Genomic DNA, 72,089 nt, shown 5'->3' with positions numbered 1-72,089 from the left:
ATTGTATTTTATAAGTACGATATTTAAATTATAAACGTTATATGTATATTACATGATAAATATTAGTGTTTGGCATGTCATTTTTTGTGAATATATTTATTGTTTTGGAAATAAAAAACGAACGAAGAAAAACTTACAAAAAATTAGAAACATAGGACTTAAATATTTACTAAAAAAGCAATCATATATAAAAATATAACACGGTACAATTGATGGGCGAGCATGAAAAATATAGAAAAGATGAAATTGGCTTCTTTGTCAGAGATACCAGGAATATGGATGTCACTAAAAATTTATAATTTTGGAATATGGATATCAATAATAATTTCTACGAATCTAAAATATGTCGTCTAGATCTGCACCTTAATGCAATATAATAGAGTTTTCCAACTGAATATAAGACGTTAATCTCCTTGATAATGTTCGCATCCTTTATCACCAGCATAGAGACTATAAGCTAGTGCGAGACAACCATGAGTATACATTATTACCAGTTGAAGAAAGCATGGTGCTAATGCTAGCTAAATACCAAGAACCATGCATAGTAAGATACCAAACGATATTATTCATATATTAACCAAACACAAGTACGATCAACGTACATATAAGTTGTTACCAACACATAAACCAACTGTCAAAGTGTGCATTATATTAGACAAAGGGATGCCATATTATAACCACAGAACATACAACCAAAAGTGATAACAAGACATCCTAATGCCACCATGAGCAACTAAGAACGAAAAACTAAAGTTCTTACTAATCCTACAGCCACCATTATTCATTATAGCTTCCAAGTAACACCATTGAAGTCAGGAAGTTGGAGTAGGTTCGTGATATCTTTTTAGGCGTGTGTGCAAAATTTGAGGTCATTCAGATGTGCTCCGAGTACAGTTGTAGTGAATTTGTACACAGTTTCTCTAGCACTTTTTTTTGATACAATGCCTCACCAGTGTTATGCTCTCTTTCTTTCCCTGACATGTTACACAGCAGATCTTAGTGAACTACAATGTTTGTTTGCAGTAGAATAAAGAGAATGATTTTGGTTCGATCAAAGTATATCAGACTAGGTTTTAAGGCGGGATATAAATACTCTGATGCATGGTAGAGGCTTGACAACCCAAGAGATTTGATCCTTGGAAAGAAATTTATTCTTTCCAAGAATAAGATAGTAAGTCGTTGCTTCTCCTTGATTTCCTTCCTTCAGCAGAGATACGAGTGAAGACTTGCTCCTTGATTGTTTGTCTTTCTAAACTTAGTCGCATACCAATCTTCTCATAACTTTCGATCTTCGGGGATGCTGCCCCTGATTTGTGCCTTAACTTAAGGCTTTCTTGATTCTCTCCAACGTTGCTCTTTGCTGATTGGATTCCGTCCAGATTTGCGAGTCCTTTCCTTAGTTGTCCAAATTTGTTGATTGTATGGTAATCTTTGCCAATTGATTTCTTCCCTTATTCATCATGATTGACTCCAGCATTCTTGTGGTATCTTCTTGACTTCTTGTAATTGATTTCCTTTCACATGTATATTATTTGCATCATTAAAACTGGAATCTAGCAATCTCCCCCTTTTTTATTATGGCAAAATAATATAGTAATAAAAAGAAGTAAACACCAGTTGACTTCCCTGTGTTTTACTCCCCCTCAATGTATGCAATTGACTTGACTAGTCCATGATACTCCCCCTCTATGTATGCAGTCAACTAGACTATGACCAAGTCGACTTCTCCGTTATACCTGTAAAAATACAGATGCTACCTGGACAATATAGATTTTCTCCTCCTTTTTGTCATCAGCAAAGAGGGAATAAGACGAGAACTAAAGAGATATCATTAAAACTAAGGAGGTAAAGTGAATATCCAACGGCTGGATGACAACCCACAAAAGAAGCACAACAAAAAAATAAAAGTCATCCAAAGGCTGAAAACACAGCCCAAAACCAACATAAAACAAATTGTCTTAAAACAACCACACTAGCGGCGTAGGAAATAGGTAAAGGTGTTGCAGATGGCCTCCTTTAACTGTTCGAAGCTTGCATTCGCAGAGACGCTCACACTATCCAACTTGTCATGAATCTCCCTGAAAGCTTTGACAACGATCTGCCTCACTCTGAGAATAACAACTCTAATTTTTGACACGTCAAACCTTGTTTATTTGGAAATAGCATGAATGTCACCAATAGTAGACTGAGTAGCTGTGAGAAGGTTCTTGATTTCAGAGAGTTGAGAGTTAATAGCACGAAGCTTTTCACTAAGCTTAGAACTGTCAAGATTAAGTGAAGGAACAGAGGGTGAAGGTTTGGGTTCTACAGGGGCCTACTTTGTTTCACTCTCGCTCTTCTTAACCCAGGATCCCTTGATATTCACATAGCCTATACTAGCAAAGGCTCTAGAATTGTAGGACTTGGAGACAGTGATGAAAGGATGGTTGGATAGGGAAATTTGATGGGCTTCCAGAATATGAGTGATTGCAATGCCATAGGGTAGACTAGTGGGATCTTCAGCACTCTCGATCATGAAATTGATAACCCAGGAGGAAAGCTTGATTTTGAGTTTGGTTGCAAGGCAATAGACAAAGAATGTGTCTCTTTGAGAGAAGATTGAAAAGGAGACAGTATGGGGAAACAAAGTGGTTGCCACAATGTGGGTCAGAACCTGAGTTTCGAAACTGACATCACTGGGACCTAGTTGGTTTGGAAGGGATTCAGAGGGATACTCAACAATACACTGTTTGGCTTGGTCAAAAGTAATTTTGAAGTCATCAGGCCAAATGTTTTTAAACAAAGTAGGAAAACCAAAACAACGACACTGAAAAAGTGAGTCAAACAGGGCACAATCAAGAACAATGCGCTTACCTAGCACTAGAGATTCCAACCTATCAGGTTTACTAGAATGAAGATTTGCATAAAATATTTTGACCAGGGATTCATATACCTTAGGCGGAGGAACAGAGAAGAACTTTGCCCACCCTTGATAAACGAAAAGTTCTTTGACCTTATAATTAAGGGCTTCCATGTTATCAAGATCGAAAATCCTTCCATGAGTAATGGGTTTGTCTTTTAGAGCAATAAAAAGATCCATATTTGGGAAATCCCAGAAATTTAGGTTAGATTAAAGAGAGGCATAGAAATCAACCTTTGATTTCTTTTGAGTGGACGAAATAGGAGGTTCTTCCATGGGTCGCTTGCCTAAAGCCTTTTCTCCTAAAAGTTGTGAGTGTTCAGAAAAATCTCCCTGAGATGAGGCGAAGCCTTCAGAGTGATCAAACCCTAGGTCTACTTGTTCAGGGGGTGCAGAAGAGGTTTTTGCTTTGGAAAGGGTGCTCTTTCTGGTGTAAGCAGAGGGATTTTTGGAGTGTTTCGCCATTGTAGAGAAAGAGCTTTGATTGAAACTTTTGGAGAAGAGATAGAGATGAGAGTGATTGAAAGGGTTTTCTGTCTTAAGAAGAGGGTTTTGATGGTTGAGTACAGGAAAGGAAAAGTTGTCAGTTGAGAAGACGTGATGATTGGCTTTCCATCTTCGAACTGCGAACTGATGTGAAAGAAGTGAAAAGAGAGGGAAAAAACGGAGGCGTAATTAAAGCATTGGAAAAAGACAATTATAGCAAATAAAATTAACTGAGTACATAGGTCCTAAGAGTTATTAGAAGTGCATATAATACCAAGTAAATTTCTTAAAGTACAAAATCTCTCTTCTAATAAAGGCTTAGTAAAAATATCAACTAGTTGAGTAGAAGTTCCAACAAAAGATATTTTTATGTCTCCCTTAAGAATACGATCTCTAATGAAATGATGCTTAATATCTATATGCTTTGCTCTAGAAGAAAGACAAATAGCACTAGAATTGTCACAAAAAATTTGTATAGGCTTAAACGAAAGTTCATAGTCAGCAAATTGATGAGACATCCATAGTAGTTGTACGCAACATTGTCCAATAGCAATGTATTCAGCTTCCGTAGTGGACAATGTAACTGATGCTTACTTTTTACTATTCTAGGATATTAATGCATTTCCTAGTAATTGACATGTACCGCTTGTGCTTTTTCTATCCTCTTTATCACCTGCAAGGTCAGCATCTGAAAAACCTTCTAATTTAAAAGAGTTAGAGAGAGGATACCATAATCCATGAGATACAGTTCCAATGAGATATCGAATGATTATCTTTACAGTAGTCACATGTGACTCATTGGGAGCTGACTAAAACCTGGTACATTTACATACACAGAACATGATGTCTAGTCGACTTGTTGTCAGATACAGTAGTGATCCAATCATTCCACGATATTTGGTTTCATCAACAGGAGTGCCCTGTTCATCTTTGTCTAGATTCGTAGAGGGGCTCATTGGAGTGCCAATTGATTTTGCATTGCTCATACCAAATTTTTGAATTAGCTCTTTTGTGTATTTGGTCTGACATATGAAGGTTCCTTCTTCAGATTATTGAATTTGTAGCCCAAGGAAGAATACGAGATCACCCATCATACTCATTTCAAATTCGCTTTGCATAAGATTTGAAAATTCCTTGCACATAAGAGGGTTAGCACTACCAAATATAATGTCATCAACATAAATTTGAATAATGATGTTACCTTCTGATGATCATTTAATAAACATGGCAGTATCAATTTTACCTATTGTAAAGCCATGATCAATAAGAAAGGTACTTAGCCTATCATACCAGGCACGTGGAGCATGTCTTAACACATATAGTGCTTTAGTGAGCTTGTATACATGGTATGGGAATTTTGAATCTTCAAAGCCTGAAGATTGTTTCACAAATACTTCTTCATCGATGAATCCATTTAAAAAGTGCTTTTAACATCCATTTGAAACAGCCTGAAATCTTTAAAAGATGCGTATGCTAGAAAAATTCGTATAGATTCCAAATGAGCTACTGGGGCGAAAGTTTCATCATAGTCGACATCTTCCTGTTGTGAGTAGCCCTGAGCAACTAGTCTGGCTTTATTTCTTCTAACCTTTCCATCTTCGTTCAATTTGTTCCTAAACACCTACTTTGTTCCGATTACAGACACATTATCAGGTTTGGGTATTAGTTTCCACACTTGATTCTTGCTAAACTGATCTAACTCCTCTTGCATGGCTTGCACCCAGCTTGAATCTTTCAGTGCTTCCTCTATCTTTTTTGGCTCAATTTGAGAGATCAAACCGATGTTTGCTTTCTTTTTGAGAGCTGCCCTGGTTTTCATTCCTTCGTTTGGATCTCCTATAATGAATTTCTGAGGATATTCAGGCTCGCTTCTCCATTCATTTGGACGAACTGCATTTGTAGTCAACTCGATTTGTGGATCTGGCATATTGCTCCTACTTTCACCAGTTGACTTAGTCGCAGTCGGTGTATTAATCGACTCTTGTGATTCGTCTTTATCCTGAGCTTCTTAAGTTTGATCTTCATCACCTGTAGTAATTCCTTTTTCGACCAAGAGATTATTTTCATCAAATATAACATGTACAGATTATTTCACACATAAAGTACGTTTATTATAGACTCTAAAAAATCTACTATTTAATGAATAACATAGAAAAATATCTTCGTCACTTCTTGGATCAAACTTTCCAAGATTATCCTTACTGTTATTGTGAATGAAACATTTTCTCCCGAAGGGACGGAAGTAACTGATATTTGGACGTTTACCTTTCCAAAGTTCATATGGGGTCTTCTTCAGTATTGGCCTTATGAGGCAACGGTTGAGGATGTGACATGTTGTACTTACACCTTCTGCCCAGAAGTGGTTTGGCAATGAGTATTCTAGTAGCATGGTTCTTGCCATATCTTGGAGGGTTCTGTTCTTTCTTTTCACAACCCCATTTTGTTGTGGTGAGCGTGGTGCAGAGAAATTATGAGTGTATCCCTGATCATTACAAAAATCTTCAAATGCTCTGCTTTCAAATTCTCCTCCATGGTCACTCTGAATTGTTGAAATCAAATGTCCCCTTTCTCTTTCAACCCTTTTGCAGAAAACTTCAAAATTTCTTAATGTTTCATCCTTATGGGACAAGAAGATTACCCAAGTGAAACGTGAATAATCATCAACAATAACAAAGGCATATCTCTTTCCTCCTATTCTAGCAGTTCTAGTAGGCCCGAATAAATCCATATGAAGTAATTGCAAAGGTTTTAAAGTAGACACTATATCTTTATTTTTGAAAGAATTTCTGGTTTGCTTACCCATTTGACATGCATCACAAATATGAGTTCTAGAAAAATTCAGTTTGGGCAAACCAACAACTAATTCATGTTTGGACAGTTTTTCTATCAAATGCATGCTAGCATGACCAAGTCTCTTATGTCATAGTCAAGGATCATCAGACATAGAGGATAAGCAAATATGACCATCTATCTTTTCAAACCCATCAAGTATATAAACATTTCCATACCTTTTTCCAGGAAGAATTATCTTACCTGATTCGTCTTCAATAGCACATCCTGTTTTCTTAAACTTTACATCATATCCTGAGTCGCAGAGTTGACTTATTCTCAAGAGGTTGTAGTTGAGGCCATCGACCAGATAAACTTTAGTAATATTATAATTGTTATTAAAGGGAATTGTTCCAGTACCAACTATTTTGCCCTTTGAATCATCCCCAAATTTAACACTTCCTCCATCAATTTTTGTAACTTCTTTGAACATGTTTTTGTCACCTGTCATATGACTGGAACACACACTGTCTAGATACCATTTTTCTTTGCGGCTTACTCTGTGGTGTTCCTGCAAGACAAGATAATTACTTTCTTTTAGGTGTAAGCACGTGATTTTTGCCCTATATGAGAAATACTCCCAAAGAAATGCAAAATAAAATGATTTTTCTTGGTGTGCAATTTCGTGTATTTTTGTAATATTTTTGGATAATTATTTGTATTTGTTTGTATTTGCTTATTTGTTAAATTAATAAAAAATATAAAAATATATCGCATTTTGCATGTAGGATTTAATTCTACAATTGTTAGTAATTAAATTAGTTTTACAAAAATTAAAAATTACAAAAATAGGCATCTTTTGCATTTTTAGCATTTAATGTCCAAATATACAATTTTATGCTTAGTTATTACTTAATTGTGCGTTAATTGTTATTGGGAGTTAATTTGCGATTTTATAACTTAATTTAGTTCTTAATAATAATTTAAGTACTTTTATAATTTAGTTTTAGAAAATAAAAGAAGAAAAGATAACAAAAATACAAATAAAAATCGGATTGGGCTACTTCTTCAATTATAAGCCTCAGGCCCAAATAATTGCCCAATCTTCCCCATGACCCAGTCCACTTCAGACCGGGTCGACCCGGTCCACCCCATTAACCCAATTCCCAACCCCATTCTTCATTTTTTGGTCTAAACACAAGAACAAAACAAAAGGAACAAAAACAAAAAACCCTAAACTACCATCTGCCTCCCCCCTCCATCTTCTTCTTCCCCAAACTCAAACCACCCCAAGCATCCATGGCTGCCCTTTACCTTCCTCATCACCCCCACGACCTAGCTGCCCAGCTTCCCGTCCAAACACCACCAAACGACACAACCTCCTTCGCGTTCAAACGACCCCAGCCCTATCCGCCATTGATGAAGCTCGTTGAGCTCAAGCTCGTTGAGCTCGACGTCTATGTCGTTGCTGCTTCTGTCTCAACCAAACAACCAAACGAACACAGCCTCGATGAGTCAGCTGTTGTTCGAAGCTCCCATCGCCGTTGCTCGTCACTGCCAAGCTCGCACGCTGCCATCGGGAGCAGTCCGTTCCGCCATGGACGTCGTCGACCAGTTGCTTCTGCTTGCTGCGTCGACCAGCTTCACTGCTTCATCTTCCTCCTCGACGAACAGCTGCTCGACGTCCTTAAGCCAAACAGACCCATCGAGCTGCTGCTTCTGCTTCACTCGATCTCCTTCACGCACACAACCAGTCGTCGTTGTTTCGTCTTCTTCGTTGCTGCGTACTGCCGTCGACGACCCCATGAGTCTGATGTTTGGATGCTCACCATCGTACTGTTGTTGACGACGCAAGGCAGTCCGGTTAAAGTCCGGCAAAGGTCGAGGGTATTTCGTCGAGTCAAGATCCTGTACGTAGTGAGTTCATCATCAAGTTCGTTGTTTGTTTGGTCGTTGTTCGTCGTTTCGATCAAGTTAGTAGTTTTTGAGTTTTATTTTGTCCGTATTTTGTTTTGATATTTTCGAATCTAAAATCAACAAATGTTTGTGTTGTTTATCGTTTGAATTAATTTTTAGTTCATGTTCATGTGTTGATTGTTGAATTAATTTTCAGATTCCAAATGAAAGATTAATTAATTGTTTTTCATGTTTATTTCATGTTTGTATTGTTGTTTAAGTGAATATTTGTTAGTTTAATGTTTGTTAGATTCAAATTGAAATTTAATTAATTATTTCTTCAATTTGTTTCATGTTGTTATGAATTTTCCAGAAAATATTAATGTTGTTTGAATCGTTAGAGTCCGTCATGTTTGTTGCTTAAAAATAGATTTAATCCATGTTCATCTTTGTTTGAAGTTCATGTGTAAATTCAGTGATTTAATGTGAGTTTATGTTTGTTTGTGATTTGTTAATTTAATTTGAATCATGCATATTGTTGTTTGTATTGTTGTCTCTTTGTTCATCCATTGATGGTCTAAATTAACCAGGATTGGTTCCCAATATGGTTGATTTATTTCCATTAATTTGGAGTTTGTGTTGTTCATCATGTTCATATGATTTGTTGTTGAAGATTGTTGAGAAATTGGTCATCTTGACTATATTTTGGTTGAGTTATGATTAATTGTTTGTTTAGAGCTGAGGGGTAGTTTTGGTAAATTGCATTGCATTCGGGGGTAGAATGGTAATTGCAATAAGGTCGAAGGGGTAGTTTGGTAATTGAACATTATTTTGATTCTTTATGTTAAGCATGGGGGATAAATATAATGGGGTGGGGTTTTTGATGTACTTGTTTAATGTAATGGGGGACAAGACAAAACATAATGGGGAGGAATCTTGTACTTTTTTAATATAGGCATGGGGGACAAATTGTAATGGGTTGGGAATGTGTTAGTTATTTAATGTAGGCATGGGGGACAAAGTTTAAAATAAAGAAGACATTTAATAGTGGGCTAAAGCATGCCATTGGGGGAATAATTTTGGGGTTGGGAATTGAAGACTTGTCTTGCTATATATAGAGTCATTCTTGACATTAAAAAGGGGACTAGATTTTGAACATTGAGAGAAAAAAAAAGGTTGGAGAGTTGACAGATTTTTTACACTTGAGAGTTGACATACTTTATACTTGAGAGAGTTTGTGATAGTAAAAGAGAAAGACGATTTGAACTTTCACTCGAACAATTCTGTTTGCTTTTCTTCGAGTGTTATTCAAAAGTCAGAAACTACTGCATCTCGTATCTTTTCTCTCTTCTGCTTTGACTGCGATTGTACTTTTGCACTGCTGAGTTTTCAATCTGTTACTGGGTTATTCTACTGGTTGTTACTGGTTTTGCGGTGTTGCTGAACCTGCTGTTGCCGCGTTATTACTGTTGCTGACTCCTACTTCTTTTGTTCTTGTACTGCTGTTTCCAGGTACACATTTGTACACTCTTGGCTTGAAGCGAAAAATGAAATATTAATCAGGCTCATGTTCCTGTTGAATTCTTTTGTTCGGATTTGTGTTTGAATATTAATTTTCCTTTTTGTATAAAAATGTAGTCGATTAATTAATGAGTAATGGAGTTGCATATGTATGATTTCTTCATCTAATAATGCTAGTTTAAATTATTTGAAGAATAGTTAATCTGCTTTGATATTATTGTGTATCCCTCTCATGTTCTAGCATTAGTAAATAATAGAATATAAAAATGAAAGCAGTTTTTCTTTGTACAAACTCGATCGCAATTTTCCAATCGCATTAGCCGTAAACTAATAACTAATAAGTTACGTTTTCAGCATGTAAATAATTAAGAGATTTTCTTTTATTTTAGAGACGAACTTAATAGAAAATATAGTCACTATAGGTTTATCCTTTAAAATAAAAATGAGACGAGCCTCGCCAAATAAATCACAAACCGCCGGGGCCCTCAATAAAATACATAACCATTGACTAGACTTTGGATTTGGCCGTTTAATGAACCTTCACGGCCTCTTCCTAAAATAACAATACGTTAGACTCTTTAGGACGCGCCTTAATAAATCTTACCTTCTTAAACTCGGGTGCACATTTATGTGACCCAAATCCAATTCTCAACGGAGTCGAAATGTGTTTCTAATCACGGGTACATTGATTGTGACGTGGTTCGAGATGCGTGTCCATGACGTTGCAAATTCATTTTAAAAAATAAGAATGAGATGAGCCTCGCCAAATAAAATACAAATTGCGGGGCCCTCAGTAAAGATTTGCTTTCAAATTGCTTAGATTTCGGGGTGGACCGTTTAGCAAAATTCCACGGTCCTACCCAAAATAAATACGCTAGTCGCTTTAGGCGTGCCTTTAATAATTTAATTTCCTTAAACTCGGGTGCACATTGATGTGACCCAAATCCAAATCTCAACGGAGTCAAAGTGTGTCGACGACCACGGGTGCATTGATTGTAACGTGGTTCGAGATACATTTTCCCAACGTTGCAATTCTTGACAAAAATAACAGTAAATGATAAAAGCGGTTAAAAGTTAAAATTTGCACATAAGTTCATATTCGTATAAAATCAGATAATCAAGCCAAATATAACAGTTGAGCGACCGTGCTAGAACCACGGAACTCGGGAATGCCTAACACCTTCTCCCGGGTTAACAGAATTCCTTATCCGGATTTCTGGTACGCAGACTGTAATATGGAGTCATTCTTTTCCTCGATTCGGGATTAAAATTGGTGACTTGGGACACCCTTAAATCTCCCAAGTGGCGACTCTGAAATAAATAAACAAATCTCATTTCGATTGTCCTTTAATTGGAAAAACTCCCTTGCCCCCTCGCGGTGTGGAAAAACGAGGTGTGACAGCTGAAATCTTTAAAAGATGCGTATGCTAGAAAAATTCGTATAGATTCCAAATGAGCTACTGGGGCGAAAGTTTCATCATAATCGACTTCTTCCTGTTGTGAGTAGCCCTGAGCAACTAGTCTGGCTTTATTTCTTCTAACCTTTCCATCTTCGTTCAATTTGTTCCTAAACACCTACTTTGTTCCGATTACAGACACATTATCAGGTTTGGGTATTAGTTTCCACACTTGATTCTTGCTGAACTGATCTAACTCCTCTTGCATGGCTTGCACCCAGCTTGAATCTTTCAGTGCTTCCTCTATCTTTTTTGGCTCAATTTGAGAGATCAAACCGATGTTTGCTTTCTTTTTGAGAGTTGCCCTGGTTTTTATTCCTTCGTTTGGATCTCCTATAATGAATTTCTGAGGATATTCAGGCTCGCTTCTCCATTCATTTGGACGAACTGCATTTGTAGTCAACTCGATTTGTGAATCTGGCATATTGCTCCTACTTTCACCAGTTGACTTAGTCGCAGTCGGTGTATTAATCGACTCTTGTGATTCGCCTTTATCCTGAGCTTCTTAAGTTTGATCTTCATCACCTGTAGTAATTCCTTTCTCGACCAAGAGATTATTTTCATCAAATATAACATGTACAGATTATTTCACACATAAAGTACGTTTATTATAGACTCTAAAAAATCTACTATTTAATGAATAACATAGAAAAATATCTTCGTCAATTCTTGGATCAAACTTTCCAAGATTATCCTTACCGTTATTGTGAATGAAACATTTTCTCCCGAAGACACGGAAGTAACTGATATTTGGACGTTTACCTTTCCAAAGTTCATATGGGGTCTTCTTCAGTATTGGCCTTATGAGGCAACGGTTGAGGATGTGACATGTTGTACTTACACCTTCTGCCCAGAAGTGGTTTGGCAATGAGTATTCTAGTAGCATGGTTCTTGCCATATCTTGGAGGGTTCTGTTCTTTCTTTTCACAACCCCATTTTGTTGTGGTGAGCGTGGTGCAGAGAAATTATGAGTGTATCCCTGATCATTACAAAAATCTTCAAATGCTCTGCTTTCAAATTCTCCTCCATGGTCACTCTGAATTGTTGAAATCAAATGTCCCCTTTCTCTTTCAACCCTTTTGCAGAAAACTTCAAAATTTCTTAATGTTTCATCCTTATGAGACAAGAAGTATACCCAAGTGAAACGTGAATAATCATCAACAATAACAAAGGCATATCTCTTTCCTCCTATTCTAGCAGTTCTAGTAGGCCCGAATAAATCTATATGAAGTAATTGCAAAGGTTTTGAAGTAGACACTATATCTTTATTTTTGAAAGAATTTCTGGTTTGCTTACCCATTTGACATGCATCACAAATATGAGTTCTAGAAAAATTCAGTTTGGGCAAACCAACAACTAATTCATGTTTGGACAGTTTTTCTATCAAATGCATGCTAGCATGATCAAGTCTCTTATGTCATAGTCATGGATCATCAGACATAGAGGATAAGCAAATATGACCATCTATCTTTTCAAACCCATCAAGTATATAAACATTTTCATACCTTTTTCCAGGAAGAATTATCTTACCTGATTCGTCTTCAATAGCACATCCTGTTTTCTTAAACTTTACATCATATCCTGAGTCGCAGAGTTGACTTATTCTCAAGAGGTTGTAGTTGAGGCCATCGACCAGATAAACTTTAGTAATATTATAATTGTTATTAAAGGGAATTGTTCCAGTACCAACTATTTTGCCCTTTGAATCATCCCCAAATTTAACACTTCCTCCATCAATTTTTGTAACTTCTTTGAACATGTTTTTGCCACCTGTCATATGACTGGAACACACACTGTCTAGATACCATTTTTCTTTGTGGCTTACTCTGTGGTGTTCCTGCAAGACAAGATAATTACTTTCTTTTAGGTACCCAAGCTTGCCTGGATCCTGGAGGGTTAGTGTTACTAGGTTCAGAACTTTTTGGTTTCCAAACTCATCCTGACACATTTGATTTACGAAAATGACAAAAGGAATATTTATTCCCACTTTTATTACAATAATGACACTTAACATCAGACCCGTTTATAGGCCTTTCATAGGTATTGGAGCTAGTTGACTTGGTTCTAGCAGGTTCTTTTCTAGTTGACTTGTAAGTTGTCTAGTTTTACCTAACAGAACTGTGACTGGTGGATTTGCGCATGCTGTTGAGCTGCATTTGCAAATCCTCAAACTCTTCTTGAAGTACATCATTTTCGATTTCACATACTTCATGTTTGAGTTTCCAGTCTTTAACCTCCCTAGTGAGCCTCTTAAGTTCATTCATCATTTCTTGAGACTCTTTCAAGGTTGAATCAAGGATATCCTGCAATTCATTACATCTTTCATGGTCATAAGATCTTAACTCACTAGTATCACCTCGTGCCATGAAACAGTTTTCATTCTCGTTATCTGAAACGTCTTCATCTGTCTAGCATCCTGAAGTTTTGTACATTTCATTTTCCAGAGTTGTCATGAATTAGAGATTTGCTATTTCTTCATGGTCAGAGCCATCCTCATCGCTCCAGCTTCCAAAGGATTTGTTCTTGTTGAAGCCTCTAGAGATATTCCTCTTTAGTTTTGGGCATTCAGCTTGAATATGCCCAAATTTTCCACATTCGTAGCATTTTCCATAAGACGGCGGACTGTATAAGAAAGGCGGCGAGAGAGGTGTTAGGGATATCTACGGGCCACAATGGTGGCCACAAAGGAGATTGGTGGTGGAATGCAGTTGTCCAAGGTAAAGTGGAAGCAAATAAGGCGGCTTACCTGTGGTTAGTAGGGAGCACTGACAAGGAGGAGAAGAGAGAGAACAATCAAAGGTATAAGGTAGCTAGGAAGGAGGCGAAGATGGCAGTGACGGAGGCAAAGACGACAGCTTTTGCTCGTCTGTATGAGGAACTAAGGAACAAAGGTAGGGAGAAGAAGTTATTTCGACTCGCTAAGGCGAGAGACAGGACAACTCGGGACCTGGACCAAGTGAGGTGCATAAAAGATGATGACGGCAAAGTTTTGATGGGAGATGACCAGATTAAGAGGAGGTGGCAGACCTACTTTCATAAACTTTTAAGTGAAGAAGGGGATCAGGATATTATACTTGGGGAATTGAGGAATGCCGACAGTCACCATGAATTAAGTAATTGTAGGGACATTGAGATCGATGAAGTCATGGAGGCAATGCGTAAGATGAGAAGGGGCAGAGCTACCGGGCCAGACGAAATTCCGGTTGAACTGTGGAGGTGTGTGGGTAGAGCAGGCTTGGAATGGCTTACTGCATTGTTTAGTGTTATATTCAAGACTAATAGGATGCCTGAAGAGTGGAGGTGGAGTACAATGGTCCCGTTGTATAAGAACAAAGGTGATGTCCAGAGCTGTAACAACTATAGGGGCATCAAATTACTAAGTCATACCATGAAAGTTTGGGAGAGAGTGGTAGAAATGAGAGTGCGAAGGACGGTGTCTATTTCAGACAACCAGTTCGGGTTCATGCCGGGGCGATCTACCACAGAAGCTATCCACCTTATTAGGAGGATGGTGGAACAGTACAGGGATAGGAAGAAGGATCTCCACATGGTGTTTATTGATCTGGAGAAAGCGTACGATAGGGTTCCTAGGGAGGTCTTATGGAGCTGCTTAGAGGATAAAGGGGTCCCGGTTGACTATATTAGGGTGATTAAAGACATGTATGCTGGAGCTAAGACTCGGGTTAGGACAGTAGGAGGCGACTCTGAACACTTTCCAGTTATTACGGGGTTGCACCAAGGGTCTGCGCTCAGCCCATTCCTATTTGCCCTGGTGATGGATGCACTGACTCATCATATTCAAGGGGAGGTGCCATGGTGCATGCTATTTGCTGATGACATTATTCTAATTGACGAGACACGAGGCGGCGTCAACGAGAGGCTAGAGATTTGGAGACATGCTCTTGAGTCTAAAGGTTTCAAGTTGAGCAGGACGAAGACGGAATACCTCGAGTGCAAATTTGGAGTTGAGCCGACGGAAGCGGGAGTTGAAGTGAGGCTTGACTCTCAAGTCATTCCCAAGAGGGGTAGTTTCAAGTACCTTGGATCGGTTATTCAGGGGATCGGGGAGATTGACAAGGATGTCACACACCGTATAGGGGTGGGGTGGATGAAGTGGAGGTTAGCATCGGGAGTCTTATGTGACAAGAAAGTGCTACCGTTACTAAAAGGTAAGTTTTATAGAGCAGTGGTTAGGCCTGCCATGTTATATGGAACTGAATGTTGGCCAAAGAACTCACACACCCAGAAGATGAAAGTAGCAGAGATGAGGATGTTGAGGTGGATGTGCGGGCATACAAGGATGGATAAGATTAGGAATGAAGATATTCGAGAGAAGGTGGGCGCGAACCCCATGGAGGACAAGATGCGGGAAGTAAGACTCAGATGGTTCGGGAACATTCAAAGGAAGAGCACTGATGCACTGGTGAGGAGGTGTGAGCGACTGGCTGTAGTGGGCACGCGGAGAGGTAGAGGGCGACCTAAGAAGTATTGGGAAGAGGTGATCAGACAGGATATGGCGCGACTTAGGATTACTGAGGACATGGCCCTTGACAGGGAATTATGGAGGTCGAGCATTAAGGTTGTAGTTAAGGGAAAGTTGTGAATATTTCTACAGCATAATAGAGTGAGACTAGCTAGTTAGGAGTTAGACTAAGAATATAATTGGTCGTCTATTGATGCAGGGCTTTACCTGCTAGTTTTACTATACCATCCATTTATTTCGTATTTCGTATTCTGTATTTCATATCTCTTATATTGTTGTTATTGTATTATGCATTTTTTATGGTACTAATATATCAGCTCCTGTTACGTTTTTTGAGCCGAGGGTCTCCTGGAAATAGCCTCTCTACCCTTCGAGTTAGGGGTAAGGTCTGCGTACATATTACCCTCCCCAGACCCCACTTGCGGGATTATACTGGGTCGTTGTTGTTGTTGTTATCATGTTCGTTGTATTGCCTGGATCGTCTTGGTGGAAATCTTCCTTTCTTTGTGTTCTTGTATCTTCTTATTAGCCCATCCATATTTCTAGACATCATAGCAATCTCTTCTTGCAGAGCTTAAGGATTATCAATTTCATTTTCAGTCATTTCAGTAGAGGTTTAGAATGCAACCATTTTCTTTTTCTCCTCTTGGTTTGTCTTTTTGAGATGCGTCCTTTCAAAGGCAATTAGTTCTCCTCGTAGTTCATCATAGGACAATTTGTTTAGATCTTGCGATCCAGTGTGATTACTTTGGTCTGCCAAGTGGTTGGCAGACTTCTGAGAATTTTTCTGACTTGATCACCATTGGTGTAGGGCTTGCCAAATGCCTTTAAATCGCTAATTATTTTGCTAAACCTCGCAAACATCTCTTCAATGGATTCTCCTTCTTTCATTGAGAAAAGTTCGTAATCATGAACCAGCATGTTGATATGTGTTTCCTTTACTTTGTTGGTTCCCTCATAGGTGACCTCAAGTTTGTCTCACATCTCTTTGGTTGTGTCACAACTTTATATTTTCTCGTATTCTTCACCACTTATAGCGTTATGAAGCACGTTTCTCGCCTTGCTGTTCACTTGTACTATTTCTAGTTGCTTCTTTGAGTATGAATTTATATCTTCAGGGTTAGCAAGTGGTGGAGTACTAACTGGTAGGGGATAGTTTCCCTTTTTGATGACTCTCCAGACTTTGACATCGTAAGCTTTAGCAAAGATTTCCATTCGTACTTTCCAGTGAGAGAAATGTTGTCCATTGAAGTATGGTGGTCTAACTTGTGAAGTTCCTTCCTGAAAAAGAGCTCCTATGATAACCTGATTTGCCATGATCTTTTATCACAAGTTGTTAAGCAAAAGTAAAATGTGAGCCTAGCTCTGATACCAATAAGTACAAGAGGGGGATGAATTATAAATATTTAAACTTAATCGCTTATTAGTTGACTAATTTATTGAGTAGTCGGCTGGATATGATAATTCAACAGATATAGTAAAAGAAAGTAAATTGCAAAAAGTAAATGCAGGAATTAAAGACACCAAAATTTTATACTGGTTCGGATTCAATGTGAATCCTAGTCTAGTCTCCTTGGGTTGCAAGGGAGTTCTCTTTTAGTAAATATGTTTCTCCGAGTACAGTTGTAGCAAATTTGCACACAGTTTCTCTAGCACTCGTTTTTGATACAATGCCTCACCAGTGTTATGCTCTCTTTCTTCCCCTGACTTGTTACACAGCAGATCTTAGTGAAATACAATGTTTGTTTGCAGTAGAATAACGAGAGTGATTTTGGTTCGATCAAAGTATATCAGACTAGGGTTTAAGGCGAGATATAAATACTTTGATGGATGGTAGAGGCTTGGCAACCTAAGAGATTTGATCCTTGGAAAGAAATTGATTCTTTCCAAGAATAAGATAGTAAGCCGTTGTTTCTCCTTGATTTCCTTCCTCAGAGATACGAGTAAAGACTTGCTCCTTGATTGTTTGTCTTTCCAAACTTAGTCGCATACCAATCTTCTCATAACTTTCGATCTTCTGGGATGCTGCCCCTGATTTGTCCTTAACTTAAGGCTTGCTTGATTCTCTCCAACGTTTCTCTTTGCTGATTGGATTCCGTCCAGATTTGCGAGTCCTTTCCTTAGTTGTCCAAATTTGTTGATTGTATGGTAATCTTTGCTAATTGATTTCTTCCCTTATTCATCATGATTGACTCCAGCATTCTTGTGGTATCTTCTTGAATTCTTGTAATTGATTTCCTGCACATGTATATTATTTGCATCATTAAAACTGGATCTAGCATATTTGACCTTTAGCGGTCGCTTGGTATGAGGTATAAAAAGGTATAGTGTTGGTATAAAAATTTAATACCACCTTAATACTTTGTTTGGTTAGCAAATCATGTATAAATTATCTCATGATTAAAATTAACACCGGGATAACTTATACCTTGTAGAGGATGGGGTAATTAGCACATGGATAACTTATACCTTCTTCTTAGAAATCATGCAATTGTTATTTTTAATACAACATACCAAACAGTGAATAAAAAACAATCCAAGCATAACTTATCCCAGCATAATTTATCTCGGCATAACTTACCCCAGCATAAGCTGTATTCAAACCAAACAACCTCTTATTGTGTCACTTTTAACTAGTGTTAAATCATAACCATCGGCAATGGCATACAAGTTCATGAATTTCCCAGCTTCAGGTATATCTTTGAATGTCATGGACATGTGTCCTTGTAATCAACCAACCTATCAACAATTACCCTTTTTCTTTCTTTTGCTATTGCCTTTGGTCTATTAGAATCATAACCTGAAGCATCTTCACTAGTACAGTCACTATCATCTGTGTCATCTTCACTGTTAGAATTACTACCATTTGAGTTGCAACACTAGCTGCTTCATCTACTACTAGTATGACTTCGTGCGTTTGCACTATATTTTGAACATCAACGACAATTCATTGTCCTCTACAGCAAACAAGTTAATAACAGTAAACTGGTCATTCGATGGGTCGGCACTTTCTAATTTTAAAAATGGGTCATGCCAACACGTCTAATGGCTTTCCATTTAATGAGGGATATTTTTATAAAGTTGGGTAACGGTGAGGGTAGATGTGGCCCTATAGATAACGGAAGATACATGTGAACAATATATCAAAGTAGAGGGGTATATTTGGACCTTTCCCATTCCTATATTACTTTCTATTGGTTAAAGAAATAGATAATTTACATTTTACTTGTGGAAAAATAAATAAAAATACTTTGCCAGTAAACTGACTCTATTTGTGTTTTCTAAAATAAACTTACGAGTATATGTGCTTTGGTCAAAAGGATTTCAAAAAAAAAAAAACTTAAATCTTCTAGAGTTTATGTACTTTGGTGAAAGTAAAAAGGAAGCACCACAACTTGTGAAATTATATCAATGAAATTATAAAACTGGAACAAAACTTAAGTTAAAAATACTGATTACGATGATTGAAGACTTCTAGTATCACTATTTTTTTATTTATTGAGTTAGTTAAATATGACCAATAATCATCATTTTAGGATCTCCCACTTCTTGTTTAACTTTTATTGTATAACTCAAATTTAATTTGTTAATATAGTACTAGTTATGTAATTTTTCAGAAATATATATTTATTAAGATAGGATACACGCGTTGCGCGAGTACTCTGAGAACTAGTTGATTTTTAATAGTCCTAATGACAAATGGAAGTCAATGTAGCGAAACATTAAACTAAAAAGTGATCCAAGATTACTTTATCTAAATATTTTGGTTCTTTATCCTTCTATTTTTAACGGGGAAAAATTTAAAAATAGTCAAATTTATAAGTGATCATTCAAAAATAGCCACAATTTCTAAAATAATCCAAATTTAACCACCTTTTATGTAAAGATAAATCTGAACAAAAATACTGTTCAAAATCCGAAAAATACTCCAATATATTATAATGGAGTTCCAGCATAAGTATAATAAAACTCCAGGATATCATAATGGAGATCTAACGTAAGTATACTGGAACTCCAGCATAATATATTGTAGTTCCAGTATAATATACCAATCCAATATAATATGTCAGGTGCTCCAATCTCCAGTATATTATGCTGGAACTTTCCGCGTGTTGAAGTTCCGACATAATATGCAGGAAGTTCATACACAGGTGCACCGATCTCCAGTATATTATGCTGGACCGGTCCCTGTTGCAGCAAAATAGTGGCTATTTTTCAATGACTAGTTTGAAAGCTGGCTATTTTAACTTTTTAATGGCATGAAGTTAGTCAATAAAGCAACAAAGAGAAAGGTAGAGAATGGCTTTTCCCAAAAATATAAAAGAAAAGTTCCACTAAGGAATTTTCAAATGGCTTTTACAAAAATGGAATTTGGATTGTCAAAAAGTGCTGCCATTAACACTACATAATTACAAAGGCAGCTTACAATGGGAATGAACAATGACAAGATTGAAGGATTAATATTAATGTAGTTGTTCATGTCTGTAATTCTAGTCCTTGTTCCTAGCCCGATCTTTGCGTTGTCCACCAAGAATACGAGAAATCTGAAGACCTCTACTGAATGCTTGGTTGAACAACATACGAGTTTGGAACTCGGACACAAATGGAAACCATGCCAAGAAAGCAACTGGAGTGAACAGAAGCAATCCCATTAAAATCTCATATCCACGAGCTAGAGTCCGAACTGATCCCCAGAATCCAGCTCTTCGAACAACAGGCTTCAATGCTTGAGCAATCTGGGAATAAAAATGCAAATAGAAGGATATTAACTAATAAACTTCTACAAATAGGTTTCCTTCATACACAAATGGCAAAAATGCCAATTAATATTAAGTGCTCGCTGGTTTACTTTGCCATTCTGGATAGGTGTGCATCCTCATAGAACGAAGGGTAGAAAAGATTAATAAAAGACTCACGTTCTTTAATAGCCATATCAAGGCCTATAAAGTTGTATTTTAACACAACCAACCAACTGCAAACCCTCTAATGTTATCAAATGTTATTTATTCTCCTTTAATTAAAATTTTTACTCATTTATAAACAACGGGAGACTCTCTACTTTCTTAAGCTCTCAGGCACACTCCCCGAGGAGCCTGAGAACAAGGTTTTCTGAGATTACACAAACACCATTAGCACGCCAGCTAAATTCCGACCAACCCTCTGAAAATAGCTCCGACAAATTACCCCTAACGCGCCCCCACGCGCAGCTCGTCTCCGGCGAGACAAATGCCACGCGCCGGCGCGTGAGCAAGATCCTGACCTCTTTTCAAAAATTTCTTTTTGGACAGCATGCTCACTGGGTATTTCCGACCAAACCCATACAATCCTTTCTGAATTCCGACAACGTTTATTTTTCCGGTGGCGGGAATCCTTCTGTCCAGATTTCTGGTTCCCGTTTCTTTTTTCTTTAAACTTTCTAGCTCACTGTGAAAACTTTCCTCTAAATTTCAAAAACTGAGCAGTTGGATAGTATAATATGGGAGACAACAGGATATATTTCAACGCATGATTCAAATCTTTTGACATCACCAGATGGAACTCCAACAAAGACACATGGTTTGAATGGGTTGAGAGAAGTCGCAACATGATGAGAAGATCATCCATGGGCAGAAAGGCAATGGAATGGATCTGCTTTGCACTTAAAGAAGCTTCGACAGATCAAAACAATCTAGTGAAGAGATGGAAGTACAAGGAGCAAATGATAGAACATTTCTGTACTAGGAAATTTAACGCTCATGGAAGATATATGAGTATTCTGTCACTGAAGGGAGAAGGGAGGTCTGTAATAATAATCCCAGAGTTAACTTTGAATTCCGGCTGGAAAGACGTAGCAGCTAAGATAGAAAGATTCATTTATCATAACACCAGGCTGAATTCCATAGTACCACCCAGAAACACTGGAAAATCTTCCTTATGCCCAAGCAGTTAAGGAGAGTAAATGGCAATCCAATACCCTTCGAGAGGCAAGGGTCAACACGAGCAATGGGGAAATCTCTGTTTTGGAACCTTCTGGAGGAGAGGACACAGGTCTCCTAAAAAGATGCATTATCGGGTTTTTTGGGAAAGAAATCAATGAGAGACCCACTTTAGCAGACATAAGGCGATGGGCTAGTGCTTCATGGAACAAAGCATATGGAGTAAACATATACGAAATGACAGGCAACATGTTTCTTTTTGAATTTCCAAACAGATTCATGGCGGAGCAGATTATGCAAGGGGAATGGAGATGGAAAAAGTTCAAGCTTCATCTGGAATGGTGGAATCATACTGCTGGATGCATTCCAAACTCACAAATTGAGGAAACATGCTGGATTAGAGCCATGGGAATTCCTTTACATCTATGGTCACAAAAGATCTTCAAAGAAATAGGAGATCTATGTGGGGGATGGTTAGCTACAGAAGAAGAAACTGATCTCAAAAATCATCTTAAGTGGGCAAGAATCAAAATTGCTAGTGATGGCAGAAAGACTCCCAATGAGGTTGGGATTGAAAGAGACGGTACCAAATTTTTCATTCCAATCTGGGCTGAAAAAAAGACACGATATGAACTAAGCACTGATAAAGGAAAGGAAAGTGGGCAACTTACACAAGGTTCAACTTCGATGAATCAGAGCAGTAAAGTGTCAAAAATCGAGCTGAAATCCTATGACCCCGATTTGGCTGCACAAGTCATTTTTAATGACCTCTCGTGTGAGTTTTCTGTTGATACTGGGCTGAAGCCTTATATCGAGGAAATGGGAGGACCTTCTTACTTGGGGGCAAAAGAGTCCTCTCCAGGGGAGCCAACCCCCAATGTAAATCATGAAAGTATGCAAAAGGCAACACTTATCGGTTGCAGTCAGCCAGAAGGTGGAGTAGAGTTAGCAAGATTGGAACATAAGGCAGGGGAGCAAAGTATAAACACAAAGATGGGGAATGATCGTGTGGGAAGTGTTTTGGATCATCTGAAGCAATCTAGCTCTATCCAAGAGTGGGAAATCGAGGAGGTGAACCCTATAGCAGTTCAGCAACACAATCCATTATTGGATAAAGACATGGATGCAACAATATGGGTCCATCAAAATATGATCAAATTGGAGAAAATGTTTGGAGTAGATTTTCAAGGCCATGAAGAAGAAGCACTGGAGTTGTTAATGCAAATTGACAGCTGCAGACAGGTAAGAAGGGTGGAGACATAGTTGGAGGTGAAGAAACAAAGATTCAAAGGATCGCTGGAATTAAAAGGGTTAACTTCTTTTGATGTCAAATTCAAGAGTGACGGGAAAAGGAGTAGGGGAAGAGATCTATCAATCATTTCAATATGAAGATCAAAGTAATTTCCTGGAATGTAAGGGGATTAAATGATAAGAAGAAAAGGGAGATCATAAAAAGTCAAGTGCAGAATTGGAGGGCAGACATTATATGCATGCAAGAGACAAAAATCGAGGGGGGTATAGAGGAAATAGTCAGGCAAATATGGGGTGGTAAATGGGTGAGGTATGCAAGTTTAGAAGCTAGCGGCATGAGAGGGGGGATTTTGTTGTTATGGGATTGCAGAGTATGGAAAGGGGAGGTGTTACAGACTGGTGCATACACTTTGACGTGCAAGTTTGACGCTCTTTTACAGAATTTTCAATGTCACATAACAGGAGTGTACGCTCCAAATTGTAGAATAGAAAGGAAAAAAGTGTGGAGAGAAATTGGTGCAGTGAGGGGATTGATGGAAGGTCCTTGGGCGGTTTGTGGCGATTATAACGTTACAAGGTACCCTTCTGAAAAACGGGAATGTTCAAGGAGGTCCAGAGCGATGGTGGAGTTCTCGGATTTTATAGAAGATATAGAGTTGATAGATCTTCGACTTGAAGGAGGAAATTATACTTGGTTCAAAGGGGACAATCATACAGCGACTTCAAGAATTGATAGATTTCTTATTTCAGAAGAATGGGATGTAAGCTTCAGAAACATCAAGCAAACTATCCAACAAAGGTTGATTTCGGACCATTCACCTGTGGCTCTATACTGTGGTGCGTGGGAACAAACTAAATCATACTTTAAGTTTGAAAATTGGTGGCTGAACGTGGAAGGTTTTGATGACAGAATTAGAGAGTGGTGGGGATCTTTTGAATTCTCAGGAAGACCTGATTACATTTTAGCTTGCAAGTTAAAAGCTCTCAAGGGCAAGCTAAAAGGATGGAGCAGAAGTTACGAAGGCAATTTGGGACTGCAAAAATCAAAATTGCTAAGTAAACTAGCAGATTTTGAGACAACACAACAACTAAGAGCGTTGACAGAGGAGGAATCAGTGAGGAAAGCAGCTACTCTAATGGAGATTGAGGAGCAACTCAAGAATGAAGAAATTGCATGGAGACAAAAATCAAGAGCTCTGTGGCTCAAAGAAGGGGATAGGAATACAAAAATTTTCCATCGGACTGCAAATGCACGCAAGAGAAACAACAACATTGACCAAATAATGATTCAACATGAAGTAGTCGAGGATCCAGAAAGAATAGAGAATGAGATCATTGAATTCTACAAGGAGCTATACACAGAACCTGAACAGTAGAGACCAACAGTCAATTTCGAAAATAGTTCAAGCATTTCTGAATCAGAAAGGGAGTCTTTACAGAGGAACTTTGAGGAACAAGAAGTGTTGAGTTGTCTAAAGATGTGCGCAAGTGACAAGGCTCCAGGTCCAGATGGATACACAATGGGTTTTTTCAGAAAGTGTTGGGACATTTTGAAGGAAGATATGATGGCGGCCTTTAACAACTTCCATTCACAGGAGATGTTTGAGAAAAGCTTCAATGCAACATATATAGCTTTGATTCCAAAGAAGACAGGTGCGAAAGAATTGAGAGACTTCAGACCGATCAGTTTGATAGGGAGCTTCTACAAATTGCTCTCAAAAGTCTTAACGGAAAGACTTAAGAGGGTGGTTGGGAAAATTGTCGATGCTCAACAAATGGCGTTCATCAAAGGAAGGCAAATAATTGATGCAGTGTTGATTGCTAATGAAGCTGTGGACTCAAGAATAAAAAGGAAAGAACCTGGAATCTTATGCAAATTGGATATTGAGAAGGCCTATGATCATGTGAACTGGAGCTTCCTACTAAGAATGTTAAAACAAATGAGTTTTGGGCAAAAATGGATTAGATGGATGAAATTTTGCATTTCTACTGTGAAATTCTCCATTCTCATAAATGGATGTCCTAAAGGTTATTTTCACTCACACAGAGGTCTCAGACAAGGTGATCCTTTATCTCCCTTTCTATTCATCATTGCCATGGAAGGTATGAACAACATGATCAAAACGGCTAAAGTCAGTGGATGGGTTAAAGGCTTCGAGGTAAACAGGAGTGGGGCTAACAATCTAGAGATCACACATCTCCAATATGCTGATGATACTCTAGTCTTCTGTGATGCTGACAAAGACCAACTTAGATTCTTAAGGATCATTTTGGTTCTATTTGAGGGAGTATCAGGATTACACATTAACTGGAGAAAAAGCAATATTTTTCCCATTAATGAAGTTAACAACATGGGGCAACTGACACAGATATTAGGAGGAGAAGTTGGGTCCCTACCAACTGTTTACCTTGGGATGCCTCTTGGTGCAAGATCCAAATCAAAAGAAATCTGGAATTCAGTCATAGAAAAGTGCGAGAAGAAGTTGTCAAGATGGAAATCACAATACCTATCATTGGGGGGGGGGAGGCTAGTTCTAATCAACTCAGTATTAGACTCTCTACCTACTTACATGATGTCTTTGTTCCCAATTCCAGCAGGCATTCTACAGAGATTGGACAAACTTCGAAGATCATTCCTTTGGCAAGGCAATAAGGAGAAAAAGGTCTTCCATTTAGTCAAATGGAAGACACTAACAATGGATAAAAAACAAGGTGGATTGGGGATAAGGAATTTGAAGAACCAAAGCAAGGCTCTTAGAATTAAATGGTTATGGAAGTACTCTAAAGAACCCCAATCTTTATGGGGCAAAGTGATCAAAGCAAAGTATGGTGAAGAAAACAACTGGGTGTCAAAAAAAGTCAGTACATCATATGGAGTAAGTGTGTGGAAATCCATCAGAGAACTTTGGCCTATAATGGAGAATCACTCCTCCATAAGAGTGAACAACGGAAGGAACACATCATTTTGGAATGATAATTGGTTAGGAATTGGAAGCTTAAAGGAAAGATACCCAGATATGTTCGGTTTAGCACAAAACCAGCATAGGACAGTAGCTGATATGAGGAGTCGTCAAGGATGGGAAATAGCTATAAGAAGACAGCTGAATGACTGGGAGATAACAAGATTAGCTGACCTTTACAAAGACCTGGAGGCATTTACAGGATTACAGGAAGGGTTGGATTCAATATGGTGGAAGAGGCACAACAGAGGGGTTTTCCGAGTGAAGGATGCATACAAGATTTTGAATCATAATAATCAACAGGTAGACACATGGCCTTGGAAACATATATGGAAAACAAAGATTCCATACAAGGTAGCTTGCTTCACATGGCTACTAGCGAAGGAGGCGGTCTTAACCCAGGATAATCTCATAAAAAGGGGAATTTCTCTGTGTTCAAGATGTTTTCTGTGTGGGGAAAATGCAGAAACTGTCAACCATTTGTTTCTTCATTGCAAGATTACAGACCAACTATGGAAAATCTTTATTAGTCTTAGGGGTATTTCATGGTCAATGCCATACAGGATTAAAGATGTCATTTATAGCTGGGAAGAAGTTGGAGCTGAAGCAACTAGCAGAGATAGATGGAGGACTGTTCCGGTTTGTATTTGGTGGACAGTCTGGAGGGAAAGGAACACTAGATGTTTTGAAGACAGAAGCAATCCTGTGCAGAAGATCAAACTCAATTGTATTCTTCTTTATTGTTTTTGGTGCAAACAGATGTACACAGAAGATACATCGACAATCATAGACATACTAGGATCTTGCTAGATCCCAAATTAGAACATCTACAAAGTCTCTCAATGTAAATTTGGTTTTCAGTGCAACCTATGTACTGATATTTATAATATTTACAATAGTTACCAATTAAAAAAAAAAAATTACTCATTTTTAAATCTCCATAACTCTACTGTGTTCACACATTTTGGTTTAAGTTCACAAAAAGAAAAGATTTGTAGTTGAAGTTCAAGAAGAATATTTGGAAGTTGAAATGGTGAGTGAAAGCCATTATAGCATTGAAATACTCCTCAAACAATTTTTTCATTTTTTAATATTGAAGTTCAATATTTGCAAAAACTGAAAAATATTATGATGTTTTGTGCTTAAAGCTTTTCAAAAGGTATCTTTGCTTTGATTGCTTAATGAGTAGTATTATTGTTTTGCAAGAGCATTCACTATTCTTTTTAAGTATAACTGCGGATTAGATAGATACCTTGCACTCCTTGTAGGCGGGGATTACTTATTACTACTAGTATATCTCTATAGCAGTACAGACAGCTGAGTTTGTGCAGTTGTTAATATTGACTACCAAAATTCTACCAACAGACAACATTTAAATGCAACCGACAAAAGAGTAGCAGTAGGCGCTAAAAGTTTTCCTGGTACAACAACTACGCCTCAATCCCAAGCAAATTGGGGTCCAAATTTTACTTACAACACATGTCAATCTATGTTGCTCGAACTCTCAAAAAATGTGGCAGGATACGTGTCGGATCCTCCAAAAGTAGTGCATTTTGAAGGATCCGACACGGGTGCGGCTACATTTTGGAGAGTCCGCGCAACATAGATGTCAATTACTTGTTCATCATCGCAAGAAAAACATTTGTCATATTTCTATGCTTAGTCTATGCTCACTGCTCAGTTTTATAATGAATCAACAATTCTAAGTGGAATAGCACTGAAGCATACTTGTTGATAAAGTATATACGCCGAGTATGGGAAATCTTATTGGATCACCAGTATGAGATCTTAATGCATAAAGGTGAACGAGAAAATACATAAAAGAGAACATAAAAAGGATGATGACTAACCAGAAGCATGCCCCAGCCAGTTGGCAAAAAAGCGAGAACACACACCACCATGTCTTTAGGAGTCATATGGAGCAGTGTCATCAGAATCACCAGTGTTGCAACAAATGTTAAGAATATCAATCCCTTTATAATACGGAACACGAGTTGGAGATTCGCACTGAATTTTCGTCGACCAACAGATATTGTCTGAAATATATAGAAAAACAAATCAGAAAAACGATAAGAGCATAATAATGGTTCTCAGGGTGTGTTAATTTAAAGCGGTAGTTATTGACACTGGGTTGATCATTTTTTGAGTTATCAAAGCAACAGCAAAGAGAAGTCTGATCTCATCCCAATTCATTTCGAAGCATTCCATATTTTTCAGGTAAAATTTGAAAGCATCTCACGATTAGAGTCCAGGTTTCAAATATATAGACATACTTCCATTTCCTTTGGATGTCACAGGCAGAGAAAAATACTCGTATTTTTAGTTTATCTTGTAAGATTTTCTTGTAACAGAGAATACGAAATAATTTGGTCTTACCTTCATTACAAAAAGTACCAGAAATATTACTAACCATGAAGCACCATAAACCTGCAATTCATGCAGAAATATTAGAATAGTGAACTGATGACAACCTTAGAGCAAAAGAAGAAGGGTTATAGTCCATGGCATACCAGAAAACTCTGATTTGTCACCGTGATCTTCAAGTGATAGACGAGCCCATACTGATAGACAAAGAAGCGCAAAGACAACAGAATTTCAGCAACAATACCGCGTATTCCAGAATGCCTAAGATGCTCTTGTTCCTCCTCCCACCATGATTCCCAACTTTTCTCTGGGGGGACACCAATACCTCCTCTGTTGCTCATCCACTTATTCCAATCAGTCCAATCATCAACTATCTTTTGCCATTCAAAACCAGAGGGATTGAAGAGGAACGGAGCAAAGAGCCAGGTTCCCACCATGAACCACATTGACACAGTGATCAAGACATATGCAACAGCTCCTCTATAACCTTGCCCAAAAATTTGATACACGAGCAATAGTATCATTAGCTCAAGTCCCTTGACAAAGTGACTACGGGAGTAGAAGCGATAGTTATCAGCAAACTTAGCATGAAAGACCACAAAACCACGGCCAGTAGGCCTATATTTTGCACCTCCATGGAGCAATGTTCTTCCATAATAATGGGTCTTCGTTCCAAGTGAAAATGTGAAGAATACTGGTGCCAACTGCAGTTGCATCAGTACAAATTCACTGAGTGCTGTGCGGAATCCCTTTTCCAAGCCAATCTCCATCATCATAGGGAGGGCCATCAAAAACCCAATTTGCACAAAAGACTGAGAAGCAAGAGCCACTTGAAGAGCTTTGTTGTTCTTGATAGACGGTTGCTTACTCAGCCCTTCCTCAAGTCCACTAAGGACAAGGTAAAGGCGTCCATAGAGGAACACATATACGGTGAGGACAGTAATCTGCCAGAGGCAAGCAAAAAAAAGTTCAAGGGTAAATTAAAAAAATACAATCATCATTGAGTGAAGTTTGAGACACATACCAAGGTACTGAAATAGAAACCAATGGTAGTGAAATAACATGATAACATTCTGAAAAAGTCAAAACGATGTCCAAGCCTGTATAAATCCCGACTCAGGGTCTGCTCTCCATTGCCATTGGCTATTTTGGCCTCAAATAGAGATATCTGATTAAGTCCCACGTCCCTTCCTTTACCAACTTGAATGTACTCATGGTGAGTAACATTGCCTTCACGTAGTGTAGAATTAAAGCCTACAAGACCATAAATTAAGAAATTAGTTTCTCAAGACAAATTTACATGAGTAGTTGAAAAAAACATACAAAAACCTAAAGATGTTCTCAAACTTCACAAAGTTTGGACCTACCAGCAAATATGTCCTCACTTAAGTTGATAATCTTAGAAGCTTTGCTGACTCCACCCCTTGTAAGGTGGAACAGTCTGTCAAAAATATCTGGGTGCCCATAATGGAATCGAACCCTGGAGAAATATAAAATGGAAGTTATTAAATTGAAGTGGGGAAAGCGCCAACACTCATATAGGACTTTGACATGGATGAATGGAGTATGTCTAAACAACTTTAAACACCCCATCATCATATCTGAAAGAGAAGCACATAGTAAACTAATAGTAGCACAGTTCCATGACAAATGAGGATCAAATATTTGGAGAAGTTCTAGATTATCAAATGCCAATTTTATTTTGTAAAGCTGATATATTCATATTATCTCTAACTGCAAGTAAGACAATCTATAAATCCACACAACTGCTTGTATGAATGAATGACGTGTACTCCAGTACCAATGATGATTATCGAGCGGTCTTTGTTTTAAGATGTATTAAAACTGCTCTGTGTGGTCCTAACCCAGTTTTAAGCTTTGTCCTGCACAACTTCGAATTCTTGACAAGTTGGAAAGAAGTAGGAGATTATAAAAGTCACCTTATACTTAATTGGTAGCAACACCAGAAACAGATGCCTGAAAAGTGTATCCATTGAACTATCTATCTCACTACATGAAAATTTAAAAAAAGAGCTTCTAATATTTGTATAAACGGATAATGCAGTTCTCTATTATAGAGCTTATTAAAAATTCATTTACAGGGCTTATAACTTAGAAACAGAAACAAGGATGAGCACTGGAGATTGAAAGTTCTTACTTCAGAGGGTTTGCCAATAGTCTCTGACCAATTGTCACAAAACTTGTCTCTTGATTTGACATAAACCACGCGAGAGAAGAAACACTGCATCAGACAGAAACAAGAGATAAGTAGTATTCAAAGAGAACAATTTAAAATACTAAAAGTATGGATAAAAAAGATTCAGGACAAGTGAAATACTATTGTAACAAGTGTTTACCTTCCAGTAAATATGTGCTCCCTCAGCCCCAGTATACTAGGGAACCTCACACCATCGTGTTTCTTAAGAAACTCTTGAAGCAAATTCCTCATTTTTAAGGCTTCCTCCATGTAGTTATCCTAGAAATGGATATTTAATGTCATAAATTGGAGAGATTGAAATCAACATCTCATGTAGTTATAATCACTTACCTGATTCATATCTATAGTTTGCAGCCCTTCTCCACGAGTGAAGATAATAGCATGATTCTGGTTTTCAGGCTTTCCCTCACCCAAGATAGCAGGGCCTGGAAGTTTTATACGGTAGATATCCTAAGAGAAGAAAACAAAATAATTTTTAGAATGCATAGTTTATATCCATTCAATTCATTAAAAAAATCATCAAATAACCATTCAAATAAAAAACCTATACTTTTTTTGATAAGGTAATTAATTTTATTAACAGTTGGGGAAAACCAAGCCGTATACCAAAAAAAGAGAACCTGCACCAAAAAATGGTTCTCAACAAAAGAGGCTCAATCCTCTATACCTCATGAGTACACCAAAAAGAAACTAGGAAAAGAAGACTGCTTTACAACTTTACAAAAGGTTGTTCCACCCCTTCAAATGCCCTCCTATTCCTTCAAATGCCCTCCTATTTCTCTCTTTCCAAATAACCCACATGATTGCTACAAGGACAACATTCCATGCCCTTGAACTTCTCTTCCCCCTACTATGGGGCCAACTGTGCAACACCTCCTTCACAGTGCCCGGCATCACCCATTGCACCCCAAGGAGATGATCCACATCTTCGCCCGAGCTTTTGCATGAAACACTAACATAGGTGATCCTTCTCTTTCTCAAATTTTCCGCTGTAAAAATCACTCCCCTCGCCGCCAACCATGCAAAGAAACACACATTTCTCGGTGCTCTAAGAATCCAAATAGAGTAGTGAGGGAAAATATGTTCCTCTCTCTGTAATAAGCTCTTACAAAACGACTTAACAGTGAATAATCCATTCTTACTCTCTCCCCATCTCCATGTATCAAATAAGTTGTTCAGTGCGTCCAGCTCATACAGAATCTCCGCCAGATTGTAAAATTCTTCCATCTCACAATCTTGTAGGTTCCTCCTGAATCTCAAATTCCCCAAAAAGACTGTACTTTTCTGACTACTCCAAATAATGTCTAGATTGCTTTGTAAATTGTATTAAAAAAACTGCCTTCTATTTCCAAGAAACATTCAAAAAAGTTCCCATGAAGTCAAGTTGTGATTAGTGATGTCAATAACTTGAAATGATGCCTCCTGTGAAATCAAAGCAATTTGGTGCCTCCCAATAAGAGATTTTGGCATGACAAGGGCTTCAAATGTGGTGAAAATGGAATAGCATTTAATAAGCTCCTCATATCTTGCCTTTTATCCCATCAAAAGAAACATATGCGATAATCATGACAAAAGATCAGACTTCTCTTACCTGATCCAAGTTTTGACCAGGCTCAGAAGAATTTGAAATGGCAGCTTTGGCAAGGGTGGAATAGTAGACCTTTGGATTAACTTTCTTGGACCTGTCTTTGCTTGGTTCTTCAATTTCATCAATATACGCAACACGCATGGATGGGTACCTATTAACCAAAATATATAGACGTTAGCACATTGCATTATCAAGTAGACAAACTAAAAAAAATGACACATACGTTGTCATAAGCCGGAGAATATCTTGTGCACGTTGATCACCAGATCGCTTGTGTATACCATATAACTGGCATGAGACAACATATGTGAATTTCATATCAGCTACTGCTTGACATTGTGCCCAAAGAGACCTCTCTCCCTTCATCTGATCCTCGTTTAACTCAATAGCTTTATACCCCTCCAACAAATCTGTTCAACATAGAAAAAGTTAACTTATAAATTCAGGTGAATACAATGTTAAATGGCAACAAGGATTTAATATGTAACTCAAGGATTCTGAGATACTAGTCAATTACCATCATCCTGGGCCATATCAAGGAAAGATTGAAGTTCCAGAGCTCTGCGGTAATACATCATCCCTCTCACTAGAAATTAAACAACACATCAATCCATCAAATGTACGAATTTTTTTTAAAGGAGTTTAGGCGGAATGGGGAGAGGATTTAAGAGGGGAGGGGGTAAGAAAGAAAATATTGCAAAATTAACTACGAGATCTCTTTTATCCTCTTGTGCACTCATCAAATATCAACTCCATACCTGTCCTTGTTAAAGTCTGCCCCCTATATGAAGCCCAATGGCGGAGTTTTTCTTCTAAATCAGGAGACCATTTAAACCTGAGGTCGTCTTCACTGGTACAATCCACACGCTCAATGAAATTGAGCCATTCATCTGTATGCCACCATTACTAGTTCAGTGAAAAAAACAGAGAAAGAACCAGAAAAGGAGAAAAAAATTACTAGCAGTTGATCATGTGATTAACAACAAAAAACTAAATAAATCAAGTCAACAAGCAAACCTGGATAAATTTTTTGCAAATAGAACAGAATGGAAACACCATCTTCATTTTGTCTATCCAAATCATCTGATGAGAAAAGGACCTCTTCCGTGTAGTATGGGGTCAAGACACTGAAGTAAGAAAGTTCAAGAAACAAGTCACCAACCTCTTCTAGTATATAAAATCTCTAAAAAAAAAAATCAACCATATTCCATAATCCATGTTTTAAGTAAATTTGGATAGCTACACATACTTATATTTAATGTTCTATCCTACTAGAATTATCCAACAACTGCTTGTTCTCCCGTTCTATACTGTTTCTTGTTGCTTATTCATAAAATGGTTCTGAGATTGCTTTCATTCGTTAAGACATTTAGTGGGTAATACTATATTGATCCTTTAGTTCATGCTGTGTAAACTTCAGGCTTTAAATTAATATTCTTTTTTAGGGAAAAGGGCCAATTTAGCCCCTAACTATTCGAAATGGACAACTCTGTCCTTCATTTCGTTCCTGTCCTATAAGTGCCCTCGCCGTCAGCCAAGTTGCTCAAAAATGCCTCCCACTAAAATTTTGGTTTGATTAGGAACTGGATTCTGATTTGGATAGAAAAATGTTACTGATATTTCTAAGTTTTATTTGATTTTTTCTCAAAATTTGCTCATAACTTCACTTACGAGAAAGAAAGCATGTTTCGGACTTTCGGTGCTGTGGGCATTTCCATGAACAATGAATTGGAGAAAAAGGATATTCGCCTCCTAGCTTCTAAGTTGGACGGTACATCCATTGCCGACTCCTTTACTGTAAGCAGCAAGTACAACCTTTTGATCTGTGGAAAATTGAAAACAGTTACAAAAAGAAAATGAACTATAATAACAAATATATCTCCGTCAACTTGACCTACTTTCTCTTTCCAAGCTTCTGATTCAGGAGTAGGAAATTTGATAGCTCCAGCTGAAGCAAATAACTGATATTGCTGATCAAGAGGAACCATTCCTTCATATCCTGAGACTCCATGGATGGAATCTACCAAGCTGCTTGGTTGAAAAGAAAAAAGTTCAAACAAAATTTATTTGTCACATTCACGAATAACGTGGAAGTTTAGCAATTATAGGCAAGAGAAAAACCTTGATACATGATCTTCCATCATTATATCTCGCGTAACAACTTCTAACATGTCCTGGAATAGAAGTACAACTTGATCCCTGTCCTCCTGCCTATTGTCTAGCTGTAAAAACAAAACAAAAAAATCAGTTTTAATTCAATTTCCCGATTTATCAGTAAGATAAGTTGGATGGCTAGAAATATCTATAAAAGTGACTATGAAAAGAATACAACGAGAATGGACTTGGAAAACCTACCAAGTACTTGATAAGCTTAACAAACAGCTCATATAGACTGGGAAGAGCACTCATCTTGAGTTCACTAGTTAAATCACCAGCCTCAATATGCTTGTCAACTTCTGAAAAGATATACTCTATAACCCTGAATAACAACACAGAGAGAATTTACAAGTGAGGAAAGCTATCGGAGCAAAGGAATGGCAGAATAAGTCACTATGATCTGGCAGAAACTTACTCCTTCTCACGATGGCCAGAAACCAAAACTTTTATTACATTGCGAAATGAAGCATAGCACTCACAAACAGCAGATGACATATAAGGGTCAGCCTCTATCCTCTTTTTCAGCTCACGGTCCTTTCCATTGCTATCCTTAGCCATATCCACTGCTATTGGAATCTATTCATACAATTTGAATGAGTCAGAAATCAAGTGAATAAAAAGGAAGATCAGCTACTGATTGTTGAATGAGGGTATGAAGAATCAAAAATAGTTAATCCAATAATATCTCAATATGAAAAAAACTAAATATATAGGATTTTGTCAAATGCCATTGTGAAATAAGTCTCGTTTAGTGCCAAACTACATAACAAAATCTTTTACCAATGCAGCAAGTTTGAGACCAAAAATAAAACAAAAATGAAAAAGTCATAACCTTGCTAGCAAGCAAAAATGGCGGCCACTGCACGAGATCCAACTCACGATCAGCCCAATAAGGAACAAGCAAAAGGTCCATCTCACTGAAAACGAATGCAAAGCATAACAGTAGTAAGTAAATGCATAACTTTGATTACACACCCAAATGAGGGCGACGGAATGGAAAAATCATGCGTGTAACATTTCAAATTACCGATTGCTAATAAGATCTTCCTCCCTAAAACTTGTTATTATTTTATTCCACAACTGAGCAAACCTTGCAGCTTCCTTTTCCTTGTTGGATGGCACCTAATAACCGATCACATGTATACAAAGTTCAAGTTAACTTCCTGATCACTTCCTTTTTAATTTTGTTCCATGCTAAAATAAATCCAGATATTCGATATTGCAGACCAAAACGTGGAAGAAACCTAACCCTGTTGAACTTTCGGGAAAATGTTGCTTTTAGTCCTTTCTTTTTTGGTTGGTCGCCCTTTTCCTCCGGTATCAAACAGGCATTAAAAGCACTTGGCAAAGACTGGAACCTGGACCTCAGCATTCCTAAGGTTCGAATCTGAAAGCAAGACAAAAAATTAGAGTTCAATAAAAAGCACACCTAGCTCTATTAGCTTATCATCTTATTTTGTTAGAATTTGCAGAAGCAGCTTATACTTATAGACTAAGCAATCTATATTATGTTCATTTTTTAAATTATAATCAAAGATAACTTAAGACAAAAGACCACAGAAATGAAGCAGTTAGCCACCAACCTCTCCAAGCCTACGAAATGCTCCATAAATACCACCGAATAGTGTGGAGAAAATGGCATACCATATCTGAGCATCCATGAAATAAACCTACAATGAAGTAAATCCAACCAGTGCATTAGCTTAAACTGGAATAAACTACTAGTGATTACACCATGCCTCTGTTAAAGATTATCCGAACGAAGGAGGAGAATCGTACAAGGATAACTGGAGCCCAAAGAGCGATAACAACACCAATGTTGCTGCTTGCTGCAAATCAAAATAGCCATGTCAGGACCACGAGCAGAAGGGCATAATATCAAAAGGCTCAAAGTTCAAGTCAAGTTCATTACCGTGGGGAAAAAACTCATGCCATTGATAAGTGGTAATGTGGACATTCATAATCTTTTTTGTTGGATCCACTAAAGGCTTTATCTGCAGCAAACAACTTTTCACTGTCAATATAATTCGTAAAGCAGGCAACTTCTGTGAATATACAAAATATTGATGTGTGCTTAACAAAAGAAAGTCAAATACCAATTCATAAAACACTATAGTAGGACAAAAGTGTCTCCAGAGTAAGAGTGTAAGACAATAGCAGCTATTGGCTAGCACGTAAAAAACTGATGCATATTACAACTCAATCTTCTAATATGAAAGTGACATTGTCCTACCTAGAACCTAAAACATCTAAAGAATTAATAAATAAAACAATGTGCTTCTAAATTATATGGCTTGCTTTTGACAAACTAAAAGGTAAGAGCTGGCAACAGAAGAGGAATTACCTCTACATAAAAACTGAATGCTAGTTTTGTCGCAATTAAAAGTACCCAGAACATAGTGTATCTGAAATTTAGAATAAAAATTAGTAGACCCATCGACATGAAAGTTAAAATGCTTCGACTTAGTGACGTCTTACTTGAACAAAGAAAAAGTGCTCTCATGCATTCCCCTACCAACATAAAGCCTAGGCTGCAATTGACAATAAAAGCCGTATCAGATTTCTAAACAGAACAATAAGTGCTCTTAAAAATGTACAAATGAGTCAAAAAAAAAACATGTACCTGTGACCACCACATCATCAGCATCACAATTTTGTAGTGTGATCTCTCTAGGAATCGACGGACGAAGGGAAAAAGAAAGAGCAGAGCAGCGAGCATATTGGGCGACAAGTAGATAACCACAGCCAGTATAAATAGTGAAGGAGAATTTGAGTTGTTGCCAAACCAATTTTTAATGGTTTGGGCAAATGAAGGAGGATTTTCCCATGTATAAGCATATGTAACAGGTAAAATGACCACCCAAGCAGCTGCGGATATGACCTTCAATATGTATCGTAGTTTAACATAGAATGACATGCTGTGCCTAGCTTTCCAATTAAGAACCACATCAAGAGCGGCTGCAACAATTTTAAGGTAAGTTATTATGTAAAAATAGTGCCGCAACAAATATCAGAGCACTGCTCTAGGGATCGCCAAAAACAATAACCATCCACATAAACAAATAATTTTTTGGTGAGACTTTTTACCATTCACAACTGCCTGTGTGCAATCAAACCATATTTGTATGGATTAATACACATTTCACTGGAGGAAATATCTTTTTGCAGAGCATCAAATGCTAAATAACTTTTTTTAATAATGGCGTTGTGCTGGGTACTTTTTACCTCCACTAACACAGCTAGCAAATACGCTTAAGCAAATAGAAAGAATTCACCTATTGTCGCATCTAAATAACTTTTATCATAAATTCTGTTCAACAAATTGTTGCTAGTAGCTCATGGTATTTTAGCTTAACCAAAAAAACACTTAAGCTTTTGTCTCAAAAGTACAAAGAAAAATAATCCTTCATTTATATCCAATTACTTGCTGGAAACTTCCAATTTTATCATCCATAAAAATTGCACCAATCATGTAGAAAAATATTAGTGCAGTAAGATGGGACAGAAGGTAGCAAACTTTGAAAGAGCTTCAATTATAATATAGTTTGCTATGCTGCAGAAAAGAGAAATGAATTTTACAAACCTTGCCCAAGCTTCAAAACTGCAGCTGTTATAAACACACTCAATACTTTCTTGAAAACATCTGAAGTGAAAACCATGCTCAGCTCTCCTGAACCATTCCAAGCAATAATTATCATTGCCTACACACAATCAACAATACCTTGTCAAATTATAATTGTCAAGTACATAAAGATAATGGACAACCTAGCCACGGTCACAAAAAGAAGAAAGTACCTGTAAGCACAATATGAAGAAGCTCCACATTCTGTCAAAGCTCCTAAAGATATGCAAATATGATCGTATCTCAACGAAATTAACTTTCCCCACCCAGCGATCTCTAGAAGGCTTGTTTTCCTGGAATTCACAATTAACTTAATATAATTAGTTCATGAGTTTATATCATCAGGGATAAAGTTCTATTGAACTTCCGAAAAACAGCGGATAGTCTGATGCATTAATCACGTAAGCTTATGGCATAGAGCACAATGACATTGGTACTGTAACACCATATATTAAAGAAAATTACAATTTCATAGGGATGGAGGCATGAAATGCTAAATAAATTGACAATGCTCGAAAACAGTGAAATGCACATAACATGGTGTTATTAAGATGACGTCTGCCGCTAAAACATTACCCCATTTCTCTCAGCACGAAGTTCTTCCACAGGGAGGCAAAAGAAATCAGCATCAGCGCGCATGGGCCAACCTAACCTGAAGCAGTCCACTGACCTACAGTTGTATGCGTAAAGTCAGAAATGAACAAACTATTGAATAACTGAACCAGGAAAAAAAACAGAAAACGGAAAGGTTGACTACCAAAAGTATTCATTTAAATCATCATAGTTCCTCCACTGGGAATGCTTTGCTTTTCCTCTTCTGCTCCTAGCAGCTTCCTGAAAATGACAGAAAAGGGCATAAAAAGAATTTCCCTCACGTTCTAAAGAAAGGTAAAAATACCAAAACTGGTTCTTTTTAATACAATAGATTGAAGAGGAACAGATAGCTTTGAAATGCATCTAATACCCGTGCAATCACTTCATAAATAGGAGTAACAACTTTTCTCAAGAAAGCTTCCTCTTCCCCTCCATAAGCTGGCTTAACATTTTCACCCGTCATGGGACTAACATTGCCAGCTAGCATGCCATAGAGTTCAAATGCCATCTATATGAGAAACCAATGTGTGAGATCCAAATGCTTTAACGTAACAAGAAATATCTGAAGCATATTATAAAAGGCAAATTGTAACAAAAATATAAACAATTGACAAAAGCAGCTGAGAAGCTGGCAGATAAATGCAACATACGGTGTTGACGAAAATGAAATGTACCATGGTAATCTTATTTAACCCTCTTGACAAGTAGAGTAGCTAGTTTATGAAATTATACTCTCTTCTCGATTTACAATTATTAATAAATCTTTTTTGTCAACCTTGTGTGTTACTCATATAACAAAGCAGCAACCTTCCACACCACCAAAAAGTAAGAAAACTCCTCGAACTGTTAGCAGAAGAAAGTATTAACATGTGAGAACAATTTGATGAAAGCTATCGCCGTGTAAGTATGAGCGCTTTACAGCTTTGCTCTCATCCAAAATCCAGCAACAAAGAACCCACTAATTACATCAATGTCGACTTCTGCATTTTTATTTGTGATAAATTCAAAAAATAAGATAAGAAAAAGAATCTATATGTTCTTCAAAAATTGTTCAGATTTCGAGAAACATTAAAAACAATCCACTAAGTTCTGAAAACATAAGCACTTTTAAAAGCATACATGATGGTAAATGTAGCATAGGCATTCTGGCATGAATCTTAAATTTGCTGCTTCCCCCCCCCCCCATATAAAACATAAGCACTTTTAAAAGCTTACATGATGGTAAATGTAGCATAGGCATTCTGGCATGAATCTTAAATTTGCTGCTTCCCCCCATATGAGAAGATACAATCCCATGTATAATAATTTACGCTGCTGTACTTCCTGTTGTATGGTTGGCAACCTACAATGTTGACAATTAGGAAAAGATCAACACATACAAGTGCAAGATGAGCTTAATTTGCAAAGTATTCGGATCTTTGCTACAGACAAACACATCTACAAGAGATGCTAAAGGAAGCTACAGGCACATGTTATCCTGTTCTGAAGTACAAAGCATCAAAGATGCAGACTTTATTCTATCTACTTTGATAGACAACAATCAAGAAAAGATCTTGGATGAAAGTATGAGATATATTAGCTGTTTTCCTAAAAATCAGAATTTCACTTCAAGTGTTAACGTCTGAAGGCAGTAGGACATAACCATTTCAAAAATTTAAAGAGAAGCTCCTCACCATAAACTGCTTTTCCTGTCCAAATATTTGCACCATTTCTTGTAGTTTTTGAAAAGCTTCTTCATGACTTCATTCAAAGCACGCTCATCCAACTATGCAAAACAACACAATGAACAAGAAGAAAAAAACAGTATTGATAGGCAACTAGGGAAAACTGTAAGAGAGGGATTAAGCACATATTATCTGCAGTAACTTCTTGTAACTCTTGAAACCTCCCACCATGCACCAGTCAAAGCAGATCAATCAATCAAAAAATTTCAAAACACAAATTATCTCTTCATATTCTTGTTATGGAATCCGTCCTTTAACTCATTATATTAACATCTGCATCAATAGAACATTTAACAATTCCATTTGCTGAGCATAAAGGATTGACTACACATTGGGATCATTGAATTACAGTTCTCATCCACTTTAATGCATGCTAGCATTAACTGCAGTGACCTATTGTTGTTCTTTTGAGGGTCAAAATAACATCAGGAAAGTAAAAAATCAAAAAAGCCAAATGAGGATACTGGTTTTGTTGAGAAGACTGTTCCTCCAAAAGTTCAAAGATGGAAAATAGTACACGAAGTTCAAAATTTGCTAAATATGGCACTATGGGACTTGAGAAGCTGCGAGCAAGGAGACAAATACACATCAGATATCTACTTTCAATGTATTTATTTTTTTCAATATGAGGAAGACAGGTTTTTTTTCCTTTTATCAAGCACATACATATTTCTTCAGCAAAACTAGAATCAGGTGCGGCAAAGAACATTTGTTGCAAAATAAGTATATAGCAAGTGGAAATAACTCTTTGAGCTTTAGTAGAAACATGCTACCAAATTAAACAGCAACCAAGTAGAAATGCACTCTTTGAGCTTTAGTGAATGTCGCAACTTAAAAATACATTGTGTTTTTTTAACAGTCTCAAAGTCCTCATTGAGAGTAACTATGCTAAACATCTAGTAGTCTCTAATTGTCAGCAAGCAAGCAGATTTAAACAATGCAATTAAATTCAAGACTCCTACTAAAGATTGAAGAATGGCAATCTTTCTTGACCAAGTACGTCAATCCTCTCAACTAAAAGCATATTTATCAGTTGAGGGAAAATTTTGTTCACTCATCAATAAAAGCAGTATCATGTCCCAAACCTTGGGTTGCTGGTCAGGCTTTGGATACTGGCGTATGTGTACATTTGCAAGTAGCAAAATGAGATGCTCCCTCTGATTTGCAACATTATCTTTCTGAGAAGCAATTGACAAAAAAAATGAGCTCAATAAAGCATATTGATTTGCATCCTAACTGAGATAATTTTTCTTCTAAACCTCAAAAGATGTATGAAATAGCATGAAAATAACACTGAGAATAAAAACGAATTGCTACCTGAAACCCAAACATTGCTTGAAGCCAATCAAGAATATCTTCATCTTTCTTCTTCTTGTAATCCTTGGGCCATGGAAGACCTCTTGTATTTCTGAGAGCGTAAACAGCAGCCTGAATCTGTAAAAGGAGGAAAGGAGAAGTTGTTAAAGCAATAAATGTGAAAAGGGAAATGCAAAGGTAAAGAAATGCTTATAGTTGGAAATCCTGTCTGCGAATACAAACCTCAGGAAATCTCATAATTGCCTGATTTACACTATCAGGATCCAAAGGAAGAATATTATAGGGGACTAAAATCTGTGTCTTCTCAGCAACTTTATCATGAGCTTCCAAAATCTGAGTAATGGACAATCAATAATCCACCACATACAAAGAAAACAATGTTATAAACAAGGAAAAGCAGTAGAGTTATGGTAAGTCAAAGCAAGAGCTTGTAAAGTCAGCAGAAAAAGAAGGTTTAGCAACAATTTCGTTGAAAAATACTATCATTCTCACCTCACGGTCGACTTCTACTGCTTGCGTCTGGTTAACTGCTTTCAAAACCTCAAAGAGTACGTTTGCAGTTTGGTATGCCTTAGTAAGTTGTGCACTGGAATTTTTTTGAAAAGATGAGATAAACAACTTTCAGTATAACTAAAAGCGAGAAAGAGACCACTATGAGAAGGCACAACAAATCTCTAACAAGGGTGCAAAAGACCCACCGGTCTGCTTTCTCGGCAGCATTTTGCAAAGCTTGAATGTACTTTTTGTAGTAATGCTGGTAAAAGCTCTGCATTTCACGTGCATCACTTTTTTTAACCCTTCCAATCAAGGTTGGATCATTTTCCTGAAAAGTAAGTTTGTTACAGACTTACATGAATTACAAATGGGCACAAACATATCTCAAGTCTTATTAATGATCACTAACAAAGCAGAAAGCAAGAAATCGCACTGGGAAAGAAAGAATGAAAAGTAGTAATAGATAAGCAAATATTGGACAAGGAAAGAATGGTGATAGCCCTAAAATAATGGCACATGACCTTTTAAGTTGGACTTCCTAAGTAACATCTAAAGGGACGTTAGAAAATAAGTGTCTACAAGAGTAAACTGCTAACTCATAAGAACTTTAACGACATGGAACAAACGCATACAAAGAAAACCCACTACCACAAGCAAACTTCATAGGAGAAAGCAGGTTGAACAGAAAACATTGTCATGAGCCAACCAACCATAAAAACATGTCATTGACATATTATTAGGGAAAGGAAAATCCATGCTTGGCCACTTACCCTTTCAAGCCGCTGCAGGAGGGACGTTTTAAACTGCCGAACACCACGTCCACTAGAAGTGGGATCTAACCGATGAGCTTTCTCAAAAGCATAAAACCGACCTACAACCAGAGTAATGAGTCTGAATGTTAGAATAGACAACTAGAAAGCATATCTAGGATCATGTCCATGCCCAGAATTTGACAATAACAAGATGAATAAGGTCACATTATCCGAATTAACTTGAACTATTTTCCTCCTTAGAAGTTCGTAATTTGTAAAGCTTTACTCATACCAAATATTCTACCTACTGAAATATAACCACCTTCAACTTTAATTACAAATTACCTCTCATATTTCAACTACTATTTAGACATTTTACCCAACTCCAACATCTCGTATTAATGCTGATTAACAGTGGTTGCCTAATTTGAAGAAAAGAGTAAAAACAAAATGTCGATGCCATCCTAATCTAATTTGAAGCTTGGTTAGTGAGAACACTCATAAGGTAGTGTCGACGCTGCCTCCCCAAACCAAATCAACCAATTGAAGGCCAGAAATTCCATTCCCTGCTTCAAGTCCAAAACCTTATTTCATGTCCTAATCAACATAACCAATTAACTGCCTTGTTTCTTTTAATTTGACTGAGACCACCATAGGTAGCTCATTTTGAGTTTCCTTTGGCATCCCTAGGCCATGCGACTGTAACTCCTGAGCATTATCTTGAAATCAGTACATTTATAATCCTGAAATCACTTTGTCAAGAACTCTTGCTACACCATTCTGACCCATATTTTTGTTTAACATTATGCATATCCTAGGATATATATTGAGCATCTTTTACAGTTTCAGCAAAAAGATACCAGTAAATCTTCAACCCATCAGAAGAAAAGAACTACTTCTAAAAGCTAAAGCCATCAGAATTTACAAACAATTAACCTATTGAATTTAGGCTCTTAGCAACACCAGCCAATTGCCGCCTTTTATGAATCACCCCTACTACAGCACCATGGTAAGAAGACCTCATTAAAATTAATATTACATTCCAAACGTGGGAATATTATTAGACCTTAGTAGATGCAATCAAACTGATTGCCCCTAGCATTGTCTGCCTGAAAGTAAAACTCAGAAATCCCATAGCAAACTCTCTCAGACAGCATTCTGGAGGACATTTTTCCTCCCATTTGATGTTTCTCAAGATAACTTGCCATTGACACACATTTGCCCATGATTGAATCTGTGAGTTCAATTTTTTTAGTAAAGTAATCTGTGAGTTCTAACTTTAAAGCATTGTAACTGATCCAAAGAATGACTCTTCGTTTGTTGAATCATTAAATGGGATAAGAAGAATTCTAACTTGAATACGTTTCTTGCTGTCGAACTTGTAATGAGAAATAACGGGAGCAGTACAGCTGCCTCCTGATTCTTTCCCAATTATCATGTTGGCAAAATGACTTAAGACTTTTTAAATTAAAGCTTCAAAAATGAATAACTATATAGATGCTTAATTAGAAAACAAGAAACATTTCTAGTCTCAGGAACTGACATAGATAGGCGACACGGGGGTTGCTGGGTTCAACTTCATTGGCAACACGAAGAATAGGAGCAATCTCCGCTAGAGACGATGGCACCACTTCACTATCAATCATTGACTCCCCTATGTTCCCCATCGTCTGCGTCCGTGTTATCCGCCGCTGCAGCGACGGCTCAGGGCCCCCTCTTGACGCCATTATAATTAACTTTCACACCCTTATCTTCACTTAAAGGTCTGAATATAAATTCAACATGCGATCACATTAGTATCAGGTAAATAAAATTAAAAGCCTAAAAAATAACACAAGACAACTGATACAATATCAAGTGATTTTCACAGGCATTAAGTGAAAATGAGAACACTTAAGAAAACACAAGAACATACAGAAAAAACACACAATATACACAGACAACTTATACATACAAAAGAAGAAGAAAAATTACTGTAAAAGACACATCTTGAACATCTATTAACATCCGCACAAAACACAGTTTTACAGGTACATTAATATCAAAACACCCAAAAATGTAACAAAAAAACACCCAGACACAGAAAAAAAAATTAAAATTTGCAAGAAGATTGAAGAAAGAGAGAACCGTAGATAGTGAGAACCAGATGAGCATATACTATTCAGTAATAAGCAGAAAACACTAGGATTTATCAAAGTAAAATAAGCAGAAAACACTAGGATTTAACAAAGTAAAATAAGCTAAAGAGCTGCATTTACCATTGTTTGTTAGTTCAAGAAATAGTGATCAAGATTTTTAATAAATAAAAAAGATTACATTTTTACCATCACATTAGCATAAAACCAACCGGAAAAAAAAACACCCACGTACAAAAAAAAGGTGAAAATTTGCATAAAGATTTAATTTTTACCAGCACATTAACATAAAACGAATAAAATGTACAGAAAACAAATACAGCCATATACCAAAAAGGTGAAAAAAAGCAAACAGCAGATAAACAACAGGATTTAGCTAGCTAAAGAGCTCCATTTACCATTGTTTGTACTGATCAAGATTTTAAAAAAATAAAAAGATTAAATTTTTACCAGCACAGCAGCAAAAAACCAACAAAATGTACAAAAAAACAAACACACCCACATACCAAAAAGGTGAAATTATGCATAAACATTCAAAAGAGAGAACAGTACATAGAAAGAGCAAGATGGGTAGTTAGAGTTCAGCAAAATAAGCAGATAACAAAAGGATTTAGCAAAGTAAAGCAAGCTAAAGAACTGCATTTTTACCATTAATTGTTAGTTCAAGAATGAGGAAAAGCAAAAGGTGGAAAGTTGAAGAGAATGACCAAAACAAACCCTAGAGAGAGAGAGGGGGGGGGGTTTGGGGAGGCAGAAACTTTAAGCTACTTAGCAAGAAAGAAAGCAAAAGTGTAAAAATGGTGATGAGAGAGAAGAGGGAATACAACAACAACCCCCAGTATAATCGAATATGGTTGGGTAGTGAGAGTTGGGGGTGGGGTGGGGGTGGAGCCAACGTTAAAGTAAATCAAAATTTGGAGTTTATTGTGGAAAAGGGGGACATGGGGTTAGTGGGGGCCCTCTGTCAAGTATCGAGGTATGTTTATCAAAAAGTCCCTATGTTTTGGTTATATTACCAATGTGCCATTATCATTTGAATTTTTGTTGAAACCGTTTACATGACACTTTTTTTTTTTTAATGAAGCCCCGTTCTAAAACAAAAATGACACATTGCAAAATCGTTTTAGTTTTTTTTTAAGCTTTTAATATTGTCCTTAGTGAAAACTTTTATAGTCATACAAATTTATAATATATTTATCCCACAAGTTTCAATTATATAAATATATATATTATATTTAAGATTACAAATTTTAAATTTTTATTTGTTTCTTAAATTTTATAGCGAATTAAACTATATCATATAAATTGGAACGCAAAAAATATTATCTAAAAAAAGAAATAAATATACTATAAATTGATAAGTTGTGTGCTACTTTTTTGGTAATTATAGTAACGGCACTACTATTATCTCTCTGAGGTTTAAAAAGAGTTCAATCTTTATATATATATATATTATATTTGTAACTACAATATAGCCTGTTGAAAATATTAGTAGTAGTGACTATTGTTTTCACTCGCCTTATTATGAAAAAGTATTACTACATTCTTTATGCTCCAGAGATTTTATTTTTATTTTTAAAAAACAAAAGCAAAAAGTAACGTAATATCACCTAAGTTCTATATCAGTAAAATAATATAGAATGTACTTTCATCCAACATAATATGTTCATCCTCATATTATAGCTGTTTAATTCAAAACAAGAGTTTTTTTAAAGGGATAACGTCTCAATGAATAGCTAAAAACAGGGAATATGAACCAATTTGAAGTTTCAAAATGTTATTTTGATTTCGGTAAAGTTTTAATTTACCGACATCTAGATTAATCATAGATTTATCAAAACTAGTCAAACACATATAGAAATTGAAAACCCAAAGAAATAAGGTTCTTTCTCTCCAAGAATCGCATACAAAGATCTTCTTCCATATTTTTAAGCGTGATTAACAACATTAGATGCAAAACGAAAAGAAATTTTCATGGATAAGGTAGCAAATAAGGTGGTGAAATACAAATATATATATATATATATACAAGATTCCAAAAATCTAAATAAAAAAGGATATTTTTCAATGGGTATGGTTGACATTTATTGAAAACATATGCATGATTCAATATACAAATTTTGAGAAAGATTGGAGGTGATTTGGACTGAATTGGTATCAAAATTCGTAGTAAAAATCGAGTTCAAAAAGTTATTTTGCGACACATGTATCACGCATGTGTCATATACGCATATATATATATATATATATATATATATATATATATATATATATATATATATATATATATATATATATGGATACACATTTGATACAAATATGATACATATCTGATACACCGCATGATGCACATATCATTTTTCATGTTCATCTTCTATTTCGAATTTTCAATTCAAACCACCTCAAAACTCCATCAAATCATCCCAAAATTAAGATTCGAGCTCTTTGAGATGTACTCAATCCATTCTAAATAACATTCACTCAAAAGAAAGCAAAATTTTTAACTTTTTTGGCTACAAATAACTAATTAACTAATATTAATAATATTTTATGAATTGACCAATTTTTATATTAAGCTATTTATAAATGGACATAGCTGGTATTTTCTCATCATCAATAATTCGCTTCTCACTTCCAAACTAAATGACTCATACTATATAAGAATTATCTTTCCTATTACAAGGCTAAGTTGTTACAATTTCACTTTATATATAGCCACCACTAAATAAAATAATTGATAAGAATTTCAATATTAAATCAAGCAACCACTTACTAAAAGGAAGAGTTTGGCAAAGAACTAGACGTAAAACAAACCATTATGAAAAAGAGAAGATAAAAGAAGGAAAAGCGTAGTATGAACCACTTTATTATAATCTTTGAGCAAAAAGAATAAAAGAAAAATCACTTTATTAAATTTATTAAGCTTTAATACTCTTATAAAGTCAAAAGTTGGGATTTTTTCCGACAATTCATATGGATGCATGTTCTACAAGCAATCTTTGCTAAGTCATCGTATATATCTTCAATTTTAGAAATTAAAGTGTTTTTACAAATTATTATCTTCTTCGTGGAATATATATATAAAATAAAAAAAATTATGTTTCTTACTTGATATTCGATTGTTGTATTAGAGACCCGACTAATTCAAATTCGCCACATAAGGCCTATTAAATGCTTCTTATCAAAAAAAATTCTATACTCATAATTCGTACTCAATACATCTTATCGAGAGTGAAATTTTTTTATCCATTCGATTCATGAAATATATATTGACTACTTATAGTATTGGTTGAAATGTCTCTGTCAATCTTAGAATACGCAATAGAACTTAATCACATGGGTAACAGCGTTAACTTTGAGCTTCTTTTGTTTTATCCAAAGCTTATTTTCTTAATTATTTTTTTCTTCACTGTTTTTTTTCCTCCTTTATAAATGATTCATTCTAGTGTTACGTCTTGTACCAAAAAATAGTGGTTTCTGTTGGGTTTTTTTGTTATTTATAACAAAAGAGGTGTGAATGGAAACGGTGGGAAAAGAAATGGAGGGAATTGAAATTTTTAATTAGTTCACTTTACTAATGCATTTTGTCCCTCATTAGTAGAAGGAAAGAAAAATTTTGTGTATATATAGAGAAGCTCATCTTTTAGCTCTTAAAAAGCTAAAAAGAAGGCAAGCCCCGCAATGTCGTCGCTCGGCTTCGGCTTAGGTCAAAGATTAATTGATTAATCTTTTTGGACAATTTTTTTTAAAATATTTAATTAATTAACGAAAATTCAATCCAGAATAACCCATGATCCGCGACCCGGTTCGGTCCGGCCCGTTTTATTTCCTGGATTATTTTAAATCCGTTTTAATTTTTCCACAATATTTTTAACAGCTATGGCTATTCTAAAACGGTGTCAAACTTATTCCAACAGTTATGGCTGCTCTGAAAGGTTACAAACCTTTTCAGAAACAGTACCATATTGGCTATAAATATTCCTTCAAATCCCAGAATATTTACTTATGAAATGTTTTGCTTGTCTTCTTCTTCTTCTGCACAAAAATTCTAGTGTGTTTTACAGCCTTCGAGCGGTTCGTTGTTCATCTGCGTTTTTGGTACTGATACGCTGGTGAGTTAAATCGTTCTATCATGGGAGGATATATTCCAAAAGCTCGGGTACTTGAGGGGAATAATTTCCTTAAGGACACACTGTGTATTCAGTGGGCTCGATTTGTTCCAATACTATTTTTCAGAATTTCTTTTGAAGTTACCATATTGTTTTCAGAACTTACTTCTACTAACTTTCTGCTTTTGTTTTCGGAAAGTTTTTTATTTTATTAATTTTACAGCAATACAGATTTCAATAACAATCTTAAGGAAATTATTTTATTATATTTTGTATTCTGTTTGTGGAGATTAAAACATTTGTGGTTTTATACTCCGTATGAATTTTACTATTCTGATTTGAAGATATAAAAACTTTATCAGAATATTGAGATTCAAAAAACGATTTGAAGAACATAAAAGCTTCATCGTTTTCTGTGTAACAGTACATAAAACCTTCAGTTTTTACGTACCGTTTCTGAATATAGTTTTGTTTACTATTCTGATTTTTGCCATTAATTGAACTCTTCTGTTGTTGACAGTGAGAAATGGCAATTGGTAATGGAAATTCTTCTGCGACTGTTGTTGCAATGACGATAGCCTCGTCAAGCCGCACTGATGTTCCTCCGACCGAGAAATCGAGGAAATTTTCTGGATCCAACTTCAAAGGATGGCAGCAAAGGGTGTTCTTCTGGCTTACCACACTTGGTATGCAAAAATTCACTAGTAAAGAGCCTCCAGTGCCTGCTGGGGATATGCCGGATAATGAAAAATTTATGATTGTTGAGGCATGGAAGCAAGCAGATTTTCTTTGCAAAGGCTATATCTTAAGCACTTTAGAGGATGACTTGTACAATGTGTACAATGCGATGAATACTTCGAAAGAATTATGGGACACACTTGCGATGAATACTTCGAAAGAATTATGGTACACACTTGAGAAGAAGTACAAGACAGAAGATGCATGCTTGAAGAAGTTTGTGGTTGCCAAGTTTCTAGACTATAAAATGATAGATAGCAAAACCGTGGGAACCCAAGTTCAGGAGCTTCAACTTATTTTTCACGACCTTATTTGCTGAAGGTATGGTCGTGAATGAAGCATTTCAAGTAGCTACAATGATTGAAAAATTGCCTCATTCGTGGAGAGATTTCAAGAACTATCTTAAGCACAAGCGCAAAGAAATGAAGTTGAAAGATCTTGTGATATGTCTAAAGATTGAGGAAGACAATAAAACAGCCGAGAAGAAGTCTCGTGGAAATTCAACGATCATGGGAGCTAATATCGTTGAGGAGACTGCTCCAAAAAGTAAGAAGATGAAGAGGTCTTCTGGACAGACTAAGGAGCAGAACAAAAAGAAATTCAAGGGCAACTGCTGCAATTGTGGAAAAGTTGGTCACAAAAGCCATGGTTGTCGTCTTCCGAAAAAGGATAAGAAGAAGGAACAAGACAACATAGTAGAGAAGAATGATGACATTGATGATCTTTGTGCAATTCGGAATGTAACCTAGTTGGAAATTCGAAGGAGTGGTGGATTGACTCTGGAGCCTCTCAACATGTTTGTGCTGTCAAAGAAGCATTTGCGACTTATTCTACAGTCAGTCCCCAAGAAGAGATTTCCATGGGAAATAATGCAACTGCCAAGATTGAAGGTTATGGGAAGATATTCCTGAAGATGACTTTCGGCAAGGTATTAATGCTCAACAACGTTCTTCATGTTCCTACTGTTAGGAAGAATTTAGTTTCTACTTCTATACTAGAAAAGAATGGATTCAAATGTGTATTTGTTTTTGATAAAGTTATTGTAAGCAAGAATGAAATGTATGTTGGAAAATGCTACCTCACATAGGGCATTTTCAAACTCAATGTAATGGTTGTTGACAATATGAATAAAATTTTAGCTTTTTTCTTATTTATTGGAGTCAAATGATTTATGACATATTTGTTTAGGACATGCCAATTATAAAACTTTGTGGAAGTTAATTAATTTAGAAGTATTGCCTAAATTCGAGTGTAATAAATCGAAATATCAAATATCTATTGAATCTATGTTTGTAAAAAATCCTTATAAGTTTGTTGAAATGAATTCAAATCCTTTAGACTTAATTCATACCGACATTTGCGATATGAAGTCGACACCATCTCGAGGTGGGAAAAAGTATTTTATTACCTTTATTGACGATTGCACTCGATATTATTATGTTTATTTGCTTAGTAGTAAGGATGAAACAATTGAAACATTTAATCAATACAAGAACGAATTAGAGAATCAATTGAATAAAAAGATCAAAATGATTGAAGTGATAGAGATAGAGAATATGAATCTCCGTTTGTAGAAATATGTTCGGAATATGGAACATCAAACTACTACACCTTACACACCTCAATCCAACTGAATTGCAGAAAGGAAAAATCAGACTTTAAAAGAAATGATGAATTCTTTATTAATAAGTTCCGGATTACCGCAGAGTTTGGGAGGGAAGCTATCCTTACAGCTAACCGAATACTCAACTGAGTACCCCACAACAAAACACAATATATTTCATATGAAAAATAGAATGGAAGAAAACCCAACTTGAAATATTTCAAAGTGTGGGGTGTCTAGCAAATGTACAAGTTCCTTTACCTAAAAGGGTTAAAATCAGACCAAAATTAGTAGATTGCGTTTTCATTGGATATGCTACAAACAGTAAGGCATGTTGGTTTTTTGTTCATAAATCTGATAATCCCGAGATTCATGTTAATACAGTAATGGAATCAGATAATGCTGAATTCTTTGAAAGCATCTATCCGTATAAAACTGAATGCGAGTCGTTAAGTGAAATACCTAAACGCCCTCGAGAAGAACCAAAGGAAAATACTCCAAGTATAGAAGATTCAAGGCGTAGCAAACGTCAAAGAACATCTACTTCCTATGGACCGGATTTTGTGACATTTTTGCTTGAAAATAAGCCTCAAACTTTTAAAGCAGCTATGTCGTCTTTCGATTCAGCATTTTGGAAAGAGGCAGTCAATAGTGAGATTCAATAAATTTTGGATAACCATACATGAGAATTGGTTGATCTGCCTCCAGGAAATAAGCCTTTAGGTTCGAAATGGATCTTTAAACGAAAAATTAAAGCTGATGGCACTATTGACAACTATAAGGCAAGGCTTGTTGTCAAAGGTTATAGGCAAAAGGAAAGTCTTGATTACTTTGACACTTACTCGCCAGTAACAAATATAACATCTATTAGGGTGTTAGTGGCACTAGCGGCCGTGTATGGTCTTGAAATCCATCAAATGAATGTTAAAACAACTTTTTTAAATGGAGAATTGGAGGAATAGATTTACATGGAACAACCTAAGGGTTTTATGGTTCCTGGTAAAGAAAAGAAAGTGTGCAAACTTGTTAAGTCGCTTTATGGACTTAAACAAGCACCCAAACAATGACATGAAAAATTTGACCAAACAATGTTGGCAAATAGATTTAAAATCAACGAGTGTGACAAATGTATTTACATTAAAAACACTCCAAGTCATGAAGTCATGTTTGTTTATATGTTGATGGCATGTTGATAATGAGCAAAAGTATGATAGATATAAATGTTACAAAACGCATATTGGTTAGCAAATTCAAAATGAAAGACTTATGAGTTGCTGATGTGATCTTAGGAATCAGAATTCACAAGACTCCACAAGGTCTAGCATTACCACAGTCTCACTACATTGAAAAGGTACCTGACAAGTTCAAGTATTTGGATTTCAAAATTGTCAAGACTCTAATTGACGTGAGTTATGCACTTCAAAAGAATAAAGGTGAAAGTGACTCACAACTCGACTATGCAAGAGTATTGGGAAGTTTGATGTATATCATGAATTGTACGCGACCAAATATAGCATGTGCTATTAGCAAACTGAGTCAGTTTACAAGTAATCTCAATCAAATACATTGGATGACAATGAAACGAGTTTTGGGATATCTGAAACATACCCAAAATTATGCTTTGCATTATAACAAATATTCTTCTATAATCGAGGGATATAGTGATGCAAATTGGATCACCGGATCATCTGAAGTTAAATCCACGAGTGGATATGTTTTCACAATTGAGGGTGGAGCAGTGTCTTAGAAATCATCCAAACAAATGTGCATCGCCCGTTCTACAATGGAATCTGAATTCATAGTTTTAGATAAGGCCGGTGAAGAAGCTGAGTGGCTCCGGAATTTCTTGGAAGATATTCCATTTTGGCCCAAACCTTTGGCACGTATTTGTATACTTTGCGATAGTCAAGCGGCAATAGGTAGGCAGGGAACGTTATGTATAACGAAAAATCTCGTCATATTAGACGGAGACACAATACTGTTAGACAACTACAATGGAGTTATCACACTTGACTACGTAAAGTCAAGAGATAATGTGGCGAATCCACTTACAAAAGGCCTATCTAGAGAGGCAATTGAAAGATCATCAAATGGAATGGGGTTAAAGGCCTAGGACAGGTCATCATGGCGGTAACTCTACCTAGCAGACTGGAGATCCCAAGATCTAGGTTCAAAGAGATCAAACAAAATTATGAATAACGGTTCAACATTGTCAACTAATTCAACTCATTCTCGTGATGAAGACAATATTAGAAAACGAAGTAAAACATTAAGGTTTTTTGATGAGTCAATAAAACTTAAAGCTTTTTAATGATTTGCTAAGTCTGACAGGACCAGATAGTGTGTCTTTAGGATTACACGTTTAGGAATCACCTATGTGAGTGTGATGTGTAAGCCGTTTCAAGGAGAATGAAAGTAAAGGCCCATTCTCTAAGCACTCATGAAACCAGGCGGTGTTTATGGCTGAAACGAACACAACAGTGAGGACCATAGATGGTTAGAGATTGATTGTGTGACTTATATTGTCTAGGTATACAACAAAGCTCGACGGTTCAGAGATATCAAATCTATCGATTGACCGAGTATATCCAATATAAGTTCACTACGGAAGGTTCAAATGGAAACCTACTTATCCAGATGCAATTAATTCTTGCATGTAAAACACACACACGTCCGTTCATTCCTTTAAGTTTATAGCCATTCCCTATTCATGTGGGGGATTGATGGTTTTTTGTTATTATTTGTTATTTATAACAAAAGAGGTGTGAATGAAAAATGGTGGGAAAAGAAATGGAGGGAAATAAAATTTTAAATTAGTTCACTTTACTAATGCACTTTGTCCCTCATTGGTAGAAGGAAAGAAAATCTTTGTGTATATATAGAGAAACTCATCTTTTAGATCTTAAAGAGCTAAGAAGAAGGAAAGCCTCGCATCGTCGTCGTCGTCGCTCACTCAGCTTCAGATTTGGATTTGGTCAAAGATCGATTGATTAATCTTTTTGGACAAAATTCTTTTCAAATATTTAATTAATTAATTAATTAACAAAAATTCAATCCGAAATAACCCATGAACCGCGACCCGGCCCGACCCGACCTGTTTTTTTTTTCTCGAATTATTTTAAATCCGTTTTAATTTTCCCGCAATATTTCTAACAACTATGGTTCTTCTAAAACAATGTCAAACTTAATCCAACAGCTATGGCTGTTCCGAAAGATTGCAAACCTTTTCAGAAACAGTACCATATTGGCTATAAATATTCCTTAAAATCCTAGAATATTTACTTAGGAAATTTTCTGATTATCTTCTTCTTCTTCTTCTTCTGCATAAAAAATCCGGTGTGTTTTATAGCCTTCGAGTGGTTCGCTGTTCATCTGCGTTTTTGGTACCGATACGCTGGTGAGTTAACTCTTTCTATCCTGGGAAGATATATTCCAGAACCTCGGGTACTTGAGGGGAATAACTTCCTTAAGGACACACTGTGTATTTAGTGGAATCAATTTGTTTCTATACTATTTTTTAGAATTTCTTTTGAAGTTACCATACTGTTTTCAGAACTTATTTCTACTAATTTTTTGTTTCTGTTTTCAGAAAGTTTATTATTTTATTAATTTTACAGCAATACAGATTTTAATAACAGTTTCTTCATAGTTGGTAACTTAGATATAAAACTAATACCATTAAGGGATTCCTCAACTATAATAAGAAGTCTCGAATTTGAATTTTGCGAATGAAAAAAATATTTTTGTATGAAACGTTCCACCTTTAACTGATCTTATATGGTGTAAGTTTGAATCTAAATTAGTTAAGACTTTAATATGAATACCGATCATCGAAATAACACGTATAAACATGATTATTCTCCTAGTCATTTGCACCTAATATTAGTGGCTACTTCATACTTAGTAACTTAAATATTAAAACTAAGTTCATTAAGGATACCTCAACTGTAATCAGAAGTTTCGAATTTGAATTTTGCGAATGAAAAAAATATTTTTGTATGAAACGTTCCACCTTTAACTGATTTTATGTGGTGTAAATTCGAATCTAAATTAGTTAAGACTTTAATATGAATACTGATCATTGAAATAACACGTATAAACATGATTATTGTCCTAGTCATTTGCATGACTTATTTGTTTATATACTACAACTACTATTTAAATCTATTGATAGTGACCGGTAAGAAGTGTCCATCTAGCCACATTGGACAACTACGTACCAACGCAATTAACAAATTTGACAAGAAAATATCCTACTTTCAAAGTCTTTATTTGGCATTTTTAGAACTTTATGGATATAATTTTGGTGGTTATACCAATCCTATCTTTATCTTGATTTTATTAGTTGGTATGACTCTTTAGATTTTTATTTGCTATGAAATTTACGTGTGTACTTTATGCGAAAGTTTAAAAATTCTTACTCATATTTTGTACGTAATTTACTTGCAAATTAATCGTAACCATGAAAAGTTGAGATAAAAATCCATTCCATAGGTCAGATTTTCATACTCTAATTAAGTTCGACAATTATATCATGAGTTTAAAATTTTAATCATCATCTAAAACACATTAAAAAAATAGAGGATAATGAAAAATGACATAAAAAGATAAATAGAAGAAGGAAAAAAGTGAGCAGTGAGGCTATTTATGTAATAAAGAGATAAAGCGTGGCTCATTTCAAACTCCTTTGTTGAAAATTCAAAAGTTGTATCCTTTTGATTTTTTCCAAACGAAAAGTTAGATTCGTAATCGTAAGTATCCAAGCTACAATAGTAGAGAAAAAAGAAAAAAGAAAAAAGAAAATAATAGTTTCTTAATCCGTTACAATTTTGTGTAATATATTTTGAATTGGTATAGAATTTAAGATTTTTTTAAAAAAAAATTATGATCTTAAATATTATTCCATCCGTTTTAATTTATATGAATATATTTGACTGGGCACGAAATTTTAGAAAAAAAATAAGACTTTTAAATTTGTGGTGTGTTTCCAAATAAAAAAATTAGTCGTTCTTTTTTATACGGACTAAAAAGAAAATAAATTAACATAAATTAAAATGGAGTGAGTATATTGTATTTGTGTAGTTAATAAAATTTGTGAAATTTATGACCTTAAATATGCATTAATATTTGTACAAATGTTAGATAAGTTGAGGTAATATGATCGTTTAAAGCTCATTATTTTTTTGTCATTTTAAACTCGGATAATAAAGGGTATATAATGTCGGTTTGTTGGATTTTCGAGGTGCTTTTTTTTTGCATGTTCTACAGTGGGGCCTGCAATTAATAATAATTTAATATGTCAAAGGACAAATTTTACTCCCATACGGTACAACTCGTAATTCTATTTACATCAATTTTCGTACACATGATGTTAAATTAAAATAACTTTTTAAGTTGCTAATATAGAATCCTATGGTTAAGTTAACCAATTTTGTACATCCATTAAATGTGGGTAAAAATAGTTCACGTTTAATTTGCTTTCTGTAAAACTAGTTTTAGTATTAATTTTCGTGTCAACATTGCGTAGCAGGGCGGAGCTATCATATTTGGTTTGGGTTTGAATGAGTCTAATAATTTTAACTTAAATTTTGTATTTGTATTAAGAAATTTGTTAAGTACTCCATTCGGTCTATTTTAATTGACAAATACTCTTTGGTTCTTTACGGGAAAAAATTCAAAAATAGTCAGATTTACAAGTGGTCATTCAAAAATAGCCACTGTTTCAAAGGTAATCGAAATTTAGCCACTTTTCATATAAAAATAAATCTGAACGAAAACACTGTTCAAAATCCGGAAAAATACTCCAGCATAATATACTTGAGTTCCAGTAATATACTGGAGTTTGGAGCACCGGTACTCCAGTCTCCAATATATTATACTGGAGCCAACAAAGTATATCGGTCCAGCATAATATGCTGGAAGTTTATACACAGGTGCACCGAATTTCAGTATATTATTCTGGACCGGTCTCTGTTGCAACAAAATAGTGGTTATTTTTCATTAACTTGGTAAACACTGACTATTCTGTTGCAACAAATACTCCAGCATAATATACTTGAGTTCCAGTAATATACTGGAGTTTGGAGCACCGGTACTCCAGTCTCCAATATATTATACTGGAGCCAACAAAGTATATCGGTCCAGCATAATATGCTGGAAGTTTATACACAGGTGCACCGAATTCCAGTATATTATTCTGGACCGGTCTCTGTTGCAACAAAATAGTGGTTATTTTTCATTAACTTGGTAAACACTGACTATTTTTGAATGATCAGTCCGAAAACTGGTTAGACCGTGCTATTTTAACTTCTTTACTCTCAGGACAACTTTAAAAAAAAAAAATTAATTCCTTCTTGATATCTGAAAAAAATCAAATATCGAGAACCATAAAAAAGAAGCCAAAAAAAATCAAATAAGGAGGATAAGAGTAAGTATATATAAATATCTAAATTACAAACCTTCAATTCTTGGATTTGCCTTTCACATGAAGTAGATCTTAACGTTTGAGGATGGACTTTATGCTAACGGGACAAGAGGTCATGTTGTCATACGACAAATTTCACTATACTTGATGTATATATATGTAATCGAATATGCTTCTTCTTTTTGTAGCTGATTCTGCATCTCATTTCTTGTTTCAATTTATGTTTTACATTTGAAAAATTAAGGCATATATAAAAGGCAACTCGGTGCATAAGATATTTTGTGTTCACGCAAAGTTCGGAAAACGATCGCATCCTAAGGAGTGCTATGCAAACAACCTACACGTATGCAAGCATTAATGGTTGTTTTCACGACTCAAACACGTGACCTATAGGTCACATTGAGATAACTTTGTCGTTGGTAACTTTACGCGAGACCTATATATATATATATATATATATATATATATATATATATAGAGAGAGAGAGAGAGAGAGACGGAAGAGTGTACACCCGAACCCCCTTCGCCGAAAATTACATTGTATATGTAAGGCAAAATCTATTTTCTTACCTCTATATATTATGTTTTGTATCCCCTTGACATAGCCCAAAAGCATAGCTTAGTGGTTAAGGGGATTCAAAACCTTTGTAACATCATTGGTTTTATTCCCACTAGCTATAACCTTTTTAACTTTTTTCTTTTTGGAACCCCTTAGCGGTAATCATGCCTCCACCACTATATATATATATATGTTGGGAAATAAACCCCCTACCAAAATAATATTCACGATAATAAAAGCGGAATAATAATGTAGCACCGAGATACGATAATTAACAAGAATAAAAGAGTAACAATAACACCAAGATTTTTAGGTGGAAAACCCTTCTGAATAAGGGAAAAAACCACGACCCCGAGAGGAGTAACTGATATCACTATAATAAGGATTTTACACTTTGTAGGCCCGAGTAAAATACTACAAAGACCACTACAACACTCAAAAGAAATAACCCTCTTTTGATATTTCACCTCACTACAATATCACTCACTCTCTATTTTCTTCACAGACTATTTTCTTATACCCTGCCTGTGAAACCTCACTCTTTCTTTCTAGCTCTCAAATATATTTTCTTCTGAGATTGTGATGATAAAAATGAGAGGCGAAACTCTCATTTTATAGGCAGAATACAGCCTACCTCATTTGACAGCTTCATCTCTGCAGCGTGTCATTTTTGACAGAAAACAAAAACGTGGGCTGTTGCTATTACCAACTTTGACAAAAGTGAGGAAGGAAGAAAATTTCTTCCTTGAAATGTGGGCTGGACCCCACAAATCTCCCCTCCAGTCCCATTCACCCGAAGAAGGTAACTTCGCAGTTTCTAGTTTGAGTGTATGCGGACAAGTTTTTTGCATAGCTCAAACTTGTCTCTTGGTACCACTTTGGTCAGCATATCGGAAGGATTCTCACTTGTATGGATCTTTTTGACCTGTAAAGATTCGTTCTCCACCTGCTCACGAATCCAATGATATCTCACATCTATGTGTTTGGTCCTTGCATGGTACATAGAGTTCTTGTTAAGGTCTATTGCACTTTGACTGTCACAATAGACGACATACTCCTTCTGATGCAATCCAAGCTCTTGAAGGAACCGTTTGAGTCATATCATCTCCTTGCCAGTTTCTGTAGCGGCAATATACTCCGCTTTAGTTGTGGAGAGTGCAACACACTTCTGCAACCTCGACTGCCATGAAATAGCTCCCCCTGAAAATGTAAACAAATATCCCGTAGTGGATTTTCTATTATCAATGTCACCTGCCATATCAGCATCTGTATAGCCCTTCAAGATTGGATCAGATCCTCCAAAGCACAAACAATCTCCCGTGGTACCTCTCAGGTACCTGAGTATCCACTTGACTACTTTCCAATGTTCCTTTCCAGGATTTTCAAGAAACCTGCTGACAATACCAACTGCATGAGCAATATCAGGTCTAGTGCATACCATTGCATACATTAAGCTTCCGACTGCTGAAGAATAAGGAACTTTAGCCATGTTCCCTTTCTCCTCCACTGTTGTAGGACACATCTTCTTACTCAACTTTAGATGACCAGCAAGAGGTGTGCTGTCTGGCTTAGCATTCTTCATGTTGAAGCGTTCTAGTACACGTTCAATGTACTTCTCCTGAGATAGCCACAACTTTCTACTTGTTCTCTCTCGAACTATCTTCATCCCTAGAATTTGTTGTGCTGGGCCCAAGTCCTTCATATCAAATGACTTGGACAGATCTCCTTTCAACTTTGCTATCAACCCCTTGTCTTTTCCTACAATTAACATGTCATCCACATACAACAACAATATAATAAAGTTATTCTCAGAAAATCTTTTGAAGTATACACATGGATCAGAATAGGTCTTTAGGTATGTTTGACTTTTCATGAATGAGTCAAACTTCATGTACCACTGCCTTGGTGCCTGCTTCAATCCATAAAGACTCTTATTCAATTTGCACACCATGTGTTTCTTTCCAGCTACTTCAAATCCTTCTGGCTGCTCCATATAAATCTCCTCTTCCAAATCTCCATGAAGAAATGCAGTTTTCACATCCAACTGCTCCACTTCAAGATCTAGGCTAGCTGCTAAGCTCAAAATTGTTCGAATAGAAGTCATTTTGACAACAGGTGAGAAAATTTCGTCAAAATCAATACCTTTCTTTTGTTCGAAGCCTTTAACCACCAATCGAGCTTTGTATCTGACCAGCTTGCCATTTCCATCTTTCTTGAGTTTAAAGACCCATTTGCATTTGAGTGGTCTTTTACCCTTTGGAAGTTCAACCAGCTTGTATGTGCCATTTTTCTGTAGAGATTCCATCTCTTCTTGCATAGCTTTCATCCACTGGTTCTTTTCTGGATGGGACAGCACCTCTTTAAGACTTTCTGGCTCCCCCTCATCACTGATGAGGACATACTCTGTGGAAGGGTACCTGCATGACTCTACCCTTGGCCTCTCTGATCTCCTCAGAGGTTGAGGTTGTTCTTCTTCCTGAGTGGGGTGCTCCACTTCCTCGATACCTTCATCAAGTTGCTCCCCCTACTCAATAACCTCACCAGGTTGCTCCCCCTGCTCGGCAACCTCGTCGGTCGTACTTTCTGCACGTGTGGGATTGTTAGAAGTAGAAGGAATAGTAACAAGGTTAGGAATTATACCATTCTTCGCCTTTTCTGACATATCAACAGCAGTTCCAACTTCACTTTCTCGGAAGACTATATCTCTGCTTCTGATGACCTTCTTCTTTACAGGATCCCACAGTCTATACCCGAACTCTTCATCTCCATATCCAATAAATATGCAGGGAATAGATTTATCATCCAGCTTTGTTCTCTGCTCTTTTGGTACATGTGCAAAAGCTCTGCAACCGAACACCTTCAGATGCGAGTAGGACACCTCCTTGTTGGTCCAGACTCTCTCTGGGATTTCAAACGCCAACGGAACTGATGGACTCCTATTGATCAGGTAACAGGCTGTCTGAACTGCTTCACCCCAGAATGACTTAGGCAGTTTAGCCATTCTGAGCATGCTTCTCACCTTCTCCACAATGGTGCGGTTCATCCTCTCGGCTACGCCATTGTGCTGTGGGGTTCCAGGAACTGTCTTTTCATGTCTGATCCCATGACTTGAACAATACTCTTCAAATTCCCTTGAAGTGTACTCACCTCCATTGTCACTTCGGAGACGCTTTAGCTTTCGACCCGTCTCCCTTTCTACTAGAGCATGAAACTTCTGGAAAACTTGAAACACCTGATCTTTGGTTTTCAAAATATAAACCCATAATTTTCGTGAAGCATCATCAATAAAAGTAACAAAATATTTGTTACCGCCCATTGATTCAATTTCCATTGGGCCACAAATATTAGAATATACTAAATCAAGTATATTCAATTTTCTTTCAGACGATGTCTGAAATGAGACTCTATGCTGCTTACCAAATAAACAGTAGTCACAAGGTTTTACCGTTTTACCTTTGACATAAGAAATAAGTGATTTCTTGGCAAGAATCTGCAATCCCTTCTCGCTCATATGGCCCATTTTTTGTGCCACAAATCTGCAAAAATCTCATCTTGTACTGCGTTCAATTCACCTTGGCATATTTCTGCATTTGTCCTGTACAACGTGCCACGAGCAACTCCCTTTGCAATCACCAATGATCCCTTAGTGAGTCTCCACTTTTGATTCGCAAAATAGTTCTCGTATCTACCTCGGTCTAAAGCAATTCCCGAGATCAAGTTCATCCGCAAATCAGGTACATGTCGCACATCCTTTAGAACCAATGTGCATCCGACATTTGTCTTGATACAAATGTCACCAATCCCCGCAATCTTTGAGTAACTTGCGTTACCCATTTTCACTGTGCCGAAATCACCTGCTACATATCTGCAAAAAAGATCTCTTACCGGTGTGGCATGGTGAGATGCTGTCACACCTCCTTTTTACGCACCCGAGGGCGCATGGGGAGTTTTTTCCAATTAAAGGACAATCGAAACGGGATTCGTTTAATTATTTCAGAGTCGCCACTTGGGAGATTTAGGGTGTCCCAAGTCACCAATTTTAATCCCGAATCGAGGAAAATAATGACTCTATATTATAGTCTGCGTACCAGAAATCCGGATAAGGAATTCTGTTAACCCGGGAGAAGGTGTTAGGCATTCCCGAGTTCCGTGGTTCTAGCACGGTCGCTCAATTGTTATATTCGGCTTGATTATCTGATTTTATACAAGTATGAACTTATGTGCAAATTTTAACTTTTAACCGCTTTATTATTATTGTTTTTACAAGAATGTGAACATCGCTTAAAACACGTCTTTGGACTGCGTCACATGAAATGCACCCACAATCCGAAACATATTTTATTTGATGTTTTAGAATTTGGATTTGGGTCGCATGAAATGCGCACCCGAGTTTAAGAAAATTAAATTATTAAAGGCGCGCCTAAAGCAACTAGCGCATTATTATTTTTGGGGAGGGCCGTGAAATTTGCTAAACGACCCGTCCCGGAATTTAAGTATTTAATATATATACTTGGAGGGCCCCGCAATTTGTCCCTTTTATTTGGCGAGGCTCGTCTCATTTTTATTTTAAAGGATAAACCTATAATGACTATATTTCCTATTAAGTTCGTCTCTAAAATAAAAGAAAATCTCTTAATTATTTACATGCTTGCAGATTATTTACAGCAGGATCCGAAATGCTTTTACAGAATAAGGAAACATGACCATGCATACGGACAGCTGATCGAACATTATGGGCCCAAATCCAGCTCATGCGGGATGGGCCAGACCTGGGCCACTGTTTATCCGAGGCGGGTCTGTTTGGTCTGTTTTGACCTGGGCTCGACCTTCATAAGGTTGAGGGGCGCGGACTTGTGCTAATTGTTATAAGGGTGTGGCTTGATAATTATAACGAGGCAGTTTATCAAAAGAGAATGAAAATTAACTAAGGCGGATAGTTTTATTCTTTGACATGCATTAAAAGAGAATGCTAATTACAAAACACAACTAATTTCCAAGACATAGCCTAGTATACTGCCAATCCTTTTGTCTGTTAACCTAACCAACATATGATATTAAACCATACTACATTTTTTGTATTCACTATATGAAAGGACCAACTCCAATACCCAAACAAGATTGTAAACCATTACACACTACATAATCATCTATATAGCAACTACATGTGGACATAGATGTCTTCAAATCTTCCCTTTTGTATTCATGCTCGACTTTCAAATTACATGGACAGTATTAGTTGTGTACCTGGTATAGAGGAACAAAAGAAGAAGGAAAAGGATCAGCTGAATAGTACACAGCAAACAACAGCACAGCAGATTCACAGCAACAACACAGCAACAACACGGCAACAACGACCAACCAACAATGATGAAGCTCAGCAAAGAGTCGAGCAACAAATGAACAATCCCAGAAAAACAGAGTAGGAAATAACAGCCCAGAATGTTGAATGTAACAGCAACAGAAATCCAATGACCACAAGAAAGCTTGGCAAACGACAGAAAGAGCAAAGCCACAAAGACAACCTGATCAAACTGGACTCTTACACAGTTTCTTCTAGACAATACTCATTCACAATGTTCTGAGATTTTCCTGTTTTTTCCTTTTCCAGTTTTCTTACTCACAGAATCCCTCACAACTCGAAAAATCCCCTCCTTTTCTAATGGAAGGTCTCCTCTTTTATAGCCCAACCTTACCACTTTACAGTCTGTTTTACAACTCAAAATTGCCCCCCCTGTTATTTTTCCACTCACTTGTTTTAAATAACCAAGCTCCCATGAAATCCCTGACAGCCCCTCTCTCTTTTTGGTTGTTAAAGTGTACTGATCACTTGTTTATTTGTCTAAAGTATGGGTAGTAGTAATATAATCTGACAGCACATGCTGTCCAATTATTTTAATCCCTTAAAGCTAACCATACACATGCTGCCCACGGTCCAAACCAAATGGCATTGTGTTTAAAAACTAAAATCTGAATCTGCCATTATAACCTTTCCCCTAGATGTTCTTTTAATTTAATTTGAACAAAATCAACAGGCAATACAATTCAGTTCCTAATGAGACTCAAATACGATCACAGCAGAAATAAGCAATACGAATCAAGTTGTTACCATTAACGATTGAAACTAATTGACGACATATATCGACTCGACTATATTAATCGTAACACATAACAATCAATCGTTCATATAAACAACACGTATAGAGTCCCGAATGACCTCAGATAAATTTGTTCAAACACTGGGAACTTATATGAATTAAACTCGCTTGACGATTAATCTAATTGATGAACACGTATATCACAGGGTATATTCAGAACACAAACAGAAGACAATTGGCCAAATAAAAGGCCTTTAACAGAGATGGAAGAAATCCGAATGAAAAATAACAAAATAACAAACAAACACAAAGAAATATGCTGACAACTTATTTAGAAATAAAACAAAAGAAAGGAAAACTTACCGAAAATGTTTAAATCAAACAGACCCAAATCTGATTCAACTTCGAACTTTTGAGGCCGAACAAACTTTAATCAGGGTGTTCTCACATGAGAACACCTTGATTAAGGTCTATTAGACCTCAAACCCATGTCCAAACCGGCCGGATTCCCCAGGTGCATGTGTTCTAAAGTCTGGATTTTCAGATCTGGATTTTTGGGAGTTGTGGGTAGATTCGGACCAAACCAAGCTTGGTTTGGTCACGAGGACGGTCAGGGGGGTGTCTGGTATGAAGATGGGGTGGTTTGGCATAGATCGAGTTTTGTCTCGAATCTTCAAATCCAGATTCGAGACGATAGGAGGTGATTCGAGGTTCGTGGTTAGTGGATTCGTGTTCAGGGTGGTTGGATGCTTTAGGGGTGTGAAGGGGGTGGTCACCGGCGTTCGTGCCGCCGGCTTTTGGTGGAAGGGAAACTAGGGCGGCGTTAGGGTTTGGGGGTTTCAGGGTTCGGGGAAGGAGATGACTGAAGGGTGGGGTTGGTATAGGGGGTGCGGGGTAAAGGGCTGAGTTTATATATGGGGGGGGTTGATTGGATCTGAGCCGTTGGATCATACGATCTCAACGGCTTGGATCTGAGGATGAGACATGAGACGGGGTCGTTTGGTAGTTAAACGGGGTCATTTGGTTTAAGTGAGGGGTTGGGTCAGGCTGGTTATTTGGGTCGGGTTTGAACACGGGTTGTTGAAAGGGGTTCTGAACCGTTGGATCGGCTGGGACGGACGGCTCAGATTGATTTGCCTGAAACGACGTCGTTTCAGGAGGTGCTTGGGCAGCCGGTTTTGGACTGGACCTGATCGAATTGGTTTGGGCCTATTTTTTTGGTTTATTTCCTTGGGCCCAACCGATTTTCTTCCCTTTTTTTTGTTTTTTCTAGTTTCATTTTTCAAAAATAAAATAATAGACAATAAAATAATGAAATTAAAACTAAACAACAATGGAACATTTTAACACAATTAACGCCAAACATTCAAGTAAGTTAACTAAAAGCCTAGAACGAAGGACGCACACATATATATATATATTATTTTTTTTGAATTTTCTTTTACTGACACATATTTTTGTATTTTTGTTTGATAATGACTAGATGCAAAATGGACAGACCCACAAATGACCAACAACACATGTTACGGAAAGATCGAAAAATTGTACAGCGAAACCATTTGTCACTATTTTTATTTTCTTTTGGAGCGATCGTCCGTGAGGCAAAAATCACGTGCTTACAGCTGCCCCTCTTTGCACGAAGACACGAAGGGTTTTCGCGCAAAGATAAGCGAGCGATTTTTGCCCGTCCGAATACTCCGTGTGAAGCATTTTTTTGAAAAAGATTTGACCGAACCTTTGCTTCAGAGGTTTCCTACATATCCTGGGCTGAAACAGGAATCAGGTCAATGTAGTTCGGGAAATTTTGGTAGCTGGGACTACCGTGTGACTGTAGTGTTTGCTGTTGTTGTGCGCTGTTGTATGCTGCTGTAGGATGCTACTGCTCAACCGATCTCCCTATTACATTGCTCTAAAAGGAAAACAAGAAGCTAAGTTAAACTGAGGATCCTGAAATTTCATCCATCTTCAACTTGTTCTTGTTGCCTTGCTTTCTTGTCGGCTAATGCTTTCCTCCGACGCCTTTATTTTGTGAACTTGGAGATGATGCTGGTCCTTCACCTTTTCTGAATGTCAGTTCTCATCACTTTGCTTGATTTGCTGGGGACACGGCTTTCTTCTTTAGATCTTCCAATGGTTTCTTCAGTGGTATGGCTTTTCATCAGAATTGTTATACTGGGCATGCTACAACGTTCCCAAACTACTTCTTTTGAGACACGTTCCTTTTTCCCTTTGAATTGTGCGCTTGCCTCTGCAGTTGTCTGCTTCTTGGTGTTGGGGATTTTATTGTTTCCCGTTTGGGGCTCTCTGTTGTACCCTTCCGTCTTCAGGTGGGGTGACTGATTCCAAAATCTAGAGCTGAATGTATTCCCGCATTATACTGGTGGGCGACCTAGAACTTAAATGTATTCCCGCATTATACTGGTGGGCGACCTAGAACTTAAATGTATTCCCGCATTATACTGGTGGGCGACCTAGAACTTAAATGTATTCTCGCATTATACTGGTGGGCGACCTAGAACTTAAAAGTATTCCCGCATTATACTGGTGGGCGACCTAGAACTTTAATGTATTCCCGCATTATACTGGTGGGCGACCTAGAACTTAAAAGTATTCCCGCATTATACTGGTGGGCGACCTAGAACTTAAAATGTATTCCCGCATTATACTGGTGGGAGACCTAGAACTTAAAAGTATTCCCGCATTATACTGGTGGGCGACCTAGAGCTTAAAAGTATTCCCGCATTATACTGGTGGGCGACCTAGAACTTAGAAGTATTCCCGCATTATACTGGTGGGCGACCTAGAACTTAAAATGTATTCCCGCATTATACTGGTGGGCGACCTAGAACTTAAAAGTATTCCCGCATTATACTGGTGGGCGACCTAGAACTTTAAATGTATTCCCGCATTATACTGGTGGGCGACCTAGAACTTAAAAGTATTCCCGCATTATACTGGTGGGCGACCTAGAACTTAAAAGTATTCCCGTATTATACTGGTGGGCGACCTAGAACTTAAAATGTATTCCCGCATTATACTGGTGGGCGACCTAGAACTTAAAAGTATTCCCGCATTATACTGGTGGGCGACCTAGAGCTTAAAAGTATTCCCGCATTATACTGGTGGGCGACCTAGAACTTAAAAGTATTCCCGCATTATACTGGTGGGCGACCTAGAACTTAAAATGTATTCCCACATTATACTGGTGGGCGACCTAGAACTTAAATGTATTCCCGCATTATACTGGTGGGCGACCTAAAACTTAAAAGTATTCCCGCATTATACTGGTGGGCGACCTAGAACTTAAATGTATTCCCGCATTATACTGGTGGGCGACCTAGAACTTAAATGTATTGAAATTGTTTCCCCGTTCTTCCGAGAAAATTTTCGACAATCGGCAGAAAATTTTCTGCCCCGGTTTTTGGTGACTTCCATGGCGTTGCATCTTGCTGCCCTCATCAATCCTCTGTTCCCCTGCAACAGACAAAAGGATTTGGTCAGTTTTAATCGTGGTGGTAGAGGGTGCCTTTCTGGCGAGCAATTTTTCTCTCTTCCTCTTTTCTTGCTCTTTGTCCCCATAATTGGTTGGCGGGCAAAGTTGCCTGTTGGGGGTCTCTAGCCTGCTGGGGATTGGTTTTCAATTTATCCCCTTTTCTGCTTTCTTTTAAAACACATGATGTGGGAGTCTGCTTCTAACTCCCGAAACCACTCCCTTTTGGAGCATACTTCTTCCAACATTTCCGAGCACAATCCCTGCATTGCCTGGGGCCGGCCTTTAAGACTGTTTGTATTATCCTGCATTGGATGAATTCCCCTTCGGTTTCTGGTAGTAAGCTTTGAAAAATCCTTTAAAGACACATTTTAGGAAAAGAAATAAAGATATGGAAAGGAGAAAATCTTTCTGAACCAATATTTTGTGGGAGGAGACAATCAAAAGAACTTATCTGGAGGACACAACTGGTCCCCGTGATCATGACGTGCACCATAGATTCCCGACCCAGTCTATTTGTATCAATCGATTTGCCCGATGGTCTGACTTGCTGGGGATGATAAATGGATGTTCATCTTGTTGCGAATGTGGTAGCTTTTGCTGCTCTATCTTGTCGCCTCATAGTGCCCTTCGAGGGGTTTTCACTAATGAGACTCTCTCTTTTCTCTCATCTCCCGGCGCCTTATGGTGCCTGTGAAGGTTTTCACCAATAAGACTCTCTCATTTCATATCCCTCATCTTACATCGCCTCTCGGTGCCTGTGAAGGTTTTCACCGATAAGACTCTCTCATTTTATTTCTTTCGAGGATCCGGGGTGTTGTAGGTGCGACCCTCTCTTCCGGGGATTCTTTTGACTATCAACTCATTCCCAGTCTTACGATCCTCTTCTTTGCTGGGGATCAGTGTATTATTCTCGGCCTTATTTTCCGGATTTGGCATCTCTCGAACATTGATCGGGAGGTCTTTTGGATGTTGACGTTGGTTTTGGTGTGGGATTGAAGAAAGGCTACAAAAATGAAAACAATTTGAAGGGTGATGTGCTACAACTTTTGGAATCTAACCTTTGTTGGAACTTAAAACATAACCTCTGCCCCAGTTTTCTTGCTTGGGGAATTTTATTTTTTATGCGCTTATGTTGAGTTACGTGCGTTACGCACATTGTGCTATATTGTGCACACTATGTACATTATGCATCCTATATTTGCTATGATGCATACTATGACCGAGCCGTGAGGCGCCTACGTATCCTCTTTGAGGAATCAGGTCAAACGTAGTTCCCACGGTTTTATATTCCTTGATTTTTCTTTTCTTTCTTTCATTTTCTTTTCCTTTTCTTTTTCTTTTCTTTTCCTTTTTTTTTTCGTATCTTTCCCATTAGTGATTCCAAAAGAGGGGTATTGAAAGAATTTGCTTAAGGCTCAAAGGGGGAAGCGAGGGTTAAAAGTGTTTGGATAGAAGAAAGAATTGCCTCCGTCATCTCATTATTCAACAAATGCCAAATACAAACAAATAAACCAAAATTGCCATAATTTAAAGAAATTACGCATAATATCTCTTGACTGCATCTGAATTGATAGCCATGTCGACACATCTTCCCTCGACATCTGTCAAACACAAAGCACCATTGGCCAAGACTCTGGTCACGATATAAGGCCCTTGCCAATTTGGGGCGAATTTGCCTTTTGCCTCGACCTGATGTGGGAGGATCTTCTTCAATACCTGCTGCCCTACTTCAAACTTCCTGGGGCGCACCTTTTTATTATACGCTCTTGCCATTCTCTTCTGGTACAGCTGACCATGGCACACTGCTGCCAATCTTTTCTCATCTATCAGGCTCAACTGTTCCAAGCGAGCTTTGATCCATTCATCATCATCAATTCCGGCTTCAGCGACAATTCGGAGGGACGGAATTTCGACCTCCGCTGGTATCACGGCCTCAGTTCCATACACCAACAAATAAGGAGTTGTGCCTATGGAAGTCCGGACGGTAGTGCGGTAACCCAACAAAGCAAAGGGTAATTTCTCGTGCCATTGTCTGGACCCTTCCACCATTTTTCGCAGTATCTTCTTGATATTCTTATTGGCTGCTTCGACTGCTCCATTTGCCTTAGGACGATATGGGGTGGAATTGCGGTGTGTAATCTTGAATTGTTGGCATACCTCTCTCATCAAGCTGCTATTAAGATTCGCACCGTTATCCGTGATGATCACTTTTGGGATCCCAAATCTGCAGATGATATGGGAGTGAACAAAGTCCACCACTGCCTTCTTAGTTACTGATTTGAAGGTTTTAGCCTCAACCCATTTGGTGAAGTAATCAATGGTCACTAGAATGAACCTATGACCGTTGGACGCTGCTGGCTCGATGGGCCCAATGACATCCATGCCCCATGCTACAAACGGCCAGGGTGCTGACATCGTATGTAACTCTGTTGGCGGAGAGTGAATCAAGTCTCCATGTATCTGGCACTGATGGCATTTCCTCACGAAAGTGATACAGTCGTGTTCCATGGTGAGCCAATAACACCCTGTTCGAAGGATTTTTCTTGCCAATACATATCCACTCATGTGTGGCCCACAAACTCCAGCATGTACTTCTGCCATAACCGTTGTTGCCTGCCTGGCATCTATGCATCTCAACAATCCCAGATCCGGGGTTCTTTTGTACAATATTCCCCCACTGAGGAAGAAACCATTCGACAAACGCCGAAGGGCTCTTTTTTGGTCTCCAGAGGCATGTTCCGGATATATCCCCGTCCTGAGGTATTCCTTGATATCATGAAACCAGGGTTTGCCATCTGCTTCTTCTTCTACGGCATTGCAGTAGGCGTGCTGATCACGGACCTGGATGTGTAGAGGATCAACATACATTTTGTCAGGGTGGTGCAGCATTGATGCCAAGGTGGCCAAGGCATCCGCAACCTCATTGTGAACTCTCGGGATGTGTTTGAACTTTACCGATCGAAATTGCTTGCTCAGATCATGCAAGCATTGTCGGTATGGTATGAGCTTTAGATCTCGTGTTTCCCATTCACCCTGAATTTGATGTACCAAGAGGTCCGAGTCTCCCAAGACCAAGACGTCTTGGACATCCATGTCAGCAGCCAAGCGCAGACCCAGAATGCAAGCCTCATATTCGGCCATATTGTTGGTGCAATAGAAGCGCAGTTGAGCCGTAACAGGATAATGCCGTCCTGTTTCAGAAATGAGTACTGCTCCTATTCCAACCCCTTTTGCGTTTGCAGCTCCATCGAAGAAAAGCTTCCAACCCGGTTCCTCGGGTAATTCCAACTCATTCGTATGCATCACCTCTTCGTCAGGAAAATACGTTCTTAAGGGCTCGTATTTTTCATCAACGGGATTCTCGGCCAAATGGTCTGCCAGCGCCTGGGCTTTCATGGCCGTCCTCGTCACATAGATGATATCAAACTCTGTGAGCAGAATTTGCCATTTTGCCAACCTTCCCGTGGGCATAGGTTTCTGAAAGATATACTTCAATGGGTCCAAGCGGGATATGAGATAAGTAGTATATGAAGACAGGTAGTGCTTCAACTTCTGAGCTACCCAAGTTAGGGCGCAGCACGTTTTCTCGAGTTGAGTGTACTTGACCTCATGCACTGTGAATTTCTTGCTAAGATAGTAGATGGCCTGCTCCTTCCTCCCTGTGTCATCATGTTGCCCCAGTACACAACCAAATGAATTTTCCAAGACCGTCAGGTAAAGGATTAGGGGTTTCCCGGGCTTAGGCGGGACCAATACGGGTGGATTAGACAGATACCCTTTGATTTGGTCGAAGGCCTCCTGACACTCTGCTGTCCAACCTACTGCAGCGTCCTTTCTCAGCAGCCGAAATATGGGCTCACAAGTTGCTGTGAGTTGAGCGATGAACCTGCTGATATAATTGAGTCTACCCAGCAAACTCATTACCTCTGTTTTGTTCCTTGGCGGTGGCAAATCTCGGATGGATTCAATTTTGGACGGGTCTAACTCAATTCCCCGTCGACTGACGATGAATCCTAGCAACTTTCCTGATGGAACCCCGAATGCGCATTTGGCCGGGTTAAGCTTGATATCATACCTCCGGAGTCTTTGAAAAAATCTCCTTAGGTCTGCTACATGGTCCTCCTGACGCCAAGATTTGATGATCACATCATCGACGTACACCTCTATTTCTTTGTGTATCATGTCATGAAACACAGCAGTCATTGCTCGCATGTACGTTGCCCCGGCGTTCTTTAACCCGAACGGCATTACCCGATAGCAGTAGGTTCCCCATGGCGTAATAAACGCTGTCTTCTCAGCATCCTCTTCGTCCATTAGGATCTGATGATAACCCGCATAGCAATCCACAAAGGATCCGATCTCGCGCCCAGCGCAATTATCGATCAGGATATGAATGTTGGGTAACGGGAAATTGTCCTTGGGACTTGCTTTGTTGAGGTTGCGGTAGTCGACGCACACCCTGATT

At 37.4% G+C, this 72,089-nt stretch overlaps 2 protein-coding genes across 3 annotated transcripts; both read right to left on the bottom strand.

Moving 5' to 3' along the window:
• Positions 1–12,451: 12,451 nt before the first annotated feature.
• LOC138881916 (uncharacterized) lies at positions 12,452–16,432 on the bottom strand. The gene is made up of 3 exons (XM_070162219.1): positions 16,304–16,432; positions 13,143–13,331; positions 12,452–12,967 (listed from the first exon to the last, which is right to left on the bottom strand). Exons 1-3 carry the CDS (start codon positions 16,430–16,432, stop codon positions 12,452–12,454), a joined length of 834 nt encoding a protein of 277 aa, XP_070018320.1.
• Positions 16,433–19,815: 3,383 nt separating this feature from the next.
• On the bottom strand, positions 19,816–45,399 carry LOC104228716 (callose synthase 3). 2 transcript variants are annotated; one of them, XM_070162448.1, is made up of 43 exons: positions 45,252–45,399; positions 44,012–44,233; positions 42,487–42,587; positions 41,920–42,044; positions 41,714–41,807; positions 41,444–41,554; positions 41,222–41,338; positions 40,990–41,082; positions 39,854–39,945; positions 39,396–39,522; positions 38,551–38,688; positions 38,344–38,420; positions 38,163–38,256; positions 37,760–37,879; positions 37,548–37,665; positions 36,588–36,922; positions 36,443–36,495; positions 36,309–36,369; positions 35,877–35,958; positions 35,744–35,793; positions 35,548–35,634; positions 35,214–35,351; positions 34,992–35,086; positions 34,797–34,881; positions 34,380–34,540; positions 34,163–34,286; positions 33,929–34,029; positions 33,706–33,835; positions 33,479–33,630; positions 32,825–32,934; positions 32,566–32,697; positions 32,325–32,393; positions 32,031–32,217; positions 31,811–31,958; positions 30,550–30,669; positions 30,359–30,477; positions 30,160–30,243; positions 29,369–29,481; positions 29,026–29,255; positions 28,148–28,945; positions 28,014–28,064; positions 27,488–27,673; positions 19,816–20,247 (listed from the first exon to the last, which is right to left on the bottom strand). In XM_070162448.1, the coding sequence occupies exons 2-43, from the start codon at positions 44,193–44,195 to the stop codon at positions 20,002–20,004; spliced, it is 5,838 nt and encodes a 1,945-aa protein (XP_070018549.1). In that variant the 5' UTR covers positions 44,196–44,233; positions 45,252–45,399; the 3' UTR covers positions 19,816–20,001. The 2 variants fall into 2 exon arrangements, with proteins under 2 accessions (XP_070018549.1, XP_070018550.1); XM_070162449.1 differs by lacking the exons at positions 39,396–39,522; positions 39,854–39,945; positions 40,990–41,082; ... (5 more) ...; positions 44,012–44,233; positions 45,252–45,399 and adding an exon at positions 39,300–39,359.
• Between the last annotated feature and the right edge of the window lie 26,690 nt (positions 45,400–72,089).

The sequence above is a fragment of the Nicotiana sylvestris genome, chromosome 11 (assembly GCF_000393655.2).
Source record: "Nicotiana sylvestris chromosome 11, ASM39365v2, whole genome shotgun sequence".
Classification (NCBI taxonomy): domain Eukaryota; kingdom Viridiplantae; phylum Streptophyta; class Magnoliopsida; order Solanales; family Solanaceae; genus Nicotiana; species Nicotiana sylvestris.
Note: the sequence above shows the minus strand (reverse complement) of the source record. Positions and strands in the feature narration are given on the sequence as shown.

Bases quoted from the DNA above. Each gene is read 5' to 3' on its own strand.
- LOC138881916 (XM_070162219.1), bottom strand. From the start codon at position 16,432: ATGCTGGTTCATGATTACGAACTTTTCTCAATGAAAGAAGGAGAATCC. The intron at 13,332-16,303 runs GTCAGAAAAATT...AATGAATTGCAG, and splicing joins CCTACACCAATGGTGATCAA to GATATCCTTGATTCAACCTT. The intron at 12,968-13,142 runs GTTAGGTAAAAC...CAAATGTGTCAG, and splicing joins AATCCACCAGTCACAGTTCT to GATGAGTTTGGAAACCAAAA.
- LOC104228716 (XM_070162448.1), bottom strand. From the start codon at position 44,195: ATGGCGTCAAGAGGGGGCCCTGAGCCGTCGCTGCAGCGGCGGATAACA. The intron at 39,523-39,853 runs GTGAGGAGCTTC...TCAACATTGTAG, and splicing joins GACAGGAAAAGCAGTTTATG to GTTGCCAACCATACAACAGG. The intron at 33,631-33,705 runs GTAGGTCAAGTT...AATTTTCCACAG, and splicing joins CAGAAGCTTGGAAAGAGAAA to ATCAAAAGGTTGTACTTGCT.